A 60,948-nucleotide genomic window follows, 5' to 3' on the forward strand; every position below is an offset into this window, starting at 1 on the left:
AAAGCTAAGTGGTCAACTAATTTCATATAAAATATATGGAACATTGTATAGAAGTAGATGCATTTTCCTCTAATCTGTACATATAGAGAAAATAAATGACTGAGTTGTATGCCACAGACATGTACCTAAATTCCTGTATCATGTTAGAATTTACATTTAGACTTGATTTGGTTTGCTTTTAATCCTTAACCTTAGACATTCTCACCTGAAAATCATCTTCAGTAACAGATTAGTGGAGTAAATGGGATTTTTACATACATGCAAACACACACGATTCAGAATAAAACTATTACTTTATTATACATTTATACAAATGTGTTGGTTGCACGTCGATTCCTTTATTTCACTGGCCCCCTCTCGTTTAAAAGATAAAAATAGAGCATAGATGATGATTGATGATAAGCATGCAAAGCCGCATCGAAGTGAGGTCTACTGTTGTCTGATTCCAACTTGGAATAAATAGTTTCAGGAAGAACCATGGTACGCGTCCTCTGCCGTTTCATCTGAGGCCCAAAGATAGTTGTTCGATTGGCTTTCCCATTTGTCAGTTAACCACTGTCTTTGAAGTAGGCATATTGCGTGATGGGGTTAAATTCCAACGTGTTACATGTCCAATCACATGTCGACCAAACATCTAATCAGTTAAGCAAAACTGCAGATAAAAATTTGAAAGTATGTTGAGAAACTTGAGACAAACTGTATGAATGAGTGGCTGGGTAAACGTGGGTCATAACTAAGGCTCGGCTGCTGAGGGAGTCTGAAGGTATAGAGAGGGATGACGGCCAAGTTTTAAAGATTTTGATTCACGTTGAGTGAGATGTTGGGTCTACGTCAGTTATCTCCTTGTTTTTCTTTGACCTACTTCAGAGCTTTACGGTCATTTTAGAAAGGCTTGAGAAAGATCCTGTCACCAACTTTCCCCAACATTCCCTGGTATTTCTGAAATCCCGGTTTGATGTTTTCTGGAATCAGCAAGGGAGTAAGCAACTAGGGAATCGTCTGACTTGGAATTCTTCAACCAGGATTTCTAAAAAATTTAAACTGGGAATTTGGGGAAATTTGCAACCCTAGACTATTTTTTGCAACCCTAGACTTGTGTAGGACTTCGGCCCGAAAGAATACTGTCTGGTTTAGACCAGCACTATCAGTTACCATTTGGTTCTGTCTTATCATCTGAGTTGTACTGGTACTGCAATTACAAGTCTTTTTCACCGATATTCCGTGTACTCTTTGTCATCAGCGGACATCACTTTTAGCTACCAACCTCTTGCTCTGATTAGATCGTTGCTTAGATGACAGAACTCATTCTGTCTGTTTGCCCTGGCAATTTGCCTGGAAATTTAGACAGAAAAAAAGATGATGCTTTTATTTTGACGACTCAAAATGTTTCAATTGTTAGCAAATAAATGCAATCAGTGTGGGTTATTTTAACCACAACCTTTTTAAAAAATAGTTCAGGCGTTTGTAGGATTTTTCTGACATGCATTCCCATTCAGTGATGTATTTTGTTTTTAGGGTGACCCGTATCTTGTGAGTGAAATCGATTTGCATTTTTGTAAAATAATTTGCTAACAACCATCAAGCTGTCAAATCTTTATACATTTGTATGGTGTGCACACTCAAAAAATAAATTGCCTGTAGGATAAAATGATAATGACAATTATTGACGATTATCAAATGCAAATTTGTGACTGATTTTGATTGACTTGGTAGATTTTTTTTGTGTAATAGCCACTGTTATCACATTTACTGGAAACCATCTTCTCTCAACTTTTCATGATTCATTTATTTTTAATTGATTAATGGTATGTTTCAGTATATTTTAATAAAAGACCCTTGGATTCTAACTGGTACATTTTATGTAACTATTTAGTCATTCATTTTAATGTATGAGCCCGTCAATCAGAATTGGGTTTTTTTGTTTGTTTTTTTAAGAGTCAAACATGCTGTCAGCTATTCAGGAAGCAAATCTAGTTGGAATGAAAAACATCTCTTAAACATAGTTGAAACAATCATTCAAAACATTTACGGGGACTTCAGTTTATTTGAATTTTCCAAGGTCCAGATTCAAGAGGTTGTGAATTTTAGGTTCATCACAACAAAAAACATACTTGTAAATATGCATTTTCTAGGTATTTACAAACAAGGTTTAGGGAGTGCCTCAATTTTGTAGAAGCTGTTTAAAAGAAGAGGTATGCCCTTTTTAATTATGCAAATTCACAAAATCAACTCACAAAAATGGACATGGACCGTGTTGGCAGTCACAGCATCTTATAGTAATATAACTTTTTTAATTCATTTTTATAAGATGGTGTCTGGCTGCTTTTACAAAGTGTTTTTGTTGCAGGCATATAAAATGTTATTTTACTGTAGAATACTTATTTTTAAAATCAATGTTGCAGGAATTATTTGTCCTTGGTTCAGTTTTTCCGCTAAATCCAATTTAAAATATATTTTAATTTCAGCGGTGCTTTGTGGTTCGACAATTATTTTTCATGTAAGACTGTACATTCATTCTGTGCATGCCAAGATGACATGACTTGTTTATGTCCCCGATTTTTATCAAATAGTTTATTGATTTGTGCAACAACAATAAAAAATGTTTTTGTTCTCTCCCTACCAAGTAACATTTTGGTATATTATTTGATCTGTACAATGACTTTGTGACATTATTAACAAAAAAGTATGATATTTTACTAACATGTCAATGAATTGAAGATGTAATGCTCATGTAAGAGTTGTTTTTCCTCAATTATTTTGCTGGGCAAAAGTTGCTCCCAGCCATACGGGGCACATATTATAAGCTTTGAATGTCTTTAAAAAGAAGTGGATATCAAATTTGAATCAGTTTTCTGCAAATTAGTTGTTGGTTAACCTCTGAATTGTGCAAGACTTCCTCACAATTTCTGCAGTATCTGATCTGTATTTGTGTAAAATCCAAACCATAAGCGATTGTTCTTAATAATCTTGTCCAGGAGTAAGTAATAGTAGGTCTGTGCTTGTGTCCATACCGGGCCTTTTTCAGGCCTTTATTATTGCTTACTCACTATCAAAATCTCAATTTTTGTGCCGTGTCATGACTTGTGACCTGACTGACTTTGCATCGAGACTGAAGCTTTTAATTTTGTTTGTAGACAACCAAGTTTGAATGTCAGTTAGCCTCCACCCAGACCTAGTCACATATTGCGTGTAAGTGGCTTATGAAGGTTCCTCACGTTGCTTTCGTAAAACAACCTTGACTTGAAGGGATGGTTTTTGTGGTGGGAGCAGCCTTTTGCCCAGCCAGTAGAGAGCACTGTGTTCAGCCTTTTGTAAAACCACATCTCCTGTTGTCATCCATCTTGTCTCCAGTCTCTATTTCTTCCCCTCCCACAGTAAATCAATGGCACGCCTGTTAACTGTTATCCCTCCACTGGATCCACACAGGTGGGCTACGTAATGATGAATATTTCCCTTTCACTCTTTTCAATTCAATTGGTGGTGGTCATAATAAAGGATTTAGACTTTGTTTCAAAGGTTTTATTTAATTTTTTTTTTTTTTTTTAAATGTGTTTCTCTATTAAAGTGTCTTATTGAATCAGTTACTCTTGTTGTTATTGCAGAGACATACTTCAATTGTTGGATTGGATGAGGTAGTGATTTCCCTGTGGAAAGGAAGTGCACACAATGTGGCTCAATATCCCAAAAGGAACACGAAGGGTTACGCAACTGACTTTACTCTCATTAAGTCGCTGGGTGTCTTGTTTGCCATTGAAGTTATGACTTGTCGTTATCTCACTCAGAAGTCATGTGGCCCCTGAGGAACACAACCCCAACACTGTATCTGTCTTAGGACCGGTTTATCCTTAGCAGTCTCAACAGGTGCGCAGGCCCGCTACCCATAACTGCTGCTAGTGGTTTACAGTACCCCAACAGGTTGCACTCAAGACCCAAGGAAAATAGACTTGCGTCTTGTGCATTTGATCCTACTATTGGCTTAGAATCAAACTGAGGGAGCTCTGAAGTATTTTCCTCAATGTTTCTATTTTTGATCCATTCTCCATGCGGTTGCTCCCTCTCTTCCACCTTCTCTGCCACCAAACTAACTCCGGCTGTGAGTTTTTGGAATCTAAATTAACCCACCAAGGGAGCGTAGACTGAAAATTTCTGGTTCAATAGCCTGGACTCTTTCTGATGTGGGGAAGGACAGGGAGGGTGCTCTTGCTCCTCTTTCATCATCCCCCAACACACACAGTGAGGGGACGCTTCCACAGACCATGCTGTCATTCCTGCCAGTGACCAGCGCAGGTTCCCGGCAAGGTTTCCAGCAACAGTAACCATTTCACAAATCCCCTCTTTGACCATGCTGCAAGGATTTTTTCCTCACCGCAGGTTTGTGTTCATCGGGACACGCAAAGGAAAACCTTTTGCAACAAAGACCCAAATTAGCCTTTCTTATTGGGGAAGTCCAGGTAGTCTGTCCCGTTTCTTCCGTTTTGTGCCTAAATGAATACGACCCAGGTGTCTTGTATACAGGAGACAAGGATGAAAGAGAGCGGCAGGTAGCCTAGTGGTTAGAGTATTGAGCCAGTAACCGAAAGGTTGCTGGATCAAATCCCTGAGCTGACGAGGTAAAAATCTGTCATTCTGCCCCTGAACAAGACGGTTAACCCACTGTTCCTAGGCCGTCATTGTAAATAAGGATTTGTTCTCAATTGACTTGCCTAATTACATTTTTAAAAGATGCAGGAAACTGGCTTTCATCAAAGCTAGATATCAGTGAATTTATTTTCATTAGAAATGCATGGTTTTATGGTTATAACATGTACACAGAGCTAAAGACAACCACTCTACTGTAATCCATCATTGCATACCAAAAGCTAGTTCTATAACAGGCAAGGACGGATGACATGGCTAAGCAAGTTTTAATATGCTACATTCATGAGGTCTTATGTAGCGTTTAAGTACGATAGTGCCAATACCTTTATCAACTGCCCTCATCTATTCAATCAAATATCAAATGGGGAAAGTACTGGTCTTAGCTCAAGCTTGTTTTGAGACACTAGTAATGTACATTTCTGTATCAAAAAGAATCCTAGTTTAACACTTCCACTGAGTAAATACAAAAGCAGTATCATCCATAACAAAAAGAATGTACACCTAATGCCTGCCTGTCCATAGAAGACAAAGATGAACGCTAACATTGGAGAGCAGTCCAGTTTAGTTTGGCTGAAAAGACATTAGGAAAAAATATATATATATATATTAAAGCTGTATATTGGATCTAGATTAGTTTTTCCCTGACCATTTTAACTGAAAGACCCTGAAAGTGTTGGCTACTGAATACCTTGTGAGATCTAAGTTAAATGCACCAGACACTAACTAAAATCTGAAAATTATACCTTGATTAAAAAGAGCGCTTGGTTCCCCTAAATTGAATGGGATCAAATAGTCCAAGAAATTGGGCTGCCATGTGCTCAGCTCTAAAGAAATATATATTTAAAAAAGGAAAAATTGGGAGGTTTTGTGTTTCGTGTACACCTGCTAGAACTGAACTTTTTCCAACATGGCAACCCACACATTCAGTGGTTCAGAGACTGTTGGTGTTTAGCATTCTACATTGGTATGCACACTAAACCCACCAGACAGCATTATTTGCTTCTCCAATTTACTGTCACACCCATGTATTATTCTTATAAAAGTAAGTCTGTTTGAAAACTGAAAATATATATTTTTTCACTCTGTCTAACATGACCTAAATTCTAGAATTTAAACGGATCATTTTGATAACACTTCTTTACATCACAATTAGTGTTATGTATGCTGTGAATACTTTTTTTTAAAGGAGTTGTAATACTATTAAATACTTAATCATGATGTAATAATTTGGCATCTGACACTAACAATTTCCTGGTTTAGCTTAATCTTGCCTGAATTTGACATAAATTCAATGCAAGTGCTTGATGCACTGAAAATAACAGGAGACCCATCTCAGTTATAAATTGATTGACTTATGTACAGAATTATCATACAAAACACACAGTACAGAAAAGGTGAATGCATAGGTCAAATGTCAATCCATTACTATTTATACCATTAAATAACATGTCAAAATGTGTCATTAACCAGGTTTCCAACCAACCATTTCATGCTGATGAATTACCTGACACTTGAAAAAAGTCATGACTGGGCTGATGGAAACAGGAAATGCCTCTACGATTTTATAAAACAGACAATTTGCTCGTTGGACATGGTGGGATGTTTTTGTGTCAGAAATGAATTATGTGAGAAATGGTGGTGGAAATGCCTTCATCTGCAAATGTGTATATAATAACCATCATATCGAAGTAAACTTGGGAGTCACACGATGATACTGTATGTTGTGTAGTCCTCCCACTATGACTTGGGAAAGCATGCAGTTTATTAGGCTACAGACGGAATAAGTTATGAGATTCACATGGTGGTGAAAGTGCCATTTGACAAATAAAAATTGTATCGCTCTTATCCATAATAATCTTTAAATGTAGGTAGCCGACCCGCACTGTATCTGCGACGTGTTGGCTAGAGGGCACGTGCCAAGACCAGATAGACACATTTGCTATATAATGCAACAATGTTTTGTCGTCATTAGAGTTGAAAATGCGATGGAAACCCATTTAACTTGTATTTTTCATTCGGTACATTGGACTGCTCCCAAGCACTGTGTGAAAGAACCCTCTGGTTCCACTATAGAACGACACAATGTTGATCTTGATCGTATTGCTTTTAAAGAAAGTGTCACTCTTCCTCCTCTCATCCCTCCTTGTCTATTACTCCACTTCGTGTTCAGCGTCCATGCAGGACTCCCAGGGGTTTTGGGGCATGCGGGGCATGGAGAGCAGGAGGAGGCCGAGGCCACTGAGGAAGAGGAGGCAGAAGCCAGCGCAGGCACAGGCAAAGGACCAGGAGTAGGAGTAGTCTATCCAGATGGTGTCCTCACTCTCGATCATCCGCTTTACCGACTGACGCATCACCTCCACTGAGATGACGGCGCACAGGCCTGCGATTGGGGCGGAGAGGGAGAGAAGAGGATGGGTTAACAGCGATGACCTCCAATCACAGGTCTTTTTAATTTGCTCTACTACATTATGATTTTAGTACTGTATCTGTTCCCTTAACCCATTGATAACAGTACAACCAAAAGATTAAAGAGGTCATGCGTTATCTGCTTGTCTGGTCTCACCTGCAAAAGCGAAGAACATTCCGGCAGGTTTAAGGATGTAGTCATTCCCCTTCTTGAAGGAGCACATGAGACACAAGGTGCCCAGGATCATAAAGGCCAGGCTGAAGATGGCGATGGCCGCTGCCGAGATATTGTACTCTGAAAAGAAAGCAAATAGAGGTCACTTCAAGATGTCCCCTGACCTATGAAAATAATATATTTATATAAAATATAGTATGCCATTTAGCAGACATTTTACATATGGGTGTTCCTGGGAATAAAACCCACTATCTTGGCGTTACAAGCGCCATGCTCTACTAACCGAGTTACAAAGTACATAATTACACAACATAGGTTAAAGTTGCTCCTAACCACTGATACAGGGTCAGACATTTTTACCCATCCCCATGGTTTAGGTTAGGATTGAGGGAAGGGTAATCTGATCCTAGATCTGTGGAAAAGGGCAACTTCTATCTTAAGCAATTGTACAACCTGTAAACTTGTAGAGTGCTACTTTCCTCCCTCCTAAACTGGATCTGCATGAATTAACTTTCAATACTCTAATTTGTTTTCATTTTACGTTACAGTACACTAAAAGGTAAGCGAAAGTCATTATGGTGGGTTGTGGGGATTAATTTATTTGTATGTTTATATAAATCAGCCATAAACCGATAGGAGGCTTACCAAGAAATATTGTTTTATTCCAGAGCAGCATGAGTCCATATGCCTCCAGCTGAATTATATAAATGATATTTCATTACATTGCAGCGCTGGGCGTAACTGGATGTGCAAACGCTTATGTGGATTTTTTAATTAGGCTTTAATTTCTGCCTGAGAAAATAGTTGACAGGGCCTAACTGAATTGCTACGTGTGCAGACCAATTTAGTTTGCCACCTCATTGTACAATACATGAGGTTGTGTACAGTCACAGAAAGGACAATTAAATATATATTTGTTTTAATTATCAGCTCTCTCTGAACAGGTGTGTGAAGTATGATAAGGAAGACGGAATTTCACTTGGTTGGTGGAATCTGCCATCACTCAAACTACCTAAATCAATCAAACTAACTAACAGAACAAAATAACTAGGCTACATTTGAAATTACATTGCGCTTTAAGTCAAAATTGTTGTGTGAAATGAGAGCCATGTTACTCAGTGAAAAGGTTCCTCTGGCAGTAAGGCAGCCATCTTTATTCAACCAAAGGAGAGAAATACGCTTGGCATTACTGTAAGTTGTTTACTGGCTTGTTATTCCAAGCTGCTTAACCAGCCATTCCAGTTATGTTGTTGTTGTGATGTGGATGGAGGAGCTAGGTTTTGATCTTCCGCCTGCTCTCCTAGAATCGGTGCCCAGGGGAGAGGCTCGCCTCGGGGGCTCCCCTTCATCTCAAACTGGGGGAGGATGGTGGTTCTCACCCCTTGAGTAGTTCTGGAATCATGCTACATCCCGCTGGAGTGCTAGCTCTCTTCCCCTTGAAAACCCAAAGAGAGGGGTGAGTGGTGTCAGAGTAGGTTGGATCAGTGGTTTAATGTCTGAAGTGGCTAAAATATCCATTTTGCGCTCTATTGGTGCTTTAGTGATCCCAGGGTCACTTTCAGTTTAGCTCTGTGTACGCTGCTCAGCTGGATCTGCCTGTAGCCAGTCGTACTGAAAGCACTGGAGCGTAACTCTATGGCCATGTTCCATATAAATGGTAACCATTGGTTTATTGATGAGTGAAGAATACCAAATGGGCATGTGGAGTGGGCCAGTGCTACATTTCAAGTAAGGGCTATTTCTGTCTCTGGGGCTAGCCATTAGCATTTGCATGAGATGTGTGTGTGTAAATATATTATGAGTTCACACAAATATTAAGTGTCATAGCTTTTATTGCAGGACTTTTGATTGTGATAAATTACCTCCACGGTCAACCTATTAAATATTAATATTGGAATGTGCAGCCTTACCTCGTGTGCACCCATGAAATGGGGTATCAGCCTACTCAGTGACACCCATAGATTACAATCCCATAGAGTTTACACAAATATTAGCGTCATCATACTATTGCAGGACTTTACAGTCCATTATGAATGTTCAATACACACAATAGATTGACTGGCGAGTTGATTTCTCACAGTCAAAGTCCTGCAATAAGATCTATGATGCTAATATTTGTGTAAAATCTTTGGAATTGTAATCTGTGGTTGTTACTCGCTGGGCTGATACCCCATTTCATCGGTGCACACTTCAAAAGTAAGGCAGTACGTTGCAATATTAATTTCCAATACACACAACCGACTGACTGGGAATGTGATTTCTCATCCCGCAATACACTGCATCCTTCTCCCTCTTAAATGCTGCACCTCTCTCCCGACCTGCTGCAGCCACACTCTGCTTGTTGTTTTAAACAGATGTAGTATTTTGCCATAAACCGTGTTTTAGACATGTACTCATGTAATTCAACAAACACCATGTTGTTAGTCCTCAAACCATGTTTTTTGCAGGACTTTAGAGAGCGACTTCCTTTAAAAAACAACAAATCCCTTTTATAAAAACGGCCTGTGGCATCGGTATGAGTCAGAAACAGTTATTTTAGTGTCAAAATTGACAAAAGAAATGTAAATAGGATCATTTTATTCAAACGTCTGGTCTAAAACGGAGTTTGGAACATCCGTACGCCACAACGGGTAAATGAAGGTTGGGTTTTGATTTGACGATGTCCATTTTCCCACTAACATGGGGTGAAAAGCAGTGGTGATTGCTCTCTATCCAATAGTAGACAGTGAGACAGACCTGCCCAGCAGCTCCGACTGTGTTTACATAAGACAACACGTCATGCATTGTTTTAACTTGAGAAATACTGCACCAAACACCTTAGTTCGATGTAAAATTGCACAACTAAAACATCCTCTGCAAAAAAAACGTCAGATTTCTGGGAATTTTGAGGAAGTGAAATAGGCTTCCTATTGTCTCATGATGGACAAACATCATTAACCAAATGCAGAATCGCTCAGGAAACACACCACCAAGACTGAAATAAATGTTTTCTAATGAGCAACAGAAAAATACATGTGCCAATCGGTGTGTTCAGTGGCTCTTTAACTGTGAAATCACCACACTATTCAGCCTATTGTACATATTGTACATTCATATAGCTTTACCTATGGTGTCTGCACCCATGAAATGGTGTATCAGCCTACTCACTGACACCCACATATTAAAATTCAGAAGAGTTTACACAAATATTAGCACCATAGCACTTATTGCAGGACTCCCCAGTGACCCAGGCAAACAAAAAGGAGACGTTAGGACGTCTTCGGGAACATCAAAAGGTTTTTGTCGTGGTCTCCTGGACGTCAAAAACAGTGACATGCTCGTATCTCCTGATCTATGCGAACTGATTTTACGTTTCTTTACAGAAAAGGTTGAAAATATTACATCACAGATTGGCAGTTTTACACCAGCAATGCTTGTTCAGAAGCACAAGAGGCAATTGCTACAGTCTACTGCTTCTTATTGCTCATTTGAGCAAATATCCACTACATCTCTCCTTATATGTACTCATATACACAATGTCCTTATAAACCACAGTATGAATGTATGTCCTTATAAACCTATGAATTTACAGGTATGTTATTTCAATATGATCCGATGAACAAATGCAAAGTAAGATGTATCTTCTATATATAACAATTTTAAAATGTGATGTGTTCATTTAATTGATAGGACCATGGGAAAGGTGTGTCCCTATAAACCATGTTATAAACTGACGGACATCATAAACTATAAAAACGTGTGTGTGTGTGTGCGTAAATATATTCTGATTTACACCCTTTTGATTGGGTCTGACAAGGCCCTGCATGTGCTTAGCAGTCTTGTCATATGTGAGTGTACATTGAATGGGCCAAACGTGCACAGTACTGGCAGGGTCACAGAGGGGGCTAGTGGAGAGATGGGGGGGAAGGAAAATGTCCAAGAGAGAAGTGAGTGGGCATTGAGCCGGATTAGCTCTGTCACATGGAGTTCCATTGATGCTACCTGCCAGATCGGATACCCAGCTAACACATAACATTCTGAGAACCATATGTTTTTTGATTGGGAATTTCACTACTTCCGCGTAGTGTTTTCACACGTCATGTTCTTTCCATAAAAAACACGAGAAAACATTAGTAACGTTGTCACGATACCAGTATCCCGATACTAGGTAGTAAGGAAGAAAAGGAAACAAATTATGACGCAGACTACATTTCTTGAGGGAAACCTTCCTAATGTTGGATACAAGAAGTCTTATGTTGTCACCCAGAGTCACATTTGCTTATTCTCCAAGCTATAGCACACAATATTTAACAAAAGTAGGATTTAAAGGTCCATAGAGTTGAGTCTGCTTCGTGTTTTCTTTTCTTGCCATGGAAAATCTGGGATTGTAGTATCGCGATACTGGTATCGTGACAACACTAGTTCAAAGAACATTCTAAGAATGTTTAAAAAAAAACATATACAGTCTGTTCTCAGCGTCAACAAAACGCTCTCTATCCTTTAACGTGCTAAGTGTGTTGTCCATCTCCACTAACTGGCCACACCTGATGTTAATGAGTGCTGGTTTCATTTTTAAATGGGGTCTGTTTGAATAGACTAAAATGAACAGCTTTGTAAACAGCTGAGTAAAAAACTAACAAACATGGCATGCTAGCTCTGTCCTGGTGACGCAGTGGACTCATGCCATGGATAGAGAACAGAAGATCGATCATAGGTTTGAATCTCACTGACGCCGTGCATTAATAAAAAAATAAAAATAAACATTTGCATGATTAATGCCCAAGCAAGTTTTCCATGTTCTTGAAACATTCAGGGAAAGTCTTAAGGAAGTTATTCAAAATAACCTTTAATTTCTGTTCTCAGAACGTAAGTAAAAACATTCCAGGAAAACTTTCAGGGAACCATATTAAAACGTCCCCAGAACCTCCCTGCAACCTAAACTAACATTCCCAGAACAGGCTAAATTATCATTCAATTTTCAGAACATTTTTTTAAAAAATGTCAGTTCCACCGGTCAGAAAACATATGGCTTCGTTCGCAGAACCAATGAGAAATCAAAAATGTACGTTTCCAAAATTTCCTAGGATGTATTAGCTGGCTATCCATTCAGTTGACTTGGCCTCGTCCCTTGGTATACTGGGAAAACTCCATATACTTCAATGTTTCTGCTTGTGTTGAAACCAAGGCTGATGGACAAATGCTAACAAAGACCAAGGGCCCCATTCAGTCCGTAGTGCTGAAGAGATGTGCTACAGCGCATTAGGAAAGGAAAGGCAATCTTCCCGCATCAGCGGAGACTGCATTGACAGTTAGGACTCCATAAGTCGGCTCAATCGGAAATTACCTTGACATTTTCATTGCGCTGTAGCACTAAACTTTGGCGATGCGGATTGAATCCAGCCCCAAGGCACCATTGGTTATGTGTGCAAAGCTGTGCAAAGCTGTGCAAAGCTGTGCAAAGGTGTGCAAAGTCTGGCTCTTTGTGCTCTGGTCTTTGTTAGCATTTGTCCATAATACTTAGGAGACAATGGGCAGCCCTGCCTTGCGCCTAGCATGGAGTTGAGATGTATCCAATTTGGCTTGTACTATTCACCACTGTAATGGTTTTCCTCCTTTTCTTCTGAAGAGGAGAGGCGAGAAGGATCGGAGGACCAATATGCGGGGTGGTAAGGGTCCATGGTATTTATTTAAACACATAAACTGAACACTCCATACAAAAACAATAAATGTAACGTGAATAACCGAAACCGAAAACAGTACCGTGTGGTGTAAAACACAGACACGGAAACAATCACCCACCAACAAACAGTGAAACCCAGGCTACCTAAATATGATTCTCAATCAGAGACATCTAATGACACCTGCCTCTGATTGAGAACCATACTAGGCCGAACACAGAAAAACAACCTAGACACACAAAACATAGAATGCCCACCCAACTCACGTCCTGACCAACTAAAACAAACAATTAACACAATAACTAGGGTCAGAACGTGACAACCACCCATGTCCCAGGTTGCTTATTTGTTTTTATGACTCTCCCTTTGAATCTTCTCTCATGAAACATTTGTCAAAAGGACTTCAAAGAATACACATATTTTGTTCTTGAAGAGTATAAACCAATATACAGGTAACTGCCAAAATAAAGGAAACATTTGTGTAAATGAAGGATGTAAAGTATATTAAAAGCAAGTGCTACCACACAGGTGTGGTTTCTGAGTGAATTAAGCAATTAAAAAACATTCCACCATGCTTAGGGTCCATGTATAAAAATGCCCAGTTGCCCATTCTTTTGGCTACTATGGCTAGAAGAGATCTCAGTGACTTTGAAAGAGGGTCCTCAAAGGACCATAAGGGGCTTAAAGGGTGTGTGTGTGTGTGTGTGTGTGTGTGTGTGTGTGTGTGTGTGTGTGTGTGTGTGTGTGTGTGTGTGTGTGTGTGTGTGTGTGTGTGTGTGTGTGTGTGTGTGTGTGTGTGTGTGTGTGTAATTCCATTTTGATTTACACCCTACTGATTGGGTCTGACAAGGCGCTGCATGTGCTTGGCTCCCTTGCGTGCATCACATGAAGTCCTGTCATATGTGAGAGTACATGTCTCTAATGGGTCAAGCATGTGCACTGTACTGGCAGGGTCACCAATGGGGCTAGAGGGGAGATGGGAGAAGGAAAATACCCAGGAGAGAAGGGAATGGGCAGTGTGACTCTGTCACATGGAGGTTCATTGACGCTATCTGCCGGAGCTTATATCCACTCAGTTGACTTGGTATCCTGGGAAAACTCTAAACACTTAAACATTTCTGCTTGTGTTGAAATTGATTCAAGGCTGATGGACACATTCACATGTCTATGGAGATTGAATGGCTGTGTGCTTGATTATATACACCTGTCAGCAACAGGTATGGTTGAAATCGCCTATTCCACTAATTTGAAGGGGTGTCCACATACTTTTGTATTTATAGTGTATAACCAAGTGTACAAAACATTAAGAACACCTGCTCTTTCCATGAAGGAGACTGAACAGTGAAATCCAGTTGAAAGCTATGATCCCTTATCACCTGTTAAATCCACTTCAATCAGTGTAGATGAAGGAGAGCAGACAGGTTAAAGGATTTTAAGCCTTGAGACAAGTGAGACAAATTGTGTATGTGTGCCATTTGAACGGGGTAGGGTAGTAGGTGACAGGCGCACTGATTTGAGTGTGTCAAGAACTGCAATGCTGCTGTGTTTTTCACACTCAAAAGTTTCCCATGTGTATCAAGAATGGTCCATCACCCAAAGGTCATCCATCCAACTCAACACAACTGTGGGAAGCATTGGAGTCACCATGGGCCAGCATCCCTGTGGAACGCTTTCGATACCTTGTAGAGTCCATGCCCTGACGAATTGAGGCTGTTCTGAGGGCGAAAGGGGGTGCAACGCAATAGTAGGAAGGTGTTCCTAATGTTTTGTGCATTCAGTGTACGTGAAAGTTACAAAACAGAATCATGGCACAAAAGAAACCTTACCTTTCTGGGTTTTGACTTCAAAAATCTCAGACTCGTCCCCTGGAGTGAAGTGTTTGAAGTAAGTGCAGTTCTCCGCTGTGGGAGACATGAAAACACTGTTAGGTGAAGGTTCAGTTCGTAGCACTTCAGGGCAATGTGTAGTTTCTCATCAATACGCAGAACATCACAGAAGTTACTAAACAATCGTGGAAATAGCTATATTTACTTCATAATAGATGCATAACACTTTGGAAATACAGTAGCATAATAGACCAACGTGTTTACCAAGAACTGTTTCACGAGTCTTCCACAAATGTAAAGACGCTAACTTCATTAAAAAAAATAAAAGGATTTTTATGCTTTTTGCCTGGACTACCTTTAAACTACTTTTATATGGGTACCGATGAATAAGCATTCTGTAGTTGCGATGCAACAGTTAATCAACACGGATCAACATTTAGGCGCGCAACTTTCATTTTATGGTGTGCGCTGAGTTGACATAAAAATCCTTCTCTATCTGCACCATGTTGATTGACAGTGTCAGATTTGTTGTTAGTGTAGGTTATGTTGGGCATCCATAAGCTGCGCATCCAATCGGAAGCACATTTAATTGAACTTGCCAAAATGATATAATTACTCCTGTGTATACAAAAATAAATACATTCCTTCAAAACATTCCACCAGAGAGTATGATTTAGCCACAGAGGATGATTCGCTTCTTTTTTTTTTAAATAGTTGTGGATTGTTTTAAATCACAAGGCCTGGGCATAACCTACAGTTGGGAAGCGCGCAATTTTGGCAGGCTGCGCAGCATATCAAATAGCTGATTGTTGATTTGCGGCTGTCAGTGAAGTTAGGCTATCAAAATGCTCAACTCACAGTAGGCTATTGAGCGAACAGTAGCCTATTTTATTGTCACTCTATAGCGGAGACCATCGGCCATATCCCCGGTTAGTGCGCATATTCACTGTCTTATTCATTGGGTCCCTGCACCTGTAGGGACAATCATTTCCTCCTCCAGGCTAGTTGAAAGTCATAGCCTGTGTCTCCCCTTTTCATAGGCCTCGATTAGATGGTTGCAGTCCAGACGTTTTCATTGATCTGAGTTTGTCAGAGTAGCCTGTCATTTTTGTGGCATTAAAGATTCTGCTTGTCCCCAGTTATGGAGACGAAAGTGTCGTAGAATTGCATGAAATATGTTTTTAAAGGGCCAATTTTCTTCAGATTTTGTAGGATCCTCGTTAAAATGAACATCTAGCTGGGGCCAGGCTCTGGAAGTGTGCAAAGAAATTAAAAGAAGAGCAGAAGGGTATGATTTTGCGAACAGTGAGTTGGTTATATTATTAGCCTAGTTTATAACTATCCAATCTACTCATCATATTACGAATAGAAATCTATTTTACGTTAGTCTGCAAATAGATAGATGCATGAGATTCTTTACCATTTTTAGCTTCCCCAAATTTGAAACAGCCGATAGGGGCATCCCATTCACTTGGGCCCAATGTGCTCACCACCGGGGATCCGTGCTAAGCACAAGTACAAGCTGATCCACAGAATACGATCACAGCGATTGCAGAGGTCTAGGAGTATCGCCCTAAGCTTTGATGCTAAGCCAGAACGTCAAAACATCCATTCGCCAGGGAAACTATATTTGTAAACCGCGGCGGCAGAGCGCTGTGTGTCTCGTCTCTCAGACGTTCGGGGAAACTTCAGAGTCGCTCAACTCTGTTCTGTCACCGGAGAGGCCTGCTCTGCATCAGATATGTGGCACCTAATGTACTGGGCCAACTACAGGGACCACGGGGGAGTAAGAGACAGGCTTTCATGTAGAATTATGTGAGCTAAGCATGTTATCACATCGGCTCCAGCGTTGCTCATATCCACACATACACACGGGCTGGAGATAATTCCCCCCTCCCAGGACACCCAGGAAGATAGAGTTAGTGGTGGGTGGGGTTGCCAGTTTGGATGCATTACTCAGAGAAGGCTAATAAATAAAGATACACAAAGTATGTGCAAATTCAATTACCTGGATTTGGCGCCCATACATGGCACCAGCAAAGCAGACCCAAATTTGGAACATGTTTTAATGACTTAATTTTCTCGGTGTAAACTGGTTTTCTGGTCGAGAAGACATCATATAAATCGGAGTACAACCAACTGGTCTTTGTTACAACCAGGTAAACATGTATTTTTCAGGACAGAATGAAAACCTGAAGTTAAATATGTCATATTTAGGTTGTTATCTAGTCAAATCACCAGATTTCCACCAGATAAAGATGTATTTTTCTGGTTACTTAAAAGCTGCTCACAAAACAATCGTATACAACTAGTATACAACCTGACAATGATGTCATAAAAACTTAATTGCAACCAGTATTGCCTGCTGGGGAAAACCTTGGTTTTGGTAAGGTAAAAGACCATGAAAAGGGATCTAAATGTTTTAATGTTTTGACTCTCACACATAGAGGATGTTTTTGTGAATGAGGACAGGGACTGGCCATCAAGGGAAAACCCAGAGGTGGTTACTTAGCAACTGGCTTGTCTGCTCTTTTTATTGAGTAAAGGTGGGCAGGGGAATGAAAAGGAGGCAGAATTCAATGTTTTGGTTTGGAGAGAGAGAGTTCATTTATAGAAGAGTCAGAGTACATTCAGTCCATAAAAGGTAAATTGCTGAGTCACCTCAGCTCAACCCAGCCATTTGAAGTCGTTCACCCCTTAAAACCAAAAGCCTCGGCTCTAGCTTCGGTAGTATCTCTGCGCACCACAAACTCCTTTGTTAATAACCATAATGGACCAGAAGTGATTCTTGTCATCATGCTGAAGACCAAGTGCCCCTTCATTGCGCTGAGAGGAGAGATAGCCCACGCTGCATTATGAGATACTTGAACAGACATTGGGGCTGTGTTGTTGTCTTTCTGTGTTTGTTAATTGAAACACTAAATCCAGGGATTATGCCAATTATGCGGAGGCGTTGCTCGCCTCATTAGTTTTTGATGTCCCCATTACGGCACTCCCATCCTCACCTTTAGAGACACACACACACACACACACACACGGTCTGTGCCGCTGTGCACTCTAATGGCATTGGAGGCCACTCAAAAAGTCTCTAATGATGGGTAGAAAAGACCCAGGCCTTCCAGGAACTGTCTTACAGTATATGTGCTTGGTATTCAAACCCAGGTCTCTATAAGGACTTGCTCCCCCATGTCTATCCACATCCATGAATATCGCCCCACACTACCAGATGCCGTGGCTCTCTTTGTGTTGTATTAATTCCACCCTGGAACCTTAACACTTGGCACATGTCCAGACAATGCTCTGTCTGTCAGTGAGTGGATTTGTACTGCCAGTGTTGTCCCACCGTGTAACATCCAGGTGACACCCAAGGCCTCTCCACACCAACAGGGTATATATATATTTCAGTGCGAATGGAGGAGTCCAAAACCGCACGCTAACTAGGAGCCACTTCGTCGACATCAACATCTCAAGGAGACGACAAGTAATAGCACAGGAAATAACTTTGAACGGTGGGCAACAGGGCAGCGCCAGGGAGGGGGTTAAGGGTTGAAGGGCTATGCCTGGCTTGTGCAGGTGGCCTTGTCACTCAGTAGGGCTCTGAAGGTGTGCACACACTTGACTCCCTCACAGCTCTTACCCCGGGACAGCTGGGTATTTACGCAGCCTATATTTATCCTCCGTAGTGCTGCGCACAACAGAAAATCCCACCGATATCTTTGTTTCTGTAACAGTTGCTATATTGGCTTCGGGCTGAACATCTCGCCACATCCCTGACCTAGAATGTATGTTTGCTGTTCATATGAAGTCCATCATATCAATATCCTGTTTCACAGTCATTCTTATTTTCTAACTATCTGTTATGATTATTGAGGAAGGCAAATGAGATGAGCAACAAGTGGGGAGCAACCTACATGTACATATATACAGAGATCTCCATTTCTCCTCACGGAATTTGATCTTTGTAGACTACCAGATAAAGTATATGTACACATTTTTTATTCCAACTCGGATGGCAAAACTCAGGGACGGTCACTTCGACAGTGTCATCATCTTAGAGACGAGAGTGGTTGGTATTTCTCTCATTAAGATGTGGGGCTATAATAAATATTGCTATTCATTCGCAAATAGAGCTAGCGATACCAAATTAAACCCTGGTGTCTGGCTTTGTACATACTAGAAAGGTTATATTCATCTTGGAACCTATCCACTGCATTACTTCTCACACGCAACGCCATTACTCACTGCGTGTGTGGCATTAGCAATGTAGTCAAATTCGGTTGTTCGCTACAAGCGAGTTTTAGCGACATGATATTCATTGAGTTTTTCCCCCATAAAGACTATTTGAAAAGAAGTTTAGGCTTTTTCATTTGTGATCAGAGTTAAGGAGTGTGAGATGTCTGTAGTCTCGCCAATGAGTTATCAGTCAAAAATGTAAAAGCCAAGAGCATCTCACCCACACTGACCACCAAATGTATCCATGATAGGCCTGCGTATGATGGCACGTAACACCATGTATCTAATAAGACATTGCAAGTTTGGGTATCTCTAAATAGCCTGCCCAACACTGTTCCTTACATTACCACTATCTGACTGTGCTGTTGGTTCAGGAATGCCCCAAGCTTAACATTATAAATCCCTTGATTCTTTCTAGCTAGGAGGGGTCAGCCAAGAATGTTTACAAAATGAGCCTCAACGTGCGTGCCTGCACCAGTCGACATATGAATTTCCCAGAAGCCCATAGCTGAGCTAACTATGGAGGGGGCACATTTGCTTCAGTGAATCTATCCAAGATTGTTGTAAAGGTGTGTATGTTCGGGCATTGGGACCTTTGAGGCGATGGAAGCGTTCAAATGGAGGAGCAGTCGGAAAGACCTCAAGAAACGCAGGGCAGAATGTATCATAAGTCATCAGAAAGTGTGTTTCCTTCATTCTGCTTTGTATCAGACCAGTACTAAAGCAACGTGTTGTATTGGTTTTACAAGCTCCACTCAATTAGTCCCCTTCCTGTCTGTGCGTTCATTTCTCACTCAATGTGATATTGACTCACAGCCTTTAGTGTGAGTCATCGCAAGTTAGTGTAGCGGGATCAAAGCATTAGTTGTCATTCAAAGGTCGGATAAAGCCGGGATTCAATCCGATCGGCCCTTTTTGGCTATGCACCATTTAAAGGCAATGTCGCGGAGGTCACATTCAAAGTAAATGGTGCAGATGTCGGCTAAATTGGTCCCGATTGAATCCTGCCCTGGGTCATGTTTTGATTGGAGTAAATGACAACTGCAGTCATCATAGAGTGTATTTTAAGGCATTGGAGCTAGACTTGTGAGAGCTGGCACTCAGGGGATACTGCAGCTTCAAGAGTTCTTAGTTGCTAAGAGCTGGGGGACAGACACCTCATCATTTAATTACTGTGGGGAAGTAGCTGGATTGGGACTTTAAAGGTTAAGATTAGTCTGAAAGTGTTGTGGTCAGTCTGAAATTGCTTGACTTAGCTTAGTTTATCTTATTTTTGTGCTATTTATTGTAGCATAGGCTAATTCTCGCACTGTTGGGTAGTTAACCCTTGTTTCCTGGCTTCTGAAGCACCAATATCTCAATTAAATAATTGTCTGACAAGCAGTTTTCCACACCAGGAGGGCTTGTGGTTGAGAGGAACATTAGCTGGCCACATTGCAAAGACGACTGGTGCTTGATGACAATGGTCAAGTGTTGAACCATGCCCTTAACAAGAGTTAACTGACCCCCTTCTACAAAACCCAATCTCTCAGGCCTGTTATAACAATCCAAATAATGTTTTTTTTATACTGTGTGATACACACTAACTGCTGATCAATAAATATATGCTATCTGCTTTAACAATAGTTATAGACACAGACAATGTTTTAAAGTACCAAATTGGTCAGTGTTACATTTAGGTAACATTAGGTAGGTAGCCTCAGACATTGGACAGAGAGGTTCGGGATTAGGATGGACACAGACAGTGCAGATTTTCAGGTCCAAGCTATAAGCCGCCTCCGTGTATCTTGTCTTACCTCCAGGTAAGCTGATGGGGCCACAACCCTTTCCACTGTAGTCCGCCTCACTGATGTAGATGACCTTCTTACACAGCCTCCAGAGGCCAAAGTGGGCCGCTTCACACGTCGCGTTCACCTGCTCCACCCGCGGGCTCAGCACGGCCCAATGGTCCGTCACCACCGCCGTAAACATGGACGCCATACCCACCAGGATCACAAAGAACGTGATCTTCACCTTCGTACGTTTGTGCATGGTGTAGTTTGTACGTGGAAACACTGACAAGAAGATGTCCAAAGAAGAAGAAATGCGCAGCACCCAGGTCCTCGCTTGAATCAGACTTGAAGGGACGTCAAACTTGTGGAGGCGTCGGTGGTGGATTTTCACTGGCTTCACTCCTTAACAGCCAACACGGCCGTCCACAAATGTCTCTCTCTTCCCCAGCCTACACCCTATCACTCTTTGTCTCTCTCTCTCTGTTGGATTTGTGCCTCTAGTTTGAGGGAAAGGGGTCAGTTTAGCTGTGCCCTAGTTTTCACGGCCCTCTCCCTTCTCTGACTGTGTCGACTGAGGGGGGCCTGTGTGCCTCAGACTACAGCTGTTAAGGTGGATCAGGAAAGTTGATGACCAAACTGACTGCCATGGTGGGGTATGGGAGTGGCGGCGGGGGGGGGCTGCTGCTATAAATGTGTGCAGTGATTCAAGAGGTCAGGCTTTCTTTATCGGGTTACATCCGAGTGGGTGGGAATGTGTAAATGCCATGATAAGGGACTTAGTCACGTAAATGATTTTTATCTCCCGATACTTACCGTAATATATTCAACACACTTTATTTGGCAAACATCACATAACTAATATATGTGCTGTGACAGAGTAAGTCTAGGACCTACCATTTTCACCAGTTCATTTACAACTGCATTGATGTACTGACCTCTCATGTCCATGCGATGACAATTAGTGGATGCTGTTTTAAAAGAATTTGTGTTGTTACTATCCTCAAACTGCTTGGTCCAAGTTTCTATGTATCTGTAAACTATTTATAAGGACTAAATGTGTTTGTAAACAGCAGCTGTCTCGCTGTAGGCCTGAGAATGGCTTTGACATCCCCTCAAGGGACCAGACTCAGAGGCATTACTATTACTGCCATTACTGACTCTGTGCCAAACTCAGGCACATGGATTGACAATACATGGAAGTGAGCTTCACCAATGTCCCAAAAAAACAAATAATATTTGAAAGTCTTACTTTTACTCACCATATTCGTACAGGAAATATGTAGGGGAGAGCAAGGTATGTTGTCACACTTTTCACGCTGTCTAACATGTACTGGGCACAATACATCACAATGGTATAAATGTCATACTTAATGAAAGCTGGAATACTTGGGCATATATTTTGTATTCTTTACATCTTCATATCTTATTTCAGTACGGAGTTGTATACTTGTGACAATTTGCCCCATCAGCGGGTAAATTGTCACATTGGATTATCAACAAATAAGAACGCAACTAATTCTTTGTGAATATTGATTTTAATTTCAAAACTAAATTCAACTTCATTAAAGAATTTAAAATAAAAACAATCATGCCTAGAGAATCTGGCAAATCATGCCTTTCAATCAAAACAATAATGCTGGCAGAGCACACATTAAGTAAGTGGCACGACCACTTTACCTTGAAATCGAACATTCTGTAGCGTGCACATAGATCCACATAGATTTTTTAAGTCTTAACAAAACAGACGTGGTGTTTAAAAACACAAATGCACAGTTTGTGCACAGCCTATTTTTTACCTTTATTTAACCAGGCAAGTCAGTTAAGAACAAATTCTTATTGTCAATGACAGCAATGGGTTAACTGCCTGTTCAGGGGCAGAACAACAGATGTCAGGTTGGGGATTTGAACTTGCAACCTTTCGGTTACTAGTCCAACACTCTAACCACTAGGCTACGCTGCCGCTCCTATGTGATGTACATCCGTATCTGTCTAATCAGACTCATCACTGCATTCTTATCGGCAGACTCAACAGCCTTGGTTTCTCAGACTCTGATCATCCCTAAAGCCAACACCTCATTTGGCCGCCTTTCGTTCCAGTACTCTGCTGCCTGTGACTGGAACGAATTGCAAAAATCGCTGAAGTTGGAGACTTTTATCTCCCTCACCAACTTCAAACATCAGCTATCTGAGCAGCTAACCGATCGCTGCTGCTGTACATAGTCTATCAGTAAATAGCCCACCCATTTTCACCTACCTCATTCCCATACTGTTTTTATACTGTTTTTATTTATTTACTTTTCTGCTCTTTTGCACACCAATATCTCTACCTGTACATGACCATCTGATCATTTATCACTCCAGTGCTAATCTGCAAAATTGTAATTATTCGCCTACCTCATGCCTTTTGCACACATTGTATATAGACTTCCCCTTTTTTTCTACTGTGTTATTGACTTGTTAATTGTTTACTCCATGTGTAACTCTGTGTTGTCTGTTCACACTTGCTTTATCTTGGCCAGGTCGCAGTTGCAAATGAGAACTTGTTCTCAACTAGCCTACCTGGTTAAATAAAGGTGAAATAATTTTTTTTTTTTTAAATCCTCAGAGTCACATTTCTGGCACACGTAAATTGCCTGGCCTGAGGTGCAAACATCATGGGCCCATTTGTTGCCTCTCACACACCACCCAAGTCTCCTTTGGAAAGATGTTTGAAAATGGCTCCACACAGACGAGGCAGAAGCTCTCCTCTTCAGCTGATGATGACTCTTCTACCATTTCTCTTTTTTTCAGCTGCCTTCTTGTTCTGCTAGGCAGGGCTGGAATGGTGCTGGGGCCTGGCAGGGCTGGAATGGTGCTGGGGCCTGGCAGGGCTGGAATGGTGCTGGGGCCTAGCAGGGCTGGAATGGTGCTGGGGCCTGGCAGGGCTGGAAATGTGCTGAGGCCTGGCAGGTTGGTGCTGTGGCCTGGCAGGGCTGGAATGTTGCTAGGGCCTGGCAGGGCAGGGTTGGTGCTGGGGCCTGGCAGGGCAGGGTTGGTGCAGGGTTGGGTTCTGAATGGGGCGATCTGTAACGTAGGATGGCGCAAACTCGGTTTCCAGAAATACATCCCTGTTGTAAGGTTGTACCCCAGCCAGCCTGAATGTTCAAGGGGGTTGCAGCCAGAGGATAGGCGATAATCCACAATCTCAGGAATGTCATAAATTGACATTGTCTTCCTGCATCACACGCGGTGTTGATGTGCCTCTTTAGCGGCCTGTAGACAGACCTGTCTAAGGGTTGAAGCCGATGAGAGGAATTGGGTGGGAATGACAGCATAATTATGCCATTTTCTTTGGCATAATTGAGTCCATCAATGGACAGATGAGACTCGTGGGTTTTGTCCAAAAGGAGTAAACAGGGCTTCTCCTTTGAACACTTCGTATGCTCAGCGAAATGTTTCAGGAAGTCAACAAAGTGCACATCTTTCATCGACCCAGAGGGATTTGCCCCTATGGAGGTATGCTATTCCCTGTGGCTGAGACAGGCCAGTTTAACGAGGGTTCCCCTTTCAGCGGAGGTCAGTGACCCTACTTATTTGAATCCACGTCTGTCAGGTTTATGTACAGTGGTCACCCCAGTTTCATCGACATTCCATATGTCTCCAAATTGACGTTTCCAAATTGACGTTTCTGTAGCACTTCTGCTACATTGTTGAAGAAAGCATGAACATTTTCTCTGTTGAAGCTACTTGCCAGGGCAAGGCTAGTTGCCTCTGGTTTTCTCAGCGACAGCGTTGGGTGCCGCTTTAAGAAGCCTGTAAACCACTCCGAGCTGGCCTTTTCTTTTTCTGCCCACAGTGGCGCGAACATCAGCAGGTGTGACATAGCAAACTGGTAGGCAAGTCTTTTGACCTCACTTGGCGACAGACCAAAATAAATGTCAGCTGACCTAGTAATATACTGAACAAGCTGCAACTCCAAATCAGGTGAAAAAACCTGCCGTGGCTTTGACTAGCCAACCAATGTTGTTGGCATGGCTGTCTGACTTTCAACTACTTCTCTGGTAACCTTTTGACAATACCGAGTTAGAGTATGGTAATTTATGTCGAAATCCTTAGCTGTACTCCTGATTGATTTGTTCTGCAACTTCACCTGCCTCACATCCTTTAACATTATGCCAGGTGGTGTGCTGCCATTCTCTGTCTTTCCTTTATCATTTCTAACCTTCTTTCTCTCCTTCCCCTCTTCCTTCCTTCCTTCCTTCCTTCCTTCCTTCCTTCCTTCCTTCCTTCCTTCCTTCCTTCCTTCCTTCCTTCCTTCCTTCCTTCCTTCCTTCCTTCCTTCCAACACATTTCCTCATTGCAATGGCATATTCATTACAGGCTTATTACGCCCACATCCCTGTCTACAATCCTTGTTGTCACAATACATTTCACAACACCACACTAAATACATGACACTGTATGAAGTAGTGTGTGTGGATACTCTCATCGAGTAGGCATGTAGTGTGTTAGTAGACACACACACACACACACACACACACACACACACACACACACACACACACACACACACACACACACACGCACACACACACGCACGCACGCACACACACACGCACGCGCACAACACACGCCAGAGCCTGTCTTGTGTAGTCCAGGGATATGTCTGCTGCTCTAAACTATACGCATATATACTATTCCATTTACAGTAGCATTTAATACTATTATCAGAGCTGATTACACAATATCACAATGTTTATTGAGCATGTTCTATGTGCCTATGTATACTGGGGCAAGTTGTCACATGAAGACTTTCCCCAAGGTCATTGAGACAACTTGCCCCAAACTGACATGTGTGCTAATGTTGGCTAAAGCTCAAGGTTAGCTCAACATAGGACTGCAGCTGAAGTATCCAAAGGCATGGTATTGTCTCCTCTACTCTACTATCATTTTGAACATTCATAACTAAAAAAAAAGCTGTATTGCATAAAATGTAAAGTGCCATTGTTTTACTTTTGAAGGGGGAAAACTTGCGCTCACCTCAGATTAGAGTGACCTTGACCACGTGTCAAGGTCACTTGACAGGAAGTTGAACATGTAGTCACACAAAGTAGCTGTTTAGTTTTTGAGATAGCGCCTCTAGTGTTGAAGGTATGAACAGTTTGACAACTTATCCATGTGACAACATATCTCGCTCTCCCCCTATTTTTTACTCCCATACATTTTCCTTGAAACAAAAAATACTTGTTTAATTTCAAATGCTCAGGTAGGAAAGCAATATGGTCCCATTTAAGTACCTATCAATATAACACGTTGTCATCGCTACTGCCTCTGATTTGGCGGACTCAATAAACACAAATACTGCGTTTGCAAATGATGTTGGAGTGTGTGCCCCTGTCTGTCCGTCATGAGGTGTAGGCAGAAAATGCTGTGTCTGGGACCGAGTAAAAGTGACTGGAGCTGGGCCAACATTTTCCAGCAAAAACATCCCGACATAGTAAGTGAAAATTAGTGCAATTGCATCATTTAACACATAAAACATGATAAATGTGCCCAAGAAACACCACAAATTTCCCTTGTCAAACAAGCCCGTAATTAAGGCCTATTGCCAAGTAGACAGCACAAGTTAAAACCGCATACAACAACACCTCTGACAAAACAAGCTGACCATCCAAGTTCGACAGTAAACAAACAATTAAATACACATCATGTTTGGGGTAGCAGCTCAACTCGAACTAGAATACATTTATTTTAATTGAATCTAGGCCTGCGAAAAGGGGAGACACATTGTACAACATGACATCCATCTAGACAGGAGGAAGAAAGTATCCTCCTAAACTTTCCAGTGGCACTGACTCACCCAATGAAGACAGTGAATATGCGCACTCACCAGGGATCTGTCCGATGCTCTCCGCTAGTGCCAAGAGATTAGTCCTGGTGTAGCCTATGAATGGGAATAAACTACAGTACGTTTTACAGCTAAATCATTTTAAAGGATCACCCAGAAAATATGTAACTTGTGTTTATCCTGCCATTGAATTTTGAAATATTGCAATGGGCTAGGGCTGTTTTTAGATGCTGACAAGCAGCTATTTCATATTTCCCGGGCGTGCGCTGACCAAATTGCAGGCTTCCCTGTAGCCTAGGCTGTGTGCTTAGAATTTACCATATGATTGTGATATAACCAAAGCCAAGTTAACAAATAGATCACCGACCATTTCAAATCCCACCGTACCTTCTCCGCTATGAAATCTGGTTTCCGAGCTGGTCATGGGTGCACCTCAGCCACGCTTAAGGTCCTAAACGATATCGTAACCACCATGGATAAAAGACAATACTGTGCCTCCGTATTCATCGACCTGGCCAAGGCTTTCGACTCCGTCAATCACTGCATTCTTATCGGCAGACTCAACAGCCTTGGTTTCTCAAATGACTGCCTCGCCTGGTTCACCAACTACTTCTCATATAGAGTTCAGTGTGTCAAATCGGAGGGCCTGTTGTCTGGACCTCTGGCAGTCTCTATGGGGGTGCCACAGGGTTCAATTCTCAGGCCAAGTCTTTTCTCTGTATACATCAATGTTGTCGCTCTTGCTGCTGGTGATTCTTTGATCCATCTACGCAGATGACACCATTCTGTAAACTTCTGGCCCTTCTTTGGACACTGTGTTAACTAACTTCCAGACGAGCTTCAATGCCATACAACTCTTCTTCCGTGGCCTCCAACTGCTCTTAAATGCAAGTAAAACTAAATGCATGCTCTTCAAGTGATCGCTGCCCGCACCTGCCAGGCTGTCTAGTATCACTACCCTGGACGGTTCTGACTTAGAATATGTGGACAACTACAAATACCTAGGTGTCTGGTTAGACTGTAAACTCTCCTTCCAGACTCATATTAAGCATCTCCAATCCAAAATTAAATCTAGAATCGGCTTCCTATTTTGCAACAAAGCATCCTTCACTCCTGCTGCCAAACACACCTTCGTAAAACGGACTATCCTACCGATTCCTGACTTCAGCGGTCATTTACAAAATAGCCTCCAGCACTCTACTCAGCAAATTGGATGTAGTCTATCACAGTGCCATCCGTTTTGTCACCAAAGCCCCATATACTACCCACCACTGCTACCTGTATGCTCTCGTTGGCTGGCCCTCGCTTCATATTAGTCACCAAACCCACTGGCTCCAGGTCATCTACAAGTCTCTGCTAGGTAAAGCCCCGCCTTATCTCAGCTCACTGGTCACCATATCAGCACTCACCCGTAGAATGCGCTCCAGCAGGTATATTTCCCTGGTCACCCCAAAGCCAACTCCTACTTTGGCTGCCTTTCCTTCCAGTTCTCTGCTGCCAATGACTGGAACGAATTGAATTAAATAAATAAATAAAAATCACTGAAGCTGGAGACTCATATCATGGGGGCTAAGCTGCCTGCCATCCAGGACCTCTACACCAGGCGGTGTCAGAGGAAGGCCCTAAAAATTGGCAAAGACCCCAGCCATAGACTGTTTTCTCTGCTACCTCATGGCAAGCGGTACCGGAGTGCCATGTCTAGTACAAAACGGCTTACCCCCAGCCATAAGACTCCTGAACAGGTAATCAAATGGCCACCCGGACTATTTGCATTATGTTCCCCCCCAACCCCTCTTTTTACGATGCCGCTAGTCTCTGTTTATCGTATATGCATAGTCACTTTAACTATACATTCATGTACATAGTATCTCAATTGGGCCGACCAACCAGTGCTCCTGCACATTGGCTAACCGGGCTATCTGCATTGTGTCCCGCCACCTGCCACCCACCACCCGCCAACCCCTTTTAACGCTACTGCTACTCTCTGTTCATCATATATACATAGTCACTTCAACCATTCCTACATGTACACACTACCTCAATCAGCCGGACTAACCGGTGTCTGTATGTACGTTTATAGCCTCGCTACTATATATAGCCTGTCTTTTTACTGTTGTTTTATTTCTTTATCTACCTATTGTTCACCTAATACCTTTTTTTGCACTATTGGTTAGAGCCTGTATGTAAGCATTTCACTGTAAGGTCTACTACACCTGTTGTATTCAGCGCACGTGACAAATAAACTTTGATTTGATTAGAATCTAACACAAGGATCCAATGACGGGTGAACAATCCCAGGAATGAGTCAGGTGAACTCTAAATGAACTCCGGTGATGTAATAGGCGTATTACCCAATTCCCTTCTAAAGTCTCCAGTTGGGGGAGAGAGGAGAGATATTGGAGTCTGTTAGTAGACTCATGCTTGAAGTGACTTGATGTTGATTCCCTTCATTCGCACCCTGTGGATGCTTGTAATGTCTTAATGCCTTCCGCGCTGCCACAGAATGGAGCATTACAGGCCTATCAAGCCTGCCTCATTAGCTCAATGTGAGGGGGAACTGAACACCATGAACAATGTGGCGTAAAGGAAGTTGACTCTGAATAGGGGCCTTTTTAAGCCTTGTTCACACTGCAAGCCTTAATGATCAAATCCATTTTGGAATATTGACTGTCCAAACAGCAAGTTGCCAAATCAGATCTGTGTGTCTTCAGACAGAAGTAATTTGCTGACATGGCTACGCTAGTTGTCATAGTAACAATGTGTGTGTGTGTGTGTGTGTGTGTGTGTGTGTGCAGTGGTGTAGGCTGATTGGCGGTGGTGCTCCTACTTCCGATCACTCAGAAGTTATGTAGCAAGTTAAAGTGACAACAATGCCAGCCATGGATGTTTCCCAGTTGCTTTGAATGTTCAAAATCATAGTGTGAGAACATGATCCAACTTTCAAAACAAATCCTTTTTAGTTAGCCACAGCAGTCAACTAGCTAGCGGTTTAGCTCTCTAGCGCATTCACTCATTTGTTTGTAAACAATTAACTAGCTAGTTGGCTACATGTTCTTGTCAAACTGTCAACAGAGTAGCTAGCAAGAAGCAAGATATTCCAAATAACAGTCTAAAACCCACTTGAGGGCAAATAAATCAGATTTGACCATTCAGACACAAGTCGCATGGCCAGGAATCAGATTTCTATCTGACTTCAAACCCCCTACAGAGGTGGTTAGAAATGTGTCTTGAACATTCCAATTCCATGTGCTTTTGGGCTGTTCGGAATATAACATATTCAAGTAAGATATGCAATTTTTGGGTAGCGAGGGGCTTTAGTTTCCCAACACGTAAGGGAATGACATTTTCTCAAGATGCTGATCCAAGGTAAGTTTAGCATTTTATCCCCTCATGTTTAAGGTTAAGATTTTGTTACGCTGATGCTAGATCTGTGCCTATGGGCAACATCTACATGGGAACTTGCCATACACACAGTCCTCCACAGAAGTACATGATTAATAGGTAGACTCATAAACAACAAGACATAGCCCAGTGTGATCTCACCTCTATTCGTGGACACTGATGACAGTCTTTATGGCATTAGATAAGATATAACACAAATGCTTTTATGTAATATACCTAATAGGTAACACTTCATAATGGTGTAAATGAGTTAATACCAACACAGCGTCCCTGAGCAAAATCTAAAATAAACTAACACTCAATAAAGACAATGTACGTTTGATTGAAATAAATCTATTATTTATATTGATTGGAATGTTATTCATGAAAAGGAGTTCAGTATTTCCATACATCCCCGTACTTATTTTCAATCTACAAAGGGTTAGTATTTGTATATTTACTAATAGTAAGAGTATGGCAATGGCTCAGATAATAGTACAAACATACAGGTACACCAGTTCCCTCCAATACAAAGACCACAGAGGATAGATAGATGAGTATCACATAACAGTTGGAGAGAAGGATTAGAGTTACAAAATTCCAGTAAATTTACCAAATTCCCCGGTTTTAGGAGAACATTTGCAATCTAGGACCGAAAAGGGTTCTTCAGCTGTCCCCATATCGGAACACTTTGAATAACCATTTTTAGTTCCAGGTAGAACCTTTTGGTGTTTAATGTATACTGAACAAAAATATAAAACGCAGCAATTTCAATGATTTTACTGAGTTACAGTTCATATAAGGAAATCAGCTAATTTAAATAAATTCACTAGACTCTAATCTATGGATTTTACATGACTGGGGCACAGGCATGGATTGTCCTGGGAGGGAATAGGCCCAACCAGTTGGACGTACTGCCAAATTTTCTAAAACGTTGGAGGCGGCTTATGGTAGAGAAATTAACATTAAATTATCTGGAAACAGCTCTGGGGGACATTCCTGCAGTCAGCATGCCAATTGCACACTTCCTCAAAACTTGAGACATTTGTGGCATTGTGTTGTTTGACAAAACTGCACATTTTAGAGTGGCCTTTTATTGTGTCCAGCACAAGGTGCACCTGTGTAATGATCATGCTGTTTAATCAGCTTCTTGATATGCCACATCTGTCAGGTGGATGGATTATCTTGGCAAAGGAGAAAATGTTCACTAACAGGGATGTAAACAAATTTGTGCACAACCTTTTAGAGAAATACGCTTTTTGTGCGCATGGAACATTTCTGGGATCTTATGTTCATATTTTTTATTCAATATAGAACCCTTTCCAAAAGAGTTCTACCCGGAACCAAAAAAGGGTTCTACCCAGAACGAAAAAAGGGTTCTGCTACAGCCAAAACAACTATTTTGGAACCCTTTTTCTAAGTGTAATCAGAATATTTAAAGTGTGTTGAAAGTGTATAGCACCAGTTACAATGGCAAAACCCCTCAAGTGAGTTTTATCACTTGACAACATCAAAACAACAAGACATGACTACCATTTGTTGAGGGGTATGCAAAACACTATCATGTATCACAAAAGCATTGCTACTAAAGGTCTGGGTTTCTGTAGTCTTTTTGTAAATGGACTTATATTAGCTTTACCAAAGGTTTTCGTAATAAACCTTAGGTAAAGGCTCCATTTCTCCTCCACATCCAAACGAAGACAGACGGCAATTTGTTATACCAAAGAAAAGAGCACACTCCATCATATGAACTATGACCTTTCAACATGGAAGATGGTCTGGGTTTTGTAGCTGCAACAATGATCCTGGGTCTTGTGCTGTCCAGCTGTTTCCTTTACAGTTTTGTGAAGTCTCCTGTATCCTTCCAAGTTCAGAGATGCGTTCCAACTCTCACACGGGAGTCGTTCTCCTGTTCACACCCTCCTTCAGATCTTTCTGGAAGCAGTTGTGGACCTGCAGGAAGCTTGAGTCACGCTCTGGACTACAGTACCCAGCTATCCCACTTTTCATAGTGTCCCTGCTGAGGGCGTACATGGAGATCCCACCCATGGGCATCCCAAAGCTTGCTCCACTTCCTACACCTGCTCCCCCTCCTCCTCCCATCTTCACCCCGACGGGTGAGGTCTCTCGGGACGGGTCGGTGGAGCGGGAACTGGAGCGTCTCCGCCGGTAACGGTAACTAGGGATACGGGAGTAGGGCGAGGTGGACGAGGTGGTCTTGATAAACTCACGCCTCGCCCGGCACCGCGTCTCCTTGTTCTTCTCGATGTAGATGTTGACAGCGAGAACGCCGACGGACTCGGCCACGATGAAGGACAGAGCTCCGAAGTAGAAAGACCAGCCGTATCCATAGCTGCCCTTATTGTTCTCGTCCTTCTTGTCGCTGGGGTCACCGGCATTACTGGAGATGTAGACGATGATGCCGATGATGTTGCTTAGACCTGAGGAGATACATACAGAGGTAGAAATGAGAGGTGCTTGGAGGGCCTTGCCCATACAGTAGCTTAGTGTTTTCAAAAATTAGTGGGTAATGTCTACGCCAAGGCAATGCTAAATATGCAGGGAATGGCCACCATTGCAATATTATTAATAGCTGTGTGACGTCACCTACCTGCAGCCACAAACAGGATGCCGGCGCTGAGCAGGATGTTGTTCCTACTGCTGTAGATCCTCCCAGCCCCGACACACAGTCCTCCCAGCAACAACAAGATGTTGCTCAGGATGGGGAAGAGGCTGGAGGCCCGCACTATACCTGTATAGTACACAGCAGTTAGGATGGTTAGCATGTTTGCAACGTTAGCATGACTACAACATTAGTATGTTTAGGATGATTAGCATGTTTCAGCATTAGCACATTCAGCATCGTCACTAACTCTGTACATTTTCTGCTGTTATTGCATTATGGATGTACAGAGAAGTGCGCTAGTACTTTGAACATTGTTGTTAACGCACCAGTTTGGCTGCTATTACAGTACATGCATGTAGCCAAATGTAAAGGACAAGACATTTTTGTCATCATCACTAACACACAGTTGAAACTATGACACAAGCCATTTTTTCTTAGTTCTTAGCATTGTTTTAGAAATATATTTGTATAAGGTTGTTGCCAATACACAGCAGGACAAGTGCTAGCAGCGGTTAGCACACCCTAAATTTCTATTTATTTTTTATACTTACGTACAGTATATTTAAAACCAAATACTTTCAGAATTACTCAAGTAGTATTTTAACTGGGTGACTTTTACTTGAGTCATTTTCTAGTTAAGTAACTTTACTTTTACTCAAGCCTATATAAACTCAGCACTTATGCCATCGGTCTCTCTCTCCATAGCTCCAATTACTGTCATGACATCATGCTGTTATGGACCAGGGCCAAGGGAGTATTGACAGATAAAGCACACCTTGTCCACTGACTACCATTGAGTATCTACGGGCATTGTGTGCTTTTACACACGATGATAAAGGACGAAAAGACATCTGGATGTGGTGGCGGGAGACAAGCACTTACGTAAGATGTATTCCGAGCTGTCTGTGTCATAGTTGTTATCTTCTGGGAAGTGATTGATCCGAAGACAGCTTCCTTTGTTGATCCCTGTGGAGTCCAAAGAACCACAGAAAGTCTTGTTAGAAAAGAGTGCACACTTCACAGAGAAGGGTCGAGACGTTGATTCCAGCTCATGCAGGTTAGTGGACATTTGAAACATGGCTAATGATTTTAATACAGTACCTGTCAAAAGCTTGGACACACCTACTCATTAAAAGGGGTTTTCTTTATTTTTACTATAATAGTGAAGACATTAAAGCAATGAAATAACACATATGGAATCATGTAGTAACCAAAAAAGTGCTAAACAAATCCAAATATATTTGAGATTCTTCACCGTAGCCACACGTTGCATTCTCTCAACCAGCTTCATGAGGTAGTCACCTGGATTGCATTGCATTTAACAGGTGTGCCTTGTTAACAATAATTGATTTCCTTCTTAATGCGTTTGAGCCAATCAGTTGTGTTGTGACAATGTAGGGGTGGTCTACAGAAGATAGCCCTATTTGGTAAAAGACCAAGTCCATATTATGGCAATAAGAGCTCAAATAAGTCAAGAGAAATGACAGTCCATTATTACTTTAAGACATGAAGGTCAGTCAATGCAGAACATTTCAAGAACTTTAAAAGTTTCTTCAAGTGCAGTCGCAAAGAACATCAAACACTATGATGAAACTGGCTCATGAGGACCGCCACAGGAAATTAAGACCCAAAGTTACCTCTGCTGCAGAGGATAAGTTCATTAGATTTACCAGCCCCAGAAATTGCAGCCCAAATAAATGCTTCACAGAGTTCAAGTAACTGACATCTCAACATCAACTGTTCATAGGAGACTGCGTGAATCAGACCTTCATGGTCAAATTGCTGCCTAGAAACCCCTACTAAAGGACATCAATAAGGAGGAGAGACTTGCTTGGGCCAAGAAGCACGCGCAATGGACATTAGACCGGTGGAAATCTGTAATTTGGTCTGATGAGTCCAAATTTAAGATGTTTGGTTCCAACCGCCCGTGTCTTTGTGAGACGCAGCGTAGATGAACAGATGATCTCCGCATGTGTGGTTCCCACCGTGAAGCATGGAGGAAGAGGTATGATGGTGCTTTGCTGGTGACACTGTCAGAGATTCATTCTGAATTCAAGGCACACTTAACCAGCATCATTACCACAGCGCACGCAGCGCATACTGGGACTATCATTTGTTTTTCAACAGAACAATGACCTAAAACACACCTCCAGGCTGTGTATAGATTTGTTTAACACTTTTTTGGTTACAACATGATTACATATGTGTTGATTTGGTGTGTCCAAACGTTTGACTGTGTGTGTGTGTGTGTGTACGTGTATGTATGTTTGTTAAACAATCTGCATCAATGCTCAGTTGGAGTTAACAGTCACATGTACAGAGTTACAGGTGTGATTGCAGGGCACAGTGAAAATCTTAGGCATCGAGCTCCAACATGCAGGGGAGCAACAGGAGAAAGAATGTCCATAGGGGGAGTAGCAGGTAAGGTAAGTGAGAGTTGAGACAACACTACGCAACAACACTATACTAATCTAACAATGGTTGTACATGAACAATGTCTGCTCATTAGAAAAATATATTATACCTCATGCCATGTTACAGTGGAAGTGAAGCTAAAATGGTTCCCAATACTCAATGCACTTCTGTGTTGAGCTGTAAAGTCTTAGAGATTGCAGTTTTGTCATACATTGGGGTTGCTTAATTGTCATAATTAAAAATAACAATACAAATTGATTGCCAAAGAAGACAAGCCTATTATAATGCAGACTATTTTGTTACCCCACTGATTTTTATACAAAACAAACAATTTAACCTGTGAATTATTAATTTATATAAAATGATTGTCAAATCTGCAAGGGACATTTTCTATCACTGCCAGGAAATGATGTATTCTAGTGGTTAGGGTGTACCACAGTTAGACAGTCCATTTTCAATATACACCTCCCACCACTAGGGGCAGCAGCGGCCAGACCAGGTGATTTTAAGTGCCAACAGGGTTAAGAAAGAGTAATTGCTTACAGGCAGGGGTTGGAACCAAAACATTTTTTCCAATAATTTCGTTCTGAACAGAACCATATTTTTTCCCCCTTTCCGTTCCACTGTTCCACCCTGTAAAATAAAGTTCTGGTTTATATTGTTCCTTTCTGCTCCTTTTTAAACCTCTGATTTGTTTACATTTAGCTCAACATTAAATTAATTGACCAATCAGTGAGGATAAAGCAGCTTGCTATGGAGTGTAATGGACAGACAACTGTAGGGCTTGAGATGACAACTGAAATTTTGCGTATTGGGAAAGAGCGGGAGAGGTTGGAGGAGGCTTGGCTTGAAGAGCTTATTGACATGCATTGTCTGAATTAGGCCCACAGAATTATACATTCAGAGGAGCGGCTTCTATGGAGGAACTTTGAATGTCTTTGAACTTCAGAGAGTTGGTTAAACGTTCAACCCGAGCAAGCGAGCTAGCTAACAAGCTGTGTGGCACCAGAATTAAAAACACATCTTATCTTTTTGTAGTTAATAAATCCAATGTGAAATGTGATTAACATTAGTATCCTTAACTAGCAAAAAGTTAATTCTAATGAAATAAATAACTTCACCCTAATTTCGGAATCCCGCTTGTAACGTCAGTAGGCTACAGTAGCCTCGGAAGGGGAGGGGCAGGTAGCCTACACATGCGCACACACATTGGCAGAAATGTTCAGCTGGCACGTAGACACCTGAGTGACAGAGTAAGGGCTTTGCATAGGCGCTTTGTTGCATTTTTTTGTGGGACTGCAAAAAAATGCCCGGAACTTAAAACTTTGTTACATGCGCGAAATACAACAGGTGTAGACCTGCCTGTGAAATGCTTACTACAAGCCCTTAACCAACAATGCAGTTTTAAGAAAATAGAGTTAAGTAAATATTTACTACATGTACTAAAGTTTTTAAAAAGTTTTAAAATAACTCAATAAAATAACAATAATGAGGCTATATACAAGGGGTACCGGTACCAAGTCAACGTGCAGAGGTACAGGTTAGTCAATGTAATTTTTTTACATGTAGGTAGGAGTAAAGTGATTATGCATAGATAATAAACATAGAGTAGTATTGGGAATTTCCCAATACCTATTATGTTTTATTCAAATATTTCTATGACAGTAGCAGCAGTGTAAAAACAAAAGAGGGGGGTGTCAATGCCAATATTTCAGGTGGCCATTTGATTAATTGTTCAGCATTCTTATAGCTTGGGGGTAGAAACTGTAAAAGAACGTTCTTAACTGGTTCCCATGCTTTAAAAAGAACGGTTCTTTTCCCAGAAAAGTATAGATCACTTTTGTTCTCGGTTCTGATTCTGTTACTACAAATGTTTTATTTTCTGTTCTGTTCCCTGAACTGGTTCCAACTCTTGCTTACAGGTACAGTTGAAGTCAGAAGTTTACATACATTTAGGTTGGAGTCATTAAAACTAGTTTTTCAACCACTCCACAAATGTCTTGTTAACAAACTATAGTTTTGGCAAGTTGGTTAGGACATCTACTTTATGCATGACAAGCCATTTTTTCAACAATTGTTTACAGACAGATTATTGCACTGTATCACAACTCCAGTGGGTCAGAAGTTTAAATACAATAAGTTGACTGTGCCTTTTGTTGGGGAACAATCAGAATTAGTTGGTAACATAGGTAAGATGTTTTATATTCATCATATGTTTATAAGTTACTTCTCATCAGAATGTTTATTTTTGTATAATACTGTGGCGGGGTTGCAGTATCTGTTCTCTGTCAAGACTAAGTTGCTTGGGCCGGAGAGAGGGGAGAGGTCAAGCGTGTATCTCTTGGCTCCACAATGTCTGTGTGCCAGTTAATGTGTCTCTGTGATCTTGTCAAGATAGGATGGATTTGATATATGCCTGTTGATGTGAGGATTTGTTTAGGTTCTGAGTTTGAGAAAAGACCATAGTTTAGGAGACAAAGCTGAACGATAAATTATGCCAATGCTGTCTGGCTATGTGTGTCTTTGCTATAAAGGATCTCAGTTGCAATGTGTAAGGGACTCTCAGAGAATTCATTTATAGACACTGAATTGATCTGAGAGTCACAGGGTTTTGATGGAGCTCATATAATTAAAAATAGACTTTGTGATAACTCTGACTTGTGTGTGGTTTGCTCTCATGATTTGGTAAATACAGGACATTTCCACGACACTTTAAACAGCTTGGAAAATTACAGAGAATTATCTCATGGCTTTAGAACCTTCTGATAACCTAATTGACATCATTTGAGTCAATTGGAAGTGTACCTGTGGATGTATGTCAAGGCCTACCTTCAAACTCAGTGCCTCTTTGCTTGACATCATGGGAAACTCTAAAGAAATCAGCCCCCAGAAAAAAATTGTAGACCTCCACAAGTCTGGTTCATCCTTGGGAGCAATTTCCAAACACCTGACGGTACCACGTTCACCTGTACAAACAATAGTACGCAAGTATAAACACCATGGGACGCGTTCCATCTCCTAGAAATGAACGTACTTTGGGGTGAAAAGTGCAAATCAATCCCAGAACAACAGCAAAGGACCTTGTGAAGATGCTGGAGGAAACAGGTACAAAAGTATCTATATCCACAGTAAAACGAGTCCTATATCGTCATAACCTGAAAGGCCGCTCAACAAGGAAGGAGCCACTGCTCCAAAACCGCCATAAAAAAGCCAGACTACGATTTGAAACTGCACATGGGGACAAAGATCGTACTTCTTGGAGAAATTTCTGCTTGTCTGATGATACAAAAATAGAACTGTTTGGCCATAATGACCATCGTTATGTTTGGAGGAAAAAGGGGGATGCTTGCAAGCCGAAGAACACCCATCCCAACCGTGAAGCACGGGGAAGGCAGCATCATGTTGTGGGGGTGCTTTGCTGCAGGAGGGACTGGTGCACTTCCCAAAATAGATGGCATCATGAGGACAGAAAATGATGTGGATATATTGATGCAACATCTCAAGACATCAGTCAGGAAGTTCAAGCTTGGTCGCAAATGGGTCTTCCAAATGGACAATAACCCCAAGCATACGTCCAAAGTTGTGTCAAAATGGCTTAAGGACAACAAAGTCAAGGTATTGGAGTGGCCATCCACAAAGCCCTGACCTCAATCTTAAAGAACATTTGTGGGCAAAACTGAAAAAGAAGGTGCGTGCAAGGAGGCCTACAAACCTGACTCAGTTACACCAGCTCTGTTTTTTTATTTCACCTTTATTTAACCAGGTAGGCTAGTTGAGAACAAGTTCTCATTTACAACTGCGATCTGGCCAAGCAGTGCGACACAAAACAACTGAGTTACACATGGAATAAACAAGCGTACAGTCAATAACAATAGAAAAAAAAGAGTCTATATACAGTGTGTTCAAATGGCGTAAGGAGGTAAGGCAATAAAGACCATAGTAGCGAAGTAATTACAATTTAGCAAATTAACACGGGTGATAGATGAGCAGATGATGATGTGCAAGTAGAAATACTGATGTGCAAGAGAGCAGAAAAGTAAATAAAAACAATATTGGGATGAGGTAGGAAGATTGGGTGGGCTATTTACAGATGGGCTATGTACAGCTGCAGTGATCGGTTAGCTGCTCAGATAGATGATGTTTAAAGTTAGTGAGGGAAATACAAGTCTCCAGCTTCAGCAATGTTTGTAATTCGTTCCAGTCACTGGCAGCAGAGAACTGGAAGGAAAGGCGGCCAAATTAGGTGTTGGCTTTGGGGATGACCAGTGAAATATACCTGTTGGAGCGTGTGCAACAGGTGGGTGTTGTTATCGTGACCAGTGAACTGAGATAAGGCGGAGCTTTACCTAGCATAAACTTATAGATGACCTGGAGCCAGTGGCGATGAATATGTAGCGAGGGCCAGCCGACTAGAGCATACAGGTCGCAGTGGTGGGTGGTATAAGGGGCCTTGGTAACAAAACGGATGGCACTGTGATAGACTCAGTCATTGCATCCAGTTTGCTGAGTAGAGTATTGGAAGCTATTTTGTAGATGACATCACCAAAGTCGAGGATCGGTAGGATAGTCAGTTTTACTAGGGTAAGTTTGGCGGCGTGAGTGGAGGCTTGTTGCGAAATAGAAAGACGATTCTAGATTTGATTTTGGATTGGAGATGTTTAATATGAGTCTGGAGAGTTTACAGTCTAGCCAGACACATAGGTATTTGTAGTTGTCCACATATTCTAGGTCTGAACCGTCCAGAGTAGTGATGCAAGTCAGGAAGGCGGGTGCGGGCAGCGAACGGTTGAAAAGCATGCATTTGGTCTTACTAGCGTTTAAGAGCAGTTAGAGGCCAGGGAAGGTGTGTTGAATGGCATTGAAGCTCGTTTGGAGGTTAGTTAACACAGTGTCCAGAGAAGGGCCAGATGTATACAGAATGGTGTCGTCTGCGTAGAGGTGGTCAGGGAATCACCCGCAGCAAGAGCGACATCGTTGATATATACAGAGAAAAGAGTCAGCTCCTCTGTCAGGAGGAATGGGCCAAAATTCACCCAACTTATTGTGGGAAGCTTGTGGAAGGCTACCCGAAACGTTTGACCCAAGTTAAACAATTTAAAAGCAATGCTACCAAATACTAATTGAGTATGTAAACTTCTGACCCACTGGGAATGTGATGAAAGAAATAAAAGCTGAAATAAAGAATTCTCTACTATTATTCTGACATTTCACATTCTTAAAATAAAGTGGTGATCCTAACTGACCTAAGGCAGGGAAATTTTACTAGGATTAAATGTCAGCAATTGTGAAAAACTGAGTTTAAATGTATTTGGCTAAGGTGTATGTGAACTTCTGACTTCAACTGTAGGTGCAAGTGATTGACAGGCAATGGTGGAGTGAGAGGTCAATTGAGTAGCCTCCCATCCCGGAAGGGTTTTCCTGTGTTTGTTTGGACTTTTAATTTGATATGCCCGTTTGTTTATTTTTTTAGATTGCCGTTTAGGTCACTATCGGTGAACATTGAAAAACTGCTTGGGCTGGCAGATCAAGCTTAACCTGAACCCTGGCGAGTACACAGTCTGCCATAAAGACACATGCATTGCTTAACCGACTTTCATGTGAAATGCACACATTTATATCAGATTATGAATGACTTAGGTAAACTTAGGTCCCCTAGACGTAGCAAGCTTAGTTTCACCTCCATATTTGAAACCAACCGAGGACAGGAAAGTCAGTCTGCACACCCACAAAAGAGTTCTGATGTTCTTCAGCCCCAAGGCACCTTCCATTGAAAGAGTTTGACTCTTGGTTAAGAAAATGTTCTCTGCACTTTTAAGGGAATAAAACATGGCGGTGACATGAATATTGAAACGTTTCTCACTTTTCCACTGAAACTGCTGCCTCAACCAGAGGTTGGGAAGTCAAGTGTGCGAATGAACAGAGACTTACTTCACGCTTGGACTTAATTCACTCTACAACAGATAATCATTTATGAGACAAGATAGTAATGTAAACATGCCTTTTAAGTGGTTTATTTGTCTGTGTGTGGTGATTCTATTTTTCTTTGACTGGTATCTCTAAGGCAGATTTGTATTCTTCCCCTCTAATCAGGAACTGATTCAGGACACCAGGTGAGTGGAATCTATGGGCAATCATTGCATTTTTAATAGCTAACCGGACTATGTCATTTAACCTTTTTTACACTGCCTCTATGTAAACTCACTGGACTGTACCCACACTGACACACACACACAACACACTCTCCACATACACTGCTGCTACTTTGTTTATTATCTACCCCGATTGCCTCGTCACGTTTACCCCGACCTACATATTCCCTCAACTACCACTACCTAATTTGCTCCCAAGTGGCGCAGCGGTCTAAGGCAGTGCATCTTAGTGATAGAGGCGTCACTACAGACCCTGGTTCGCTTCCAGGCTCTATATCACAAGTGATTGGGAGTCCCATAGGGTGGCGCACAGTTGGCTCCGCATCCTCCGGGTTAGGGTTTGGCAGTCATATTATTATTGTAAATAATCATTTGTTCTTAACTGACTTGACTAATTAAATAAAGGTTCAATAAAAAAAAAAAAAAATAACCTGCACATTTATTCGGTACCAGGACTCCTTGTATACAGCATAATTATTATTATTTATAGTGTTACTATTTATATTTTTATTTGAAAATGTTCGTACTTTTTAAACTCTGCATTGTTGGGAAAGGGCTCGTAAGCATTTTGCGGTACGGAGCAACTACCACCAAACAGTCTCCACTGTCACAATGGAAATCAATGAGAAAGCTACGACCAGGACACCCAACTTAGAAGGGACTGAGAGACTCCTAAAACACCTCCAAAATGGACCCCCTGGTCTGGGCACAACCCCTACATTGTGGACCACTGCCCCAGACACCCCCTGGGCCCAAAAGCAGCCAACACTCCAATTTGAAACGCACATAAAACAGCTGGAGTGCACCGCTCTCTAACACATTGTAGAGCCCATGGGAGAACAGTGACACAGTCACCCAACAGCACTGGGAAAATAGAAAAACACCTCACAGGAACAAAACTCTGGGCTGGTTACAACCCCAACATAGGAGACTTCTACCTCCTATAGCCCCAGGACTCTAACTCACACTCACGAGGAACCAAGGCCAACAGAACACAACAAGAGCCCACCGCTCTCTATTGCTACAATGGAAGTCTATGGGGAAATCGATAACATAGATGGCTGAATTCACAGACATCCGAAGAACTTCAAAATACTTCCAAAATGGACCCCCTGGTCTGGGCACCTATCTAACATGGTAAACCACTGCCCCAAACACCCCCTGGCCCTGTCTGTTGTCAGCTCTGATGTGATGTGAGTACCTCCAATAGCTGTCTGAGGTACCTCAATAGCTGTCTGCAGTCAGCTCTGATGCAGTCAGCTCTGATGTGAATAGCTCTGATGTGAGTACCTCAAATAACCCCAAATAGCAGTCAGCAGTCAGCTCTGATGTGAGTACCCCCAATAGCTGTCTGCAGTCATGGCATAGACTATTTCCCTCTGGCTCATAGTGAATGTCAGCTCAGGTGTTAATTACATTTACAAGTCAAGTGTAATTCGTTTGTCGACAATCCCGGTCAAGCTGATCTCAAATAGCTGTTGTAATGACAGCCTGGCTACTGAGCATGGAGAGAGAGAGAGAGACCAAGTTACCCAGACTGCACTGGTCTCTCTGGGCCTCCCAACGCCTCTGTATTTGTCTGTCTTACTGATAATATGGGATTGAAGAGACACACACTCCTTAATGCTTGTAGTGGGCAGAAGCCATTAATTGCAATTGAAATGACTGGTTAGTGTGTTCAACTCAGGGATGCAGACTGGTGAGGGCCCAAAAATAACATTTTTTTTTGCATGCAAAACATCTGTGTGAAGCTGTTAACATCTCTGTTAGCCCCGTCTCGCAGGACAAAAATCTGTCCCTGATATTCACTCCTATACTCAATATAACACATTTAACTTCACACCGTTTACTGTATAATACACTGAACAAAAAATATAAATGCAACATGCAACGATTTTACTGAGTTACAGTTGATATGGAAATCAGTCAATTGAAATAAATAAATTAGGCCCTAATCTATGGATTTCACATGACTGGGAATAAAGATATGCATTTGTTGGTCAAAGATACCTTAAAAAGGGTGGTGGATCAGAAAAAACAGCCAGTATCTGGTGTGACCACCATTTGCCTCAGAGTTGATCATTGTGGCCGGTGGAAGGTTGTCTCACTCCTCTTCAATGACCATGCAAAGTTACTGGATATTGGCGGAAACTGGAACACGCTGTTGTGCACGTCGATCCAGAGCATCCCAAACATGCTCAATGGGTGACATGTCTGGTGAGTATGCAGGCCATGGAAGAACTAGGATACTTTCAGCTTCTAGGAATTGTGTATATATCCTTGCAACATGGGGTTGTGCATTATCATGCTGAAACATGAGGTGATGGCATGACAATGGACCTCAGGATCTTGTCATGGTATCTCTGTGCATTCAAATTGCCAACAATAAAATGCAATTGTGTTCATTGTCCACAGCTTATGCCTGCCCATTCCATAACCCCACCACCACCACCACCACCACCACCACCACCACCACCACCACGAGGCACTCTGTTCACAACGTTGACATAAGCAAACCACTCGCTCACACGACGCCATGTGTTCTGCCATCTGCCCAGTACAGTTGAAACCAAGATTAAATCTGTGAAGAGCACACTTCTCCAGCGCGCCAGTGGTCATCGGCGGTGAGTATTTGCCCACTGAAGTCGTTTACGAAGTCGAACTGCAGTCAGGCCAAGACCCTGGTGAGGAAGACGAGCACACAGATGAGCTTTGCTGAGATGGTTTCTGACAGTTTATGCAGAAATTCTGGATGTGGAGGTCCTGGGGTGGCGTGGTTACACATGGTCTGCGGTTGTGAGGCCGGATGGACGTAACAACATTGGAGGCGGCTTATGGTAGAAAAGTTAACATTCAATTATCTGCCAACAGCTCTGGTGGACATTCCTGCAGTCAGCATGTCAATTGCATGCTCCCTCAACTTGAGACATCTGTGGCATTGTTGTGTGACAACACTGCACATTTTAGTGGCCTTGTATTGTCCCCAGCACAAGGTGCACCTGTGTAATGATCATGCTGTTTAATCAGCTTCTTCATATGCCCCACCTGTCGGGTGAATGGATTATCTTGGCAAAGGACAGATGCTCACTTACATAACTGTTAACAAATGTGTGCAGAAATTGAGAGAAATAAGCTTTTTGTGCGCATGGAACATTTCTGGGATCTTTTTATTTCAGCTCATAAAACAAACATGTCACATGTTGCCTTTAGATTTTTGTTCAGTATAGAATAGGCTATGCCTACTGCAGAAAATAGCTGATTATGCTCATATCCATAGGCAGGAGGAATGTAGTAAGGTCCGGAATATACAGTTGGAAGTCGGAAGTTTACATACACCTTATACATTTAAACTCAGTTTTTCACAATTCCTGACATTTAATCATAGTACAAATTCCCTGTCTTAGAAGTAGTTAGGATCACCACTTTACTTTAAGAATGTGAAATGTCAGAATAATAGTAGAGAGAATTCTTTATTTCAGCTTTTATTTCTTTCATCACATTCCCAGTGGGTCAGAAGTTTACATACACTCAATTAGTATTTGGTAGCATTGCCTTTAAATTGTTTAACTTGGGTCAAACTTTTAACTTCGGGTAGCCTACCACAAGCTTCCCACAATAAGTTGGGTGAATTTTGGCCCATTCCGCCTGACAGAGCTGGTGTAACCGAGTCAGGTTTGTAGGCCTCCTTGCTCTCACACACTTTTTCAGTTCTGACCACAAATTTTCTATAGGATGAGGTCAGGGCGTTGTGATGGCAACTTCAATACCTTGAGTTTGTTGTCCTTAAGCCATTTTGCCACAACTTTGGAAGTATGCTTGGAGTCATTGTCCATTTGGAAGACCCATGGGGCGGCAGGGTAGCCTAGTGGTTAGAGCGTTGGACAGGTTCATATCCCCGAGCTGACAAGGTACAAATCTGTCGTTCTGCCCCTGAACTGTTCCTAGGCCGTCATTGAAAATAAGAATTTGTTCGTAACTGATTTGCCTAGTTAAATAAAACGGTAAAATTTAAAACATTTGCGACCAAGCTTTGCCTTCCTGACTGATGTCTTGAGATGTTGCTTCAATATATCCACGTAATTTTCCGTCCTCATGATGCCATCTACTTTGTGAAGTGTACCAGTGCCTCCTGCAGCAAAGCACCCCCACAACATGATGCTGCCACTCCCGTGCTTCACGGTTGGGATGGTGTTCTTCGGCTTGCAAGCCTCCCCCTTCTTCCTCCAAACAAAACGATGGTCATTATGGCCAAACAGTTCTATATTTGTTTCATCAGACCAGAGGACATTTCTCCCAAAAAGTACAATCTTTGTCCCCATGTGCAGTTGCAAACCGTAGTCTGGCTTTTTATTGGTGGTTTTGGAGCAGTGGCTTCTTCCTTGCTGAGCAGCCTTTCAGGTTATGTAGATATAGGACTCGGAGCGGCAGGGTAGCCTAGTGGTTAGAGCGTTGGACTACTAACCGGAAGGTTGCAAGTTCAAATCCCCGAGCTGACAAGGTACAAATCTGTCGTTCTTCCCCCGAACAGGCAGTTAACCCACTGTTCCTAGGCCGTCATTGAAAATAAGGATTTGTTCTTAACTGACTTGCCTAGTAAAATAAATTTGACTGTGGACATAGATATTTTTGTACCCGTTTCCTCCAGCATCTTCACAAGGTTCTTTGCTGTTGTTCTGGGATTGATTTGCACTTTTCGCACCAAAGTACGTTCATCTCTAGGAGACAGAATGCGTCCCCTTTCTGAGCGGTATGACAGCTGCGTGGTCCCATGGAGTACCATTGTTTGTACAGATGAACGGATTTGCAATTTGGCAATTTGGAAATTGCTCCCAAGGATGAATCAGACTTGTGGAGGTCTACAATTTTTTTTCTGAGGTCTTGGTTGATTACCTTTGATTTTCCCATGATTTCAAGCAAAGAGGAATTGAGTTTTAAGGTAGACCTTGAAATACATCCACAGGTACACCTCCAATTGACTCAAATTATGTCAATTAGACTATCAGAAGCTTCTAAAGCCATGACATAATCTTCTGAAATTTTCCAAGCTGTTTAAAGGCACAGTCAACTTAGTGTATGTAAACTTCTGTTCCACTGGAATTGTGATACAGTAAATTATAAGTTAAATAATCTGTCTGTAAACAATTGTTGGAAAAATGACTTGTGTCATGCACAAAGTAGATGTCCTAACCGACTTGCCAATACTATAGTTTGTTAACAAGACATTTGTGGAGTGGTTGAAAAACTAGTTTTAATGACTTCAACCTAAGTGTATGTAAACTTCCGACTTCAACTGTACCTGTAAGCAAGGGTTGGAACCAGTTCAGGGAACAGAACAGAAAATAACAAAACATTTGTAGGAACAGAATCAGAACCGGGAACGAAAGTGATCTATACTCTTCCGGGAACAGAACCGTTCTTTTTAAAGCATGGGAACCAGCTAAGAACGTTCTTTTACAGCTTCTTCCCCCAAGCCATAAGACTGCTGAACAATTATTCAAATGGCCATCTGAAATATTTGCATTGACACCCCCCTCTTTTGTTTTTACACTGCTGCTACTGTCATAGAAATATTATAAGAAAACAGTATAAGTACTGGAGAAATTGCCAATAGTAATCGCTGTTTATTATCTATGCATAATCATGTACTCCTTGATTCCTTGACGCCCTTCTAGATATATATATACTTAAATTCACACAGGACACCGGATAAGACAGGAGAAATACTCCAGATATAACAGACTGACCCTAGTCTGTCTGTCTGTCTGTCTGTCTGTCTGTCTGTCTGTCTGTCTGTCTGTCTGTCTGTCTGTCTGTCTGTCTGTCTGTCTGTCTGTCTGTCTGTCTGTCTGTCTGTGGACCTGAGCCCTAGGACCATGCCTCAGGACTACCTGGCGTGATGACTCCTTGTTGTCCCCAGTTCACCTGGCCATGCTGCTGCTCCAGTTTCAACTGTTCTGACTGTGGCTATGGAACCCTGACCTGTTCACTGTGATTACTATTATTTGACCATGCTCTTCATTTATGAACATCTTGGCCATGTTCTGTTATAATCTCTACCCGGCACAGCCAGAAGAGGACTGGCCACCCCTCATAGCCTAGTTCCTCTCTAGGTTTCTTCCTAGGTTTTGGCCTTTCTAGGGAGTTTTTCCTAGCCACTGTGCTTCTACACCTGCATTGCTTGCTGTTTGGGGTTTTAGGCTGGGTTTCTGTACAGCACTTTGATATATCAGCTGATGTAAGAAGGGCTATATCAATATATTTGATTTACTCCTACCTACATGTAAAAATTACTTAGACTAACCTTTACCCCCGCACGTTGACTCTGTACCGGTACTCCCTGTATATAGCCTCATTATTGTTATTTTATTGTGTTATTTTTTTTAACCTTTAGTTTATGTAGACATTTCTGCCAATGTGTGTGCGCATGTGTAGGCTACCTGCCCCTCCCCTTCCTAAGCTACTGTAGCTGACTGACGTTACAAGCGGGATTCAGAAATTAGGGTGAAGTTATTTATTTAATTAGAATGAACTTTTTCAATGCTAATGGTATCACGTTTCACTTTGGATTTATTAACTACAAAAATATAAGATGTGTTTCTAACTCTGGTGCCGCTCTGCACATACAGCTTGTTAGCTAGCTAGCTCCATCTGGTTCAACGTTTAGCCAACTCTCCGAAGTTCAAAGACATTTAAAGTTCCTCCATAGAAGCCGCTCCTCTGAATGTATAATTCTGTGGGCCTAATTCAGATAATGCATGTCAATAAGCTCTTCAAGCCAAGCCTCCTCCAACCTCTCTCGCTCTTTCGCAATAAGCAAAATGTAGTTGTCATCTTGAGCCCTACAGTTGTCTGTCCATCGCACATGTAAACAACTATAGATTGCCCACTCCACAGCAAGCTGCTCTATCCTCACTGATTGGTGAATGAATTTAATGTTGAGCTAAATGTAAACATTTCAGAGGTTTAAAAAGGAACAATATAAACCATTACTTTTTGGGGGTTAGAACCGGTTCAGAACTTTATTTTGCAGGTTGGAACAGTGGAATGGAACGAAAAAAATATGGTTTTGTTCAGAACGAAATGATTGGAGAAAAAAAGAGTTGATTCCAACCCCTGTCTGTGAGCAATCACACTGTCGGCACTTAAAAATCACCTGGCCTGGCCATTGCTGCCCCTAGTGGTGGGGTGTGTATATTGAAAATGGACTGTCTAACTGTGGTACACCCTAACCACTAAAATACATAATTTCCTAGCAGTGATAGAAAATGTCCCTCGCAGATTTGACAATCATTTAAAATAAATTAATAATTCACAGGTTAAATTGTTTGTTTTGTATGAAAATCAGTGGGGTAACAAAATAATCAGCATTATAATAGGCATGTCTTCTTTGGCAATCAATTTGTATTGTCATTTTTAATTATGACAATTAAGCAACCCCAATGTATGGCAAAACTGCAATCTCTAAGACTGAGTGAGGATCGGTAGGATGGTCAGTTTTACAAGGGTATGTTTGGCAGCATGAGTGAAGGATGATTTGTTGTCAATTCTAGATTTAACTTTGGATTGGAGATGTTTTATGTGAGTCTGGAAGGATAGTTTACAGTCTAACCAGACACCTAGGTATTTGTAGTTGTCCACATATTCTAAGTCAGAACCGTCCAGAGCAGTGATCCTGGACGGGCGTGCAGGTAGCGATCGGTTGAAAAGCATGCATTTAGTTTGACTTGTATTTAAGAGCAGTTGGAGGCCACGGAAGGAGAGTTGTAATGGAATTCAAGCTCGCCTGGAGGGTTGTTAACACAGTGTCCAAAGAAGGGCCAGAAGTATACAGAATGGTGTCGTCTGCGTAGAGGTGGATCAGAGACTCACCAGCAGCAAGAGCGACATCATTGATGTATACAGAGAAGAGAGTCGGTCCAAGAATTGAACCCTGTGGCACCCCCATAGAGACTGCCAGAGGCCAGGACAACAGGCCCTCCGATTTGACACACTGAACTCTATCAGAGAAGTAGTTGGTGAACCAGGCGAGGCACTCTTTTGAGAAACCAAGGCTATCGAGTCTGCCGATGAGGATGTGGTGATTGACAGAGTCGAAAGCCTTGGCCAGGTCAATGAATACGGCTGCACAGTATTGTTTCTTATCGATGGCGGTTAAGATATCGTTTAGGACCTTGAGCGTGGCTGAGGTGCACCCATGACCAGCTCTGAAACCAGATTGCGTAGCGGAGAAGGTGGGGTGGGATTCGAAATGGTCGGTAATCTGTTTGTTGACTTGGCTTTCGAAGATCTTAGAAAGGCAGGGTAGGATAGATATGTCTGTAGCAGTTTGGGTCAAGAGTGTCCCCCCCTTTGAAGAGGGGGATGACCGCAGCTGCTTTCCAATATTTGGGAATCTCAGACGACACGAAAGAGAGGTTGAACAGGCTAGTAATATGGGTTGCAACAATTTCGGCAGATAGTTATAGAAAGAAAGGGTCCAGATTGTTTAGCCCGGCTGATTTGTAGGGGTCCAGATTTTGCAGCCCCTTCAGAACATCAGCTGACTGGATTTGGGAGAAGGAGAAATGGGGAAGGCGAGTGCGAGTTGCTGTGGGGGGCGCCGTGCTGTTGAACGGGGTAGCGGTAGCCAGATGGAAAGCAAGGCCAGCTGTAGAAAAATGCTTTTTGAAATTCTCAATTATGGTGGATTTATCGGTGGTGACAGCTTTTCCTATCCTCAGTGCAGTGTGCAGCTGGGAGGAGGTGTTCTTATTCTCCATGGACTTTAATGTCCCAGAACTTTTGAGTTTGTGTTGCAGGAAGCAAATGTCTGCTTGAAAAAGCTAGCCTTGGCTTTTCTAACTGCCTGTGTATATTGGTTTCTCGCTTCCCTGAAAAGTTGCATATCACGGGGGCTGTTCGATGCTAATGCAGAACGCCATAGGATGTTTTTGTGTTGGTTAAGTGCAGTCAGGTCTGGAGAAAACCAAGGGCTATATCTGTTCCTGGTTCTAAATTTCTTGAATTGGGCATGCTTATTTAAGATGGTGAAGAAGGCATTTAAAAAAATAACCAGGCATCCTCTACTGACGGGATGAGGTCAATATCCTTCCAGGATACCCGGGCCAGGTCAATTAGAAAGGCCTGCTCGCTGAAGTGTTTCAGGGAGGATGTGACAGTGATGAGTAGAGGTATTTTGACCGCTGACCCATTACAGATGCAGGCAATGAGGCAGTGATCACTGAGATCTTGGTTGAAAACAGCAGAGGTGTATTTAGAGGGCAAGTTGGTTAGGATGATATCTATGAGGGTGCCCGTGTTTACGGCTTTGGGGTGGTACCTGGTAGGTTCATTGATAATTTGTGTGAGATTGAGGGCATCAAGCTTAGATTGTAGGATGGCTGGGGTGTTAAGCATTTCCCAGTTTAGGTCACCTAGCAGCATGAGCTCTGAAGATAGATTGGGGGCAATCAGTTCACATATGGTGTCCAGAGCACAGCTGGGGGCAGAGGGTGGTCTATAGCAGGCGGCAACGGTGAGAGACTTGTTTTTAGAGAGGTGGTTTTTAAAAGTAGAAGTTCAAATTGTTTGGGTACAGACCTGGATAGTAGGACAGAACTCTGTAGGCTATCTCTGCAGTAGATGGCAACACCGCCCCCTTTGGTCATTCTATCTTGTCTGAAAATATTGTAGTTAGGGATGGAGATTTCAGAGTTTTTGGTGGTCTTCCTAAGCCAGGATTCAGACACGGCTAGGACATGGGGGTTGGCAGAGTCTGCTAAAGCAGTGAATAAAACAAACTTAGGGAGGAGGCTTCTAATGTTAACATGCATGAAACCAAGGCTATTACGGTTACAGAGGTCATCAAAAGAGAGCACACATGGCATGAGGCATAATATATTTTTCTAATGAGCAGACATTGTTCATGTACAATCATTGTTGGCTTAGTATAGTGTTGTTGCGTAGTGTTGTCTCAACTCTCACTTACCTTACCTGCTACGGACATTATTTCTCCTGTTGCTTCCCTGCATGTTGGAGCTCGACGCCTAAGATTTTCACTGTGCCCTGCAATCGCACCTGTAACTCTGTACATGAGACTATTAAACAATCTGGATCCATGCTCAATAATAATCAATAATTGAGATCAATAATCTGTCTGTAAACAATTTTTGGAAAAATAATGTGTCATGCACAGAGTAGATGTCCTAACCGAATTGCCAAAACTATAGTTTGTTAACAGGAAATTTGTGGAGTGGTTGAAAAACGAGTTAATGACTCCAACCTAAGTGTATATGTAAACTTCCGACTTAATCTGTAAATACATATTGATCTGCATATCATTGTGGCAGTAAGGGGAATACACACTATATGAAACCATCTTTAGCTTACCTTTCAGATAACTTTACGCGGTATATTTCCACACATACTTACTCTACCTCCCTGTCGCACACACATCCTCTCTCTCTCTCTTACACACAGACTCACATCACTCTCTCTTTCTTGACATGAATTGTAGCCCAATGTTCTAACAAAACCCTAAGAAGGTATCGCTCAGCCTATAGAAGTCAGCTAAGCACACAGACTCATGATTTACCCAGGAGATTTACAGGGAGATATCATTAGCTTTGGTTCTGGTGTACACTGTACCGTTGGATACAGGGCAGTGCTCAATCTAATATTGCCTCAAGGTCTCGCTCACACACACGCAGCTCCCAACTAAGAAAAGTTAGGCACCAAACAGAATTGAAGGAACACCAGAAAAATATTGATTTTTGATTTAAGACAGTTTAGAATTATTTATATTTATTTATATTAGGTATATGCATCGTACCTTTGAAGCACCATCTCTTTGAGTAGGCTATCATTTCCTTTTTCATTCTTCCTGTGCAATCCACATTGGTGCATAGCCTATTGGTCAAGTTACCAGGTTTAGGTAACATGACGGAACAAGGTAGTTTATCAAAACAACAATCAGCGGCCTGAGTAGTTTAAAATGGCCCGCAACGTGGTTCATGAAATTATATAAAACGTGAGACGTAGTTTTCAACGACATAAAAGGTGCAAGCATGACTGTCACTGTGCCCCGCTTTCCCTCTATGGCACTGGGGCTGCGTGACTAGCCTGACCTCATTGACTAGAGGTAACAAAATAAGCTAAATCCGGGACACTCAAATTAGTATATGTGATATTTGGTATGGTTATATAAAACCGTTACTTTAGGCAAAAGCAAAAGTAGGGTGGTTGGGCGGGCATATAATGAACGTTCTAGCAAACCAAAGGTTGCGAGTTCGAATGTCATCACGGATAACTTCAGCATTTTAGCAACTTTTCAACTACTTACTACATTTTAGCTACTTTGCAACTTCTTAGCATGTTAGCTAACCCTAACCTTAACCCTAACCCCTCGCCTAGCTTATGTTAGCAAGCTAGCTAATGTTAGCCACCTAGCTAGAATTTGTAACGTATACATTGCTCAAAAAAATAAAGGGAACACTTAAACAACACAATGGAACTCCAAGTCAATCACACTTCTGTGAAATCAAACTGTCCACTTAGGAAGCAACACTGATTGACAATAGATTCCACATGCTGTTGTGCAAATGGAATAGACAACAGGTGAAAATTATAGGCAATTAGCAAGACACCCCCAATAAAGGAGTGTTTCTGCAGGTGGTGACCACAGACCACTTCTCAGTTCCTATGCTTCCTGGCTGATGTTTTGGTCACTTTTGAATGCTGGCGGTGCTTTCACTCTAGTGGTAGCATGAGACGGAGTCTACAACCCACACAAGTGGCTCAGGTAGTGCAGCTCATCCAGGATGGAACATCAATGCGAGCTGTAGCAAGAAGGTTTGCTGTGTCTGTTAGCGTAGTGTCCAGAGCATGGAGGCGCTACCAGGAGACAGACCAGTACATCAGGAGACATGGAGCAGCAGGACCGCTACCTCCGCCTTTGTGCAAGGAGGAGCAGGAGGAGCTCTGCCAGAGCCCTGCAAAACGACCTCCACCAGGCCACAAATGTGCATGTGTCTGCTGAAACGGTCAGAAACAGACTGCATGAGGGTGGTATGAGGGCCCGACGTCCACAGGTGGGGGTTGTGCTTACAACCCAACACCGTGAGGACGTTTGGCATTTGCCAGAGAGCACCAAGATTGGCAAATTCGCCACTGGCACCCTGTGCTCTTCACAGATGAAAGCAGGTTCACACTGAGCACATGTGACAGAGTCTGGAGACGCTGTGGAGAACGTTCTACTGCCTGCAACATCCTCCAGCATGACCGGTTTGGCGGTGGGTCAGTCATGGTGTGGGGTGGCATTTCTTTGGGGGGCCGCACAGCCCTCCATGTGCCTGCCAGAGGTAGCCTGACTGCCATTAGGTACCGAGATGAGATCCCCAGACCCCTTGTGAGACCATATGCTGGTGCGGTTGGCCCTGGGTTCCTCCTAATGAAAGACAATGCTAGACCTCATGTGGCTGGAGTGTGTCAGCAGTTCCTGCAAGAGGAAGGCATTGATGGACTGGCCCGCCCGTTCCCCAGACCGGAATCCAATTGAGCACATCTGGGACATCATGTCTCGCTCCATCCACCACGTTGCACCACAGACTGTCCAGGAGTTGGCGGATGCTTTAGTCCAGGCCTGGGAGGAGATCCCTCAGGAGACCATCCGCCACCTCATCAGGAGCATGCCCAGGCGTTGTAGGGATGGCATACAGGCACGTGGAGGCCACACACACTACCGAGCCTCATTTTGACTTGTTTTAAGGACATTACATCAACGTTGGATCAGCCTGTTGTGTGGTTTTCCACTTTAATTTTGAGTGTGACTCCAAATCCAGACCTCCATAGGTTGATACATTTGATTTCCATTGATACTTTTTGTGTGATTTTGTTGTCAGCACATTCAACTGTGTAAAGAAAAAAAGTATTTAATAAGAATATTTCATTAATTCAGATCTAGGATGTGTTATTTTAGTGTTCCCTTTATTTTTTTGAGCAGGAGATATATATATATATATACTAAATGGTGTGTCTCAGTTTTACATACAGAAGAATATACAAAATGCTCTGAGACCAGGTTGGCTTGATAGGCAGACTGGCCTGTATTCTTGGTTCTAACAATGAAAAGATACAATTTATCCACTTTGCTCCCACTGTGAGCTACTCCAATAATTAAACAAATGTAACAACAGAAGATTCCTCAATGTCTGCACAACCACAGCTCACATCACGGCTAAATTGAATTTGTTTAATTTTTTGATACTTTTACCCCTTTTTCTCCCCGATTGGTAGTTACAGTCTTGTCTCATCGCTGCAAATCCCGTAAGGACTCGGGAGAGGCGAAGGTCGAGAGCCATGCGTCCTCCGCAACATGACCCTGCCAAGTCGCACTACTTCTTGACGGACTGCTCACTTAACCCAGAAGCCAGCCGCACCAATGTCTCGGAGGAAACACAGTACAACTGGCGACCGAAGTCAGCTTGCAGGCGCCTGGCCTGCCACAAGTAGTCGCCAGAGCGCGGCGGGATAAGGAAAATCCCAGCCGGCCAAACCTTCCCCTAACCTGGACGATGCTGTGCTGCCTCATGGGTCTCCCGGTCACAGCCGGCTGTGACACAGCCTGGGATCGCACTCGGGCTGCAGTGACACCTCAGGCAATGTGATGCAGTGCCTTAAACCACTGCTCCACTCGGGAGGCAATTATTGATTTATTTTTTTACTGATGGAGATGTGCAGAAAGAGCTAACAGAGAAAAGCAGGTGAATAATGGCTGGTATGGGATGCGGCTGGCTAATCACAGCTGTCACAGGTGATACTGGATGAAGCACTCATTCTGATGATCCCCCCACACATATTTTCAGATCACTGATCAAAGAGATTGTCTAAGAAAGGAAGCCATCTTAGACAATTAGAACACAGCTGATATGTTTGACCCGTTGGCCTAATAAAGTTGGTGATGAGAGAGAAAAATATGAAGAGAGCGGGAGAGAAGGGGAGTTTCTCTCCCGTCTGTCAGTCATTACTAGTTACCACAGCCACAAAGTCAGAAACCCTGCCTATTTCTAGAATTTCTTGTCATAAAATGTGATTTTAAATCTAAACACACTACTAACCTAAGCTTACATTTTTACGATATAGACCATTTTGAATTTGTGCCTGTGGTTACTAGTGGAATCGCTGTCTGTCTGCCTGCGAGACAACAGTGCATCCTTTATTACTCAGCATAGCTTTGCCATGGCAACCTCCTCCTGGTGCCCAAGAAGCACATTTCATGCCTACATCTCAGAGGAGCCCTTTGACATCCTACTAACTCATTCATACAGGGACTGGCGGGTGTGCGCATAGACGTGCGTACACACAGCACAATGTTTTGAAACCCCCAAAATGTGTTTTGCTAGCTATAAACAGTCTCTCACAGCCCCCCTGCTTATTACAAACATCATTCAACGATTACCTCACATTTCAAAACACCCAACAAGACCCATGTAACATCTTCATTATCATCAAGAAGTCTTTCTTATTCAGTAAGGCAAGCAACAATAGCTATTCAAAATCAAATGCCATTCAATAACACAAAGAAAGAACCCCTCAGAGAGAGATTGACAGTCATTCAACAGGTGTCTAACTACTTAGAAGGAAGGAAATAAGACCCCTCTCACTCTCTTTGAAGCACGTCATCTCGTCTGCCGTCGACACAGGAAGGAAGCGCTAGTTAGGTGGGAATTCTTGTTTGATTTAAGGCGAGCTGTGAAGAAGATTCAAATTGTTCTGCGCGCGTCTTAAACGCCTCCCCTATGCTCTCACGCAGCGAAGAACATGTTTTTCAAGGCACTAAATAAAGAGCTTTACATTTGGAACACTTCGTTAAAGAGGAGAGTAGTGTGAGGGCAATTTAGTAACTTGTAGTTTGCTACATACATGTTATGCCACGTTAGGGGTTGGAGAAAAGGTAGGGAAAGTATAGAGGGCGGAGAAAGGGAAAGAGGATTGGGTTGGTAATGTTGCCACTTGACATTGTGTTGCCCAGCTGTGGACATGCATGGAATAGCAATGATTCGACTTTCAGACACTTCATGTGCACTTGATTCGACTTTGAAGAAACGCGTTTTATGCAATGCTTCACTTACTAGCCTACATAATAAACAACGCTATAAACAAAATTATACCCCGGGACAATTCACTTAAATGCACTTCACTTCGCTAGAGAATAATTTCTCAATCTCAACACTCCAGCGGTTAGCTGCGGCATATTTATTAAAGTAGTTGATTTCGCTTAAAAGTGACGCAAGTAACATGGAAGAGCTGGCTAGTGGCTACTTCAATGGAGAATAGTAAAGAACTGGGGCTTGGTAAGGAAAAGTAGAGACCCAAAATCCAATAATTATCCATCATGTCATTTATATGCTATATTGATCTGAATGTGACCAAATCGAAGGACACCACTTAACAGATTGATCGTATTGATTAAGATGTATTGATAGATACAAAGCTCAGCACCTGGCTCAAATGGGTAGACATTATTAATTCATTTGACTGAATATTTCATTGCTGTGCAACTCTTTTAGCAAAGCCCAACCCAGCTCTTGTGTTGAAACGAGAAAGCAATTTATATATTCGTTCGATCTCGTGTCGGTGAAAAACATACATGGATTTGAATTTGATCAACGTTAAACCTATTTGCAGATAACTCTATTTCTAAATCTCACCCGCGTTTCCATAGCAATGTCTTGGGTGTAGTTGCCAAGCAACAGCATCACATACACTGAACTGGATGGACAAAGAACCACCGTTTGGAAAAGCGCATCTAAACAATCTGAAGTTGAACTCGTCGTTGTGCTCTCCTAAAAGTAACAGCCATTGATTATAAACGGGTTGAGTAGGCTATGAACTAGTTCTATTGCACATTTCCATACAGCCGTGCATTATGCATGCACAGTATAGGGTAACGAGGCCACGTCATATCCGAAGCAAAATCATAAAGTAGGTCTAATACATTGCGTTACGCACAGGGATACCTCATGGTATAACGCGCCCACAATTATAGCCTACATCTCCAGCTGCACTACGCGTTCCAAGACCTCTGTTCTATCAAAACGTCCTAACAACTTTTCACTCTGTGCATGGACAGTTTATTTCAGTATAGGCAAGGTTGTTTTTCCTCAAACGCCCCCAACAAAGTCTTATCATAATACACTATGCTAACTAAAAACTGGTGTCACAAACTAAATATGTACTACTTTTACGCATTTCAATGATTCATACATCAGATACTTTCCTATATTAACCAAATGAAAAACTCAAAAGTAAAGACCAGAAAGCTGACAAAGTACCTTCTATACAACAAATCCGCCACAGTCCGGAGTGCGTCAGGTCGCCTCTAGTTTTCTTGGGTTGCATGTCCTCCGTGGTGGCATTGGTGGCGTTACATATGTACGCCCGAGAATAGAGCCAGTAGTCGGTCCCAATAGCTATGGTCATCAGACTGAAAGCTGCAAAAGCGCCCACGATGGTCAACAGTATCTGACACCCACGGTCACACCACGCCATGGCGCCTCATAATAATCCACAACGGGCTACAAACACACTAAAGAGGCACGCAGCAGAATATGGCTATCGTTGGTGTTTTTTTTTCTAGAACATCACTTTCATGTAAAACTTCAACTGGAGTGCTTCTTAATGAGTAAGTTCAATAGCTTTTTCCTTTGCACGCTTCTCGAGGATTTAATTCCCCAAAGTTCACATTGCAGAAGTCGTTGATTCCTCCACAGGTTGAATTTCATAAACTTGCACGTTTCTTGACGAAGGATGTTTTTCGATGTGCGATTAGCTTTCACTTCTCAACTGAATTGATTTGCCAAGAGCGCAAGATCTTCTACCAAGACCACACCTTCTATTCAACTAACCAATGAGCGACGACAATGATCGGTCTCGAGTCGACATCAGAACGATACTACATAACAAGTGATATCTAGACAAACACCCAAATAAATAAACGCAACATGCAGCAATTTCTAAGATTTTACTGAGTTACAGTTCATATAAAGAAATCTGTCAATTTAAATACATCAAATAGGCCCTAATCTATGAATTTCACATGACTGGGAATACAGATATGTGTCTGTTAGTCACAAATACCTTTTTAAAAATGTAGGGGCGTGGATCAGAAAACCAGTCAGTATCTGGTGTGACCACCATTTGCCTCATGCAGCACAACACCTCTCCTTTGCATAACGTTCATCAGGCTGTTGTTTGTGGCCTGTGGAGTGATGTCCCACTCCTCTTTAATGGCTGTGCAAAGTTGCTGGACATGGGCGGGAACTGGAACATACGTCGATCCAGAGCATTCCAAACATGCTCAATTGGTGACATGACTGGAACATGAACTGGGACATTTTCAGCTTCCTGGAATAGTGTACAGATATTTGCTACATGAGGGCGTGCATTATCATGTTGAAACATGAGGTGTTGGCAGCGGATGAATGGCACTACAATGGGCCTCAGGATCTCGTCACGGTATCTCTGTGCATTCAAATTGCCATTGAAAAATATGCAATTGTGTTCGTTGTCCGTAGCTTATGCCTGCCCATACCATAACCCCACCGCCACCATGGGGCACTCAGCAAACCACTCGCCTACACGACACAATACACGCTGTCTGCGGTTGTGAGGCCAGTTGAATGTGCTGACAAATTCTCTAAAACGACGTTGGAGGCAGGTTATGGTATAGAAATGAACATTCAATTCTCTGGCAACAGCTCTGATGGACAGTCAGCATGCCATTTGCACACTCCTTCAAAATTGAGACATTTTAGAGTGGCCTTTTATTGTCCCCAGCACAAGGTGTACCTATGTAATGGTCCTGCTGTTTAATCAGCTTCTTGATATGCCACACCTGTCAGGTGGATGGATGATCTTGGCAAAGGAGAAATGCTCACTAACAAGGATGTAAACAAATTTGTACACAAAATTTGAGTTAAATAAGGTTTTTATGTGTATGGAACATTTCTGGGATCTTTTATTTAAGCTCATGAAACATGGTACCAATATGTTGCGTTTTATATTTTTCTTCAGTGTAGAAATGGTCAGAAAATGACCATAATTTCACCAAAAAAATTGTGATTAATTCACAAAAAAAGAGTGTAGATAATTCACGGCTGAATTTAAGCTTGTCATCAAACCTCCAACTCCCATTTATTGGAATTGTGGTCTGCAGACTTTAGACCACTTTTGAGAGTTATGTCCAATTTAACTGTAATTTCAGGGGGTGAACAGTCTCTTTAAGGTCCGGGCATTTCCCTTTTTTTTCGCCTTTTGCAGAGCGTTTCCCTTTCACAGACACACAGAGCGAGAGAGAGCCTGCTGGGCTTGGCTACCTCGCTGTCGTTTATGTCCCATCCCTTTGAAAGAATGCCCCCAGCCGCTCTCTGATTCACATCCTGTGTGTGTGTGTGTGTGTGTGTGTGTGTGTGTGTGTGTGTGTGTGTGTGTGTGTGTGTGTGTGTGTGTGTGTGTGTGTGTGTGTGTGTGTGTGTGTGTGTGTGTGAGAGAGAGAGAGAAATGGGCCACTTGATGGGGTTTGAAGCATATCCTGAACTGCTCCAGTGAATGGAAGTGGGGACATCCTCTGTGGGGAGACATTACAGTGGGAGACATGTCAGTGTTGTTTAGATAGGACATGAAGGTACTCAGGGTTGAGTTGTTTTCTCTTTGTAAGTATGTTAGTGGGTTTATCTCAGTATGATTACAGTTTTAGAACATAGAGCATTAGAGAAAGCCTTGTGGTGTTAGTTCATCACTTTCCTCTTAATAGCTAACTTTGTATTGCACAGAGGGAAAGACAAAGACCAGAAAAAACAGAAATGTAATGTGTGAGACAAAGAAGAGGGAACAGCAAAGGTTATTTTCATTACTGCTAGTCTTTTGCATCTTGAACTCATGCAGACAGAAATATTAGAGACAATCTGCATAACCCCCCCCCAAGGGGATTACGCTGGTCGGCAATGAGCTTGAACTGAAATGGCATGGATGCCATCTGTTTCAATCATAGGCCTCCTTTGTATCAGTATGACGTGTTACACACAAATGTATAGTGCATTCGGAAAGTATTCAGACCCCTTGACTTTTTCAACATTTTGTTAAGTTACAGCCTTTTTCTAAAATGGATTAAATATTTTTTTTCCCTCATTAATCTAAACACAATACCCCATAATGACAAAGGAAAAACAATTTTTTTGAATTGTTTGAAAAAAACCCATCTTATTTACATAAGTATTCAGACTCTTTGCTATGAGACTCAAAATTTAGCTAAGGTGCATTCTGTTTACATGTATTATCCTTGAGATGTTCCTACAACTTGTTTGGAGTCCACCTGTGGTAAATTCAATTTCACATGATTTGGAAAGGCACACACCTGTCTATTTAAGGTCCCACTGTTGACAGTACATGTCAGAGCAAAAACCAAGCCATAAGGTTGAGGGAATTGTCCATAGAGCTCCGAGACAGGATTGTGTCGAGGTAGAGATCTGGGGAAGGGTACGAAATAATGTCTGCAGCATTGAAGATCCCCAAGAACACGGTGCCCTCCCTAATTTTTAAATGGGAGAATTTTGGAACCCCCAAGACTTCCTAGAGCTGGCCGCCTGGCCAAACTGAGCAATCAGGGGAGAAGAGCCTTGGTCAGGGAGGTGACCAAGAACTCGATTATCACTCTGACAGAGCTCCAGAGTTCTTCTGTGGCGATGGGAGAACCTTCCAGAAGGACAACCATCTCTGCAGCACTCCACCAATCAGGCCTTTATGGTACAGTGGCCAGACGGAAGCCACTCCTCAGTAAAAGTCACATGACAGCCCGCTAGGAGATTGC

The 60,948-nt window shown here is 42.2% G+C and overlaps 3 protein-coding genes across 9 annotated transcripts in view; 1 reads left to right on the forward strand and 2 right to left on the reverse strand.

Moving 5' to 3' along the window:
* LOC118389389 (probable helicase with zinc finger domain) overlaps positions 1–3,581 on the forward strand; it is a 74,759-nt gene extending 71,178 nt beyond the window's left edge. For all 6 annotated transcript variants that reach the window (XM_052527502.1, XM_052527500.1, XM_052527505.1 and 3 more), the window contains one exon: positions 1–3,581. This exon is cut by the window's left edge. The gene's annotated coding sequence lies outside the window, so the exon portion shown is untranslated.
* A 1,168-nt stretch (positions 3,582–4,749) lies between these two features.
* LOC118389192 (voltage-dependent calcium channel gamma-1 subunit-like) lies at positions 4,750–21,290 on the reverse strand. The gene is made up of 4 exons (XM_035779011.2): positions 20,732–21,290; positions 14,703–14,777; positions 7,202–7,339; positions 4,750–7,018 (listed from the first exon to the last, which is right to left on the reverse strand). Exons 1-4 carry the CDS (start codon positions 20,964–20,966, stop codon positions 6,789–6,791), a joined length of 678 nt encoding a protein of 225 aa, XP_035634904.1. The 5' UTR covers positions 20,967–21,290; the 3' UTR covers positions 4,750–6,788.
* Positions 21,291–30,092: 8,802 nt separating this feature from the next.
* On the reverse strand, positions 30,093–57,914 carry LOC118389580 (voltage-dependent calcium channel gamma-4 subunit-like). 2 transcript variants are annotated; one of them, XM_035779471.2, is made up of 4 exons: positions 55,745–55,813; positions 33,424–33,507; positions 32,527–32,667; positions 30,093–32,356 (listed from the first exon to the last, which is right to left on the reverse strand). In XM_035779471.2, the coding sequence occupies exons 1-4, from the start codon at positions 55,761–55,763 to the stop codon at positions 31,806–31,808; spliced, it is 795 nt and encodes a 264-aa protein (XP_035635364.1). In that variant the 5' UTR covers positions 55,764–55,813; the 3' UTR covers positions 30,093–31,805. The 2 variants fall into 2 exon arrangements, with proteins under 2 accessions (XP_035635364.1, XP_035635363.1); XM_035779470.2 differs by lacking the exon at positions 55,745–55,813 and adding an exon at positions 57,416–57,914 and having other exon boundaries at positions 30,095–32,356.
* Between the last annotated feature and the right edge of the window lie 3,034 nt (positions 57,915–60,948).

This window comes from Oncorhynchus keta, chromosome 10, assembly GCF_023373465.1.
Source record: "Oncorhynchus keta strain PuntledgeMale-10-30-2019 chromosome 10, Oket_V2, whole genome shotgun sequence".
Taxonomy (NCBI): Eukaryota; Metazoa; Chordata; class Actinopteri; order Salmoniformes; family Salmonidae; genus Oncorhynchus; species Oncorhynchus keta.

Coding starts and splice junctions, on each gene's coding strand:
- LOC118389192 (XM_035779011.2), bottom strand. CDS start 20,966: ATGCACAAACGTACGAAGGTGAAGATCACGTTCTTTGTGATCCTGGTG. Junction 7,340..14,702: donor TGAAGTCAAAACCCAGAAAG/GTAAGGTTTCTT, acceptor CTTTCTTTTCAG/AGTACAATATCTCGGCAGCG. Junction 7,019..7,201: donor AATGTTCTTCGCTTTTGCAG/GTGAGACCAGAC, acceptor CCCCAATCGCAG/GCCTGTGCGCCGTCATCTCA.
- LOC118389580 (XM_035779470.2), bottom strand. CDS start 57,632: ATGGCGTGGTGTGACCGTGGGTGTCAGATACTGTTGACCATCGTGGGC. Junction 33,508..57,415: donor GCGGATTTGTTGTATAGAAG/GTACTTTGTCAG, acceptor TGGACTCCACAG/GGATCAACAAAGGAAGCTGT. Junction 32,357..32,526: donor CATCCTGTTTGTGGCTGCAG/GTAGGTGACGTC, acceptor GTATCTCCTCAG/GTCTAAGCAACATCATCGGC.